Source organism: Lemur catta, chromosome 1, assembly GCF_020740605.2.
Source record: "Lemur catta isolate mLemCat1 chromosome 1, mLemCat1.pri, whole genome shotgun sequence".
Lineage (NCBI taxonomy): Eukaryota > Metazoa > Chordata > Mammalia > Primates > Lemuridae > Lemur > Lemur catta.
In genome coordinates, this window is record NC_059128.1 from 68833978 (window position 1) to 68906066 (window position 72089).

Genomic DNA, 72089 nt, shown 5'->3' on the forward strand with positions numbered 1-72089 from the left:
AGGACCACCAAAGACAAACTTGCTCCTGTCACAGTTTGTTTAACCTTGACCAGTGGCTTACCTTTGAATATGGGTAGACTCTGGCTCCACTAAAATGAAGAGAATTGCTCTCAGTAATTAAAAGTACATGAGCGCCAGACTAACCGTCACCTCATACTCTAATTTAGTGTTCCCCATCCCGAAGAGACTGAACCTGCTTCCTGAGGACACGTTCTGCATCATGTACATTTCTTGTGTCCTTGAGAGTCTAGCACAAAGTTTGGTACATAAGAGGAATTAAAAAATAATAGCTAACAATTATGCAGTGCTTACCCCATGCCAGACACTCCTCTAAGCACCTTATATGTTTGAATTCATTTAATCCTCACAAGAACACTAAGAGGCAGATGCTATTGTTACTACCCCCATTTTTCAGATGAGAAAAGCAAAGCACAGGAGATTATGTGACTTGCCGAAACTCACATAATTACAGAGTCCACGCTTTTAAATACTATGCCTTGGTATATTTAAATGGAAGTGAATGAATAAATCTCTCCCCGAACCATATTTTTATAACAGATTATTTGCACCTCCTGGTACAATTCTTAGGCACGGGCTGCCCCACTAGCCCATCCCTAGTGCAGCGTCATCCCTTGACTTTTAGCCGCCCTCAGTTCTGGCCGCAGTATTTCTTGACGCGCCTTAGCAAGGCTACCGTGCGTGCCTCTACCTCTGGCCACCAGGGGGCACTGTAAGCCACACGTCCTATTCTCCCTCCGAGCGTTCGCGACACGAGAGGGGCGGGGCGAGCGCTGGGCGGAGCCACGAGGCGACCACAGCGGTAGCTATCCCGGCGGGCCGCGCGCGCGGCTGTGTTTGAATGGCCCTGAGTGGGGCCCGGCCTGGGAGCCGAGGGACGCTCTAGGCTGCCGGCGCGGTTCGTCAGCGCCAGCGCTGGGCTGAGGCGCCGCGGTACCATGAGGCGCCGGTAAGTGACGGCCGAGCCGGTGCGAGCCCCGGGCCCGCCGCTGCCCTCCCGTGCCAGGGCTTCACCAGCCCGGCCTGGCCGCGCCCTGGGCCCACCTGCAGGCCCCGCGGCGGCTTCCGCTCGGTCGGGCCCGCGGCGGGGCTGCGGGGGTCGCGGGGCCGCCGGGGTGGCGGGGCTGGGCGGCGAGGCGGGTGGAGCCCCCGGCTCTCCGCGGAGTCCTTCAGCCGGCTGCGGAGAGGAGGGTCGGGCAGCGGCGCTGGAGGCCTCCGGATGCATGGGTTGGAGGGGCCTTGGCGGGAGAGGCGTGGACAGAGCCTGCTGTCACTTACTTATCTGCGGGTGGAGCCGACATCTGCACTGGGGAAGGGGAAGGACAGAACTCTGAGAGGCGAGCTGTTTGGAGGACAGGTTTTCCCGAGAGCCGCCTGGGCCTGACTGTGGCATTTCCTTATTTTCTGACGCGTCCTTGGTTCCCTGACAGATGAGCTTTTGTTTCGCTGGACAAAAACTTGACATAACTGCATAAGAATTGCTGATTGCAACTTTAAAAAACCTCATTGTATTTTCTGAAAAGTTGTTCTGTAACAGTACCTAGGCTTTTACTACTCTCTTAAATTGGCTTAAATATGGAGATAACAAAGAGTTGATTTGTTTTCTTTTGGCTTATAGAGTTCCTTGAAAACAGAAGTATCTATGTCAGTTTGTTTGCAGATTTAAAAAAATGTAAGAGAAATTAGTTCTGTAATAATCACCAGTTCAGAATTTGCAAGAATTCTGAGAAACTGGTCCACCTAATAGCTTAAACTTGTGTAAAATGGTTAACCCGTTTTTTTCTTTGAAACCAGCTTCAGACGTGAATTAGTACTTTACCCACTGAGGCTTTTACTTGGCTAATAACTAACATTAGCTAATAATAATATTAGCCATTGTAAAAATAATGATGGCCAAGTTTTATTTTGTGCATTCTATGTGCTAAGCACTGTATTAAGAGCTTTGCTTTGGGACAGATATTATCCCCATTTTGACAGTGAGGAAACTGAGTCACAGGGAAGTTAAGTACTGTAACTTTACCAAACAAGGTTACACAGCTAGTATCAATGAAACCCAAGCAGGCTGGCTCCATGCTTTTAACTATGCTACTCTACTGCCTCCTTTATATGTGGCTCTTTAGTTTACAAAGTGCTTTCGTTTCACTTTACTTCAGCTTTGGAGATATATGTGTTAATGTGCCTTGTGTTCACATATGTTCATTCACAGACCATTCATTCAAATTCCTTGCTCTTATTGACTATACCTAAGTTTTGTGCCTGAGCAAAAAAAAAAATCCATTGACTATTTTAAGATAAATGGAGTTTATAAGGTCCCTGTGTGTGTGTGTGTGTGTGTGTGTGTGTGTGTGTGTATGTATGTATTTATTTATTTTTGAGACAGGGTTTCTGTGGCCTAGGCTAGAGTACGGTGGTGTGTGGTCATAGCTCACTGCAACCTCAAATTCCAGGGCTGGGCTCAAGGGATCCTCAATCCTCTTGCCTCTGCCTTCCAAGTAGCTGGGACTACAGGCCCATGCCACCATGCCCTGCTGATTTTTCTTCTCTTTTTTTGAGACTGAGTCTCGCTCTGTCTCCCAGGCTAGAGTGCAGTGGTGTCATCATAGCTTACTGCAACCTCAAACTCCTGGGCTCAAGCCATTCTCCTGCCTCAGCCTCCCAAGTAGCTGGGACTACAGGGGCTTACCACCATGCCTAGCTTATTTTTTATTTTCCATTTCCTATTTTCTTGCTCAGGTTCATCTTGAACTCCTGACCTCAACCTCCTGCCTCAGCCTCCCAGAGTGCTAGGATTACAGGCGTGAGCCACTGAGCCTGGCCATGATTTTTGTATGTTTTTGTAGAGACAGGGTCTTGCTGTCTTGCTCAGGCTAGTCTCCAACTCCTTGCCTCAAGTGATCCTTCTGCCTCCACTTCCCAAAGTGCTGGGGTCACAGGCATGAGCCACTGCACCAGGCCATAATTTATATTTTTAATTCCTTTGTATCATTTCCTGAAAGTGTTAGTGTCAGCAACCTATGTATTACTTTAAAATAAACCATCATACATTAATGTTTTCATTCTTAAAACTTACTGAGTGGTTACTCTGTATTTTAAGCTTCATGACAAGAAATAAAGTTCAAAAACAAAATCACTTCATAAGAAATTGGGAGTTTACACTTATTTATTGCAGAGCTTTTGAATTTTGTTCATCAGTTATCAAACTTTTGATTGTCTCTAAGCCCAGCATAGTGGTAGATCCAATTGGCTATACAAGAGAAATATGTCTGAGCCGCCAACTTTAGAAAGGTTAGTCTAGTTTGGGATATGAGATGAACAACAACAAAAATCTATATGATACTCTTCATTAGTACAGTGGATGAATGTTGAACTGAACTGAGTAAAGCTTCTGCAAAGAACCAACAACGGAAGGATTTATGTAGGCATTGAATAGAAGGGTGGGTAGGGAATGTTAGTGAGGGAACTGTGTTCAAAGACTTGGAATTGGGAATAAAAATGATTTTTCTAGGGGAATAGTAAGTCTGGTCTATTTAGAAAGTTCCTGTTGAGAAAAATAAGATTATGTGGGGCAAGACTGTGAGGAGTGTTGTATAAGAGACATATGTCAGAGGGGTTTAGATTTGTTGTATATGTATATGAGCAGAGAGCAAGATATGATTTTGGAAGTTTAAAAACTTTTCTGTCAGTGCTTTTCAACTGGAGCAATTTTGCCCCCCAGGGGACATTTGGCAATGTCATACTGTGGAGGAGGGGTGAAACATCCTACAATAGGACGGTCCCTCCGTAAGAAATAGTTACCGCAAATGTCAGTGGTGCTGAGGTTCAGAAACCCCGTTTTAAGTTGATTGTTTATGTGGCCAGCCTCTGCTTGCATGTTCTATAGATACATATGAATGATGAATTTTAGGAGCATGAGTACAAGCGATATTAAAATTGGGAAGACGCTGGCTCAGATACCTCAGGGAGGCTGTTGTTGGAGTCCTCTGGGAGGGGAGAGGCTATGGGAGATAGATGGGAGCAAGGAGAATGCACAAGGAATGATAAATGAGACAATTACTTAAGTAACTTTTCTTCTAAGTTTAAAAATAATACATGTTCATCGTAGGAAATTGAGGAATGTAGAGAAAGCGTGTGTGGGGGGGGGAATCACTTGTAAAACCCCCCAAGCAGAACAACTGTTAATATTTTAATGTGATTTCTTCCAAGTCCTTTTTTATGCTGACAACCATTTTCCTTTTTATAAAACTGGGATTATACAGTTTTCTCCTTGTGAATTTTTTTCCCTTGAATCAGCACATCACATGTATTTTCTATTCTTTGAAAAATTTTTTTAATGGTTGTAGCATTTGTTTTTTGTATGTGTTCTTTTGAAATTGGGAATTTTGCTTTGTATTCAAAAGAGACATTTTGAAAGAAGAAATATTAGAACGTGATGATTAACTATAGAGAACAATGTAAAAGTCTATGATATCTCTAAGGTTTTATACCTAGAAAGCTAAAAGAATGGTGGAACCACTAAAATAAGTTGGGATTCTCATAATTTTCATCTTAGGTATGTAAACTGCCATTACAGAGACACATAATGAGATTTTAATGAAGACCTTTGATGTCTGTCAATTTATATTCTTCCTAAAACTCGTAAAATTAATCTTTTTTTGTTTTACTTTATTTTTTGCACTAAGCTTATTTTTTAGTTATTTCTTAGCAAGGCCTTTCCCTTTCCCCTCTTTTGGAAAGATTAAAAAAAATTTTTTTTTATTAAAATACTAAATAAGGCTTAAGTTTGTTGATCATAAATCTTCATTTTGAAAGATTAAAGGGCTAGTTTTAGTCTTTTAAATGTATAGATTGCTAAGGTTTTACAAGCAAGAAGTGAGTATAACTTTTCTTTTGGGGGAGTAGGAACTATCTTTAAAAATGCTTGTCCAGTAACAGGATGCATCGTAACATCACACCAGTTAATATTACATTGATGTTTTACCAATCATTATACTTGTTGATCTATATCAGTTAATTTGGTGCTTTCTGGAAAATGTATTTAGGAAAGTAAATTTTAAAAAAACCAAAACACTAAACTTAATACAAATGGTACTTTTACTAGGACATACATTTTTCAAATTGGATAGGATATAATTTGACTTTTCTTTGCCAGGTTCAAACGCTATGCTTACTATATCTTGCTCATTTCAAAGTATTTCTTTACTAACAGCTTATGTCCATTAATTTTGGAGACATTTGTATTAAATGTACCATCCTTGTTCTTGTGGCATGGTGAAAGCGGAAATAGGAGAAAGGGTACTCTGAAAGGCTGGAAGGTCCCCCTATTTGACTTCCCTGTAACCACCTCTCTCTCCTTCAGCTTTACACATTGCCTGCAATTCTTTTTGCCTTGAACGAGTCACCCAGAAGCCTACCACTTATGTATGAGTCATGAGATGCTCTTTCTAGCATGTTCTCTTCTCACTGGTATAATCTTTTTTTTTTTTTTTCTTTTTTTTGAGACAAGAGTCTCACTCTTGCCCGGGCTAGAGTGAGTGCTGTGGCATCAGCCTAGCTCACAGCAACCTCAAACTCCTGGGCTCAAGTGATCCTTCTGCCCCAGCCTCCCGAGTAGCTGGGACTACAGGCATGCACCACCATGCCCGGCTAATTTTTTCTGTATATATTTTTAGCTGTCCATATAATCTTTGTATTTTTAGTAGAAACGGGGTCTCGCTCTTGCTCAGGCTGGTCTCGAACTCCTGACCTCGAGTGATCCTCCCGCCTCGGCCTCCCAGAGTGCTAGGATTACAGGCATGAGCCACCGCGTCTGGCCTAAGACACGCATCTTGGTGTTATGGTGGGAAAGGCACTATTACTGGAAGTCACAGCTCTAAGCCTGGCTCTCCTATTATTAATAATTGACTGTTCTTAGGCAAGTCACTTAATCTCATCTGTAAATTGAAATTGTCTCCAGGGTCATTTCCAACTCTGAGAATCTGTGAAGTAGTTACTTTTCATTAGGAGACCTCTGGGGAGGAGGGGAGACCTCTGGGGACAATATTCGTCTTTTACATCTTAGTGTGAATTAATCATAAATGATTTCTTCTAAAGGCATTTTAAAAGACTACTCCCATATAATAGGATTTGGGAAAGAATCTTAGAATGGAATTTAAATGCCACTAGAATATAAGCTTCAGGAGGGTAGGAACTTTTTTGTTTTTTTGTCCACTGATCTTTCCCCAGTACCTAAAATGGTAATTAGCCTGTAACATGTACTTAATATTTGTTAAATATGTGAAGAAATGAAGGAATGGGTTGTTGTTGGGGATAGACAAACTTGTTGGAATATTACACAAATGCTCTGAGTACCTCAAAAGAATTCAAAATACAAACCAACCAGAGTATAACCCATTTTTACAATATAAAATGTCTCCTAGTGACAGTAAAGCATCCATTGTTCACTTGGTTGCTTTCATAACTATTAAGCAATTACTGCCCAGACTGCCCTTCCTACTCACAAAGTGTAGTTTTGTCCATCACCAGATCTTACTTTAATGCCAGCTTGATGTTTCAGTGTACCTTTTATTCTTATTTGCAAAAATGTATGCCATAGCCATTCCCTATGCCACTTAATATCATCAATAATGATATGTTTGCTGTTGTGGCAAAGATAAAGCATACACATTGATTAAAATTTGGCCTCTCATCCATAGAGGGTTCATAGCACAGCGGTTGAAAACTAGCTCTCTTGGCCTTCTTGTTGCAGTTACCCTAATTTCACAACTGCCATATAAATCATCTTCAAGAATAGTTTTCATCATATGACTCCTATGCAGAGTTTCTCAGTAAGTCTGTTTTGTCCACAAGATCAAGTCCAAATTTCTGATCCAGTATTCAGGGACTTCTGCATTTTAACCAATCTACCTTTCCACTCTATTCCTCTATGGTGGCCTGGGTTCAATAATTACTTAATTATTGAATAGTTGGAATAGAAAATAAGGAAACAAAAAGTAGTTGTTCTCACCTAGAAATTATGTTTACAGATGAAGAAAAGCTGGCAGATTATTTCTCAGGAAGCCTGTGTAGCGTGACATTTCATTATTTGAGTGAATTATCAGTTTACTAAAAAATAGCATTAGGGGCAGGAATCCTTAAAAGTTCATATAAAGTTTTTTCTCTCCTTGTTGACAGGCCTGTTTGGAAACTAAATAATATAGTCAGCCCTCTGTATCTTCGAGTAACCTATGCAGAACCCATGAATATGGATGGCTGACTTGGCGACAGGAACAACCACAGATTTTGGTGTCTGTGGGGGTCCTGGAACCAGTCCCCTTTGGATACCAACAGAGGACTGTAATCAGAAGGAAATTAAGTATGTGTATTTAGTGGCATCAGTTTGCATTGTAATGGGGATGACTAAATCATTCTGTGTCTACAACGTTGCTTGGGTGGTTTATCAATTTAGGTGGACTAGGTTATTTTGCAGTAATAACCCTCAAATTTCAGTGGCTTAGCATAACAAAGGTTTATTTCTCCTCAATTCATGTTACATGTGAGTTGTCTGGGGGCTTTGCTTTATGATGTCCTTGCTGTGGAATGTGGACAGCAAGACTCTTAACTTTCTGGCCTATTCCTGGTTACCATGATAGAGGTGAGGTAATGGGAGTGAATCACACAAACTGACTCTAATGGCTTCTGTTTATATTGATAGTTCATTGGCCAGAGCAAGTCATATGGCCATGCCAATTTCAAGATGAAGCGGAAGTATAAACTTATCACATATCTGAAAGGAGAACTGGAATATCATGGCACAGTTTTAGTGCTTACCATAGTTGGGCATCCTCACATTGACATTTTTTAATATTTTGTAACTATTCTCTCCTGGCTGACCATTATCTTTGACGTAGTCTTTCTTTAGATATGTTTCTTCATTCAGCAGCTATTAAGCATCGCTTATATGCCAAATAATTTTACCTATTCTAGGTACAATGGACGTAGTTCCTGCTCTCATGGAGCTCACAGTCAAGTAAGAGGCGTGGGCAATAAGTGCATAAGCTAGTTTCCGATAGTGATAAGTACTGTGGGGGGGGGAATATAAGATACTGCTGTAGAGGATGATTGGAGGTGAGGGTGGAGTTACTTTTGATTGAGTGGTTAGTATGTGGGAAGAATATTTTAAGCAGAAAGTGGCTTGGCCACAAAATAGAAATAAGTTTGGAGTATTTAAGGACAGAAGGCTAGTGTGGCTGGAGAATTTAGGAAGCAGATATAGTCTAAGAGTTGGTAGTTTGGTCTAAAGTAGTGGTAATGGAAATGAAGAGAAATGGACAATTTGGGAACATATTATAAAGGCAGAGTCAATGAATTGAATGTAGAGAATTGAGGAAAAGTGAAATCAAGGATGAATCCTTTGGAGCTTGAGAAACTGAGAGGATGATGGTTCTATTTACTAAGTTAGTGACAGTTGAGAGGAGCAGTTTTGAGAGGGTACATATTAAGGGTTCTATTTTCAGTATGTTAAGGTGAAAGGATAGATGACTTAGACATCCATGTAGAATTAACTAGGAGGCAGTTGGAGATATGAGTCCAGAATTGAGAGATTTTTTAAAACAAAGTTCTTTGTTGTTTTTTTCAGAGACAGGGTCTTGCTCTGTCACACAGTCTGGTGCATAGCTCACTGTAACCATGAAACTCCTGGGCTCAAGTGATCCTCCCACCTTAGCTTCTGGAGTAGCTAGGACTACAGGTGTGTGCCACCACACCTGGCTAATTTTTAAAATTTTTGTAGAGATGGGGTGTCATTGTGTTACCCAGTCTGATGTCAAACTCTGGCCTCAAAAGATCCTCGTGGCTTGGCCTCCCAAATTTCTGAGATTATAGGAGTGAGCCAACACACCCAGCCAAAAAATGAAGTTAATATGTTAGGTCTTGTTACAGTTAAGTCTTAGACCTAGGAGTCATATCTCCTTAAGTCAGTGTGTGATTCCTCTGCTGGGGAAGGAAGGGTCCCCTAAGAGAAAGGGGGCATTTTCAAACTTCAGTATATGTTCTGATTTTAGCCCGGGAGATATGGTGGTGACCAGCCACTGTAAACGATAGGGATGTACTACAGTCTTCACAAGTGTTGGAACATAAGGGTTAAGAACCATTATGTTATAAAAGCTTGTATAAATAGCATCATCTTTTGTTGATTTCTTAGTTTAATTCTCAAAGGGCGATCTACCCTTTTTTTTTGAAGCTCCTAGGGCATACTTTACCCTATTGACTTCTGGTATTGCAGAAATTAGGCACAAGTATTATAGGGTAGTGACCTTAGTCCAAATCATGAAGATTGAGGGTTTTTTTCTTTTTTTGGAGACAGAGCCTTGCTCTGTTGCTCTGGGTAGAGTAGCGCAGAGGCATCATCATAGGTCACTGCAACCTCAAAATTCTGGGCTCAGGTGATCCTCTTGCCACATCCTCCCAAGTAGGTGTGACTACAGGCACACGCCAGGATGCCTGGCTAATTTTTCTATTTTATGTAGAGACAGAGTCTCACTCTTGTTCAGGCTGGTCTCCAACTCTTGAGCTCAAGAGATCCTTCCGCCTCGGCCACCCAGAGTGCTAAGGATTACAGGTGTGAGCCACCTGACCCAGCCAAAATTGAGTTTTTAAATTAGTTTATATTACCTTGTCCATTTGAGAGTTGAATACTATTTTATTGGTATATCCTTTTATACACAGTCTATCTTAAAAGCATCAGAAATACCTTTAGTAGGTAATCAAGGGCTCTAAAAAGATCTTTGGAGCGTGGGCGGGGACACACACACACACACACACACACACACACACACACACACACACGAGTCATCCCATGGTATCCATGGGGGATTGGTTCCAGGACCTCCCAAGGATACCAGAAGCTGAGGATGCTCAAGTTTCTGACATAAAGTGGTATAGTATTTGCTATATCCTATGCACATATCCTATATCCTATGCCCTGTATACTTTAAATCATTTCTAGATTACTTATAATACCTAATACAATGCAAATGTCATGTAAATTGTTGTTAATGTTTAGGGAATAATGACAAGGAAAAAGTCTATACATATTTAGTACAGATGGAATTTTTTTCCAAATATTTCTGAACCACAGTTGGTTGAAACCATGGGGGTAGAACCCACAGATACAGAGGGCCAATTGTATATATTTTTCCAGTTCTGAGTTTAAGAAGGCAGTAGAAAGGATTAGAATATTTTTCCTCCTTGTGAATATTTCCAGAAAAGATACTGGATTATTCTAACAGGGAGAGTAAGGGCAAATTCATCAAAACAAGCTAGAATAATTATAATCATGTACTTTTAGGCTTAAGAAACCCTAAGTCTTCCCTAAGATTCAGGTGTTTATATAACCATTTAAGAAAATGTATATATATTATTAATTCCTTTTAATTTAGTTAAAATGTAATACTTGCACATGATACAAAATTCAAAAGGCCCAAAAGGGAGGAGGAGGAATGGGGCAAAAAAAAAAAAAAAAAAAAAAAGGCCCAAAAGGCAAAAGTCTCCCTCTTATCTCATCCCCCAGCCACACACTTCCTCTCTCTACAAGTGACTTTTGTCTCCAGTTTTCTTTTGTATCCTTCCAGAGATATTCAGTGAATATACGAGTATTCACTCACACATTTTTTATCTAAGTGGTAGCATACTGTTCTGCTACCTTGCTTTTTTCTCCCCACTTTCCAGTACAAGGCATTGTCACGTGAAAAATAAAGTCTGGGCCAGGTGTGGCAGCTCCCTCTTATAATCCTTGCACTTTGGGGGGCTGAGGAGGGAGGATCACTTGAAGCCAGGAGTTCAAGACCAGCCTAAGCAAGAGCAAGACCCTGTCTCTATGAAAAATAGAAAAATTAGCCAGGCGTGGTGGCATGTGCCTATTGTCCCAGCTACTTGTGAGGCTGAGGCAGGAGGATCACTTGAGCCCAGGAGTTTTGAGTTTGCAGTGAGCTATGATGATGCCACTGCACTCTAGTCTTGGGGACAGAGTGAAACCCTGTCTCAAAAAAAAAAAAAAAAAGTGCATAGAACCAAAACTACGGATATAGATGGTGAAGACCACCTAATTCTCAGAATTTCATTAACTTTATTTCCCCATTGTTAGTCCCAGTTCCCTAATGTGGTATACTCAGTGGACTTGATTGTTAAAACTGAGGAAGAGGTGGTGGGAAAGCTAATTCCCACTTAGCATCTGTTTTGTAATTTTTATTTCAGGGTGACTCAGTCATAAGAATTCCGTTTGATCTAAATTGATTGAAATGATGTTATCATCATATTTTAATTACTGAATCTCCAAAAATCTAAACTTATTTTCATGCTTGACCTCCCTTCTCAAATTTGACGTCATTTCTCAAACCAGCCTTCCATGAGAAACTGAATTAAGAGAAAGTGGTATGATGAATCATCATTCAGCAAATATTAAACCTTTGGGATTTATTCTAAATATTAGGGATTTTGAGTTGTTCTAAGCATGGAATCAGGATAAGGGGACTTTATTTTATGATTTGAATATTTAATGGTATCAGGTTTTGTTAACTTGGTAAAACTATTCCCTCAATAGAAATAAACCTAGGCCGGGCACGGTGGCTCACGCCTGTAATCCTAGCACTCTGGGAGGCCGAGGCGGGTGGATCGCTCGCGGTCAGGAGTTCGAGACCAGCCTGAGCAAGAGTGAGACCCCGTCTCTACCAAAAATAGAAAGAAATGATTTGGACAGCTAAAAATCTATATAGAAAAAATTAGCCGGGCATGGTGGCGCATGCCTGTAGTCCCAGCTACTCGGGAGGCTGAGGCAGTAGGATCGCTTAAGCCCAGGAGTTTGAGGTTGCTGTGAGCTAGGCTGATGCCACGGCACTCACTCTAGCCCGGGCAACAAAGCGAGACTCTGTCTCAAAAAAAAAAAAAAGAAATAAACCTAACAAGTATACTAGGCAATCTAGGTAACCTGATGGGGCACCCTTTCCCTGGACAGTGGGTTTATAGGTACTGCTTGTATTTGTCTCTGTACTTCTTATTAGTTTTCCAGTACTCATCTCCTCCCCCTAATCTATTCCCCATCTAATTGGCACATTCTTTCAAAATGTTAACTTTCAGATTAGACTCTAGAAGGGTTTAAACGGTTCCAAACAAAACTAACCAAGTCAGCAGAATGTATCATTGCTCTTCCAGTATAATAGTTTCTCATATGGCTTATAATAAATGCAATTAATATACCATTCACATTGTTACTTTTTGAGTGCAAGTGTTTGCTGCCCTTGTGAGCCCACCTTTCCCAACTCTTGACCAAATATACCTAAGAAAGGAATACATTTAGGCAATCATGTAATCGTTCCTTGAATCTGCTTTGACATTAAACCCTGGGTTATTTTTAGTTCTTATTTGTCATAAATCTACCTGCTCTAAACTGGGTTGTATGATCTGCTTAGCTCAACACAATTTTTGAACACTCTTGTAGTATGAAAGTTATGTAGTTATGAAAATAAATTTTACACATGGATTAAAATGTAGTGGAACACTCATTGAGAATCACTGGGCAAGTCCTACTGGACTAGAAGTTGTTACTCTCTATAAGATGACTCTCTAAATATCTTTGATTTAAACTACTATCTCATAGTTTAACTCAAAGAGCAACATTTTTCCTAAGCTCTTAGATAAATCCTCAGGGATATTTCCATGCTTTGCATATTGCTTGTTTGTCTATTTCTCCTGCTATAAACTTTGGGATGGTGGTGAGAATTTCACTACAGGGGAGGTTGGGAAGTTTAAGGGTATGAGTAGGAGTGAGGTAGGAAACTGCTAGTAGCTATGATACAGCTGTATATTACGCCAAGAATTCTTCTACCTTAGAGTGATTCAGGTCACTGAATTTTGTAATTTTACAGTTATTTTGCATTCCATTATATAACTTAAGAATTTGTGTGTTTTAAGGCGTAAGCTTTAATTTATCAGTTCCTATTAGTGTATCATCCTTATGTTAAGAAACTCATTTTTTATTTAAAATGTAATACATTTTACTGTAGAAAATCATTATAGAAAAATAAGCCCAAGGAAATGATTCATTTTTAATGTTACAGAAAAATAAACAGAAAAAAAGGAATGTAGAAAGAATGTTCATCCTTGTAGGATTTTTTTTTTCTGTGTTGCATGTACACACAGGGAAACATATGACAAATATAAGAACTGATATTAAAATTTTCTGGCCGGGCACAGTGGCTCATACCTATAATCCTAGCACTCTGAGAGGCTGAGGTGGGAGGATTGCTTGAGGGTGGGAGTTTGAGACAAGTCTGAGCAAGAGTGAGACCCCATCTCTACATAAAATAGAAAAATTAGCCGGTGTGGTGGTACAGGCCTGTAGTCCCAGCTACTCAGAACGCTGAGGCAGGAAGATCACTGGAGCCCAGGAGTTCGAGGTTGCTGTGAGCTCTGATGAGGCCACTGCACTCCAGCCTGGGCAACAGAGTGAGACTCTATCTCAAAAATAAATAAATAAATAAAAAATTTGCTGACACCACAAATCATGTTTCTTATACCAAGGGCAACTTGCTTCATTAGTGATATTTGTATATAAGTGAATGGCTAACATTTACAGAGTGATTACAGACATTGTGTGTGGTAAGTGCGTTATTTTATTTAATCCTCACAGCACTACTCTGTAAATAGGTTAAGTAACTTGCCTAAGATTGTACATAACTAATAAATGGTGAAAACAGGACTCAGACCCAAGAAGTGTGACTCTAGGACTTGTCCTTCCCTGTTTGTTACATTGTACTGCCTACTCTTTTCAGTTTAATCGTGTAAGAATAGTACAGCTTCATATTAAAACTTTCAAAGGCAAACTAAAACATGATATTGTTTATCATTTGTCAAATTTCCAAAGCTAAAATATTATAACACAGAATTTTGTGTTATCAAGGGTACAGAGAATCCACCTCTGCTATCAGGAGTCTAAATTAAAAAAAACCTTTTTAGATAGAAGGCAACCATCCATCTCTGCCAAATTCACCAAGCTTCTTAGTTGCCAATTTAATGAATATAACAATTTAAAATAGGAGTTTAAAAAAATTGTTTCTACAAAAATTAATTGGAATGCTTTGGATAGATTGGATGAAGACAAGTGACTCAAAAACTTTGTATCAAATTAGGTGTAGTTTAGAAAGCTAAACGTAAGTAAAATTGTAACAATTTAGGATTTTGCACTGATAATGCTTTGTATCATTAAGTTCTTGTGCTCTTGAGCCATTTTAAGGAAACACAAACTAGAAATCATAGATGATGCTTTAGTATTTTTAGATTTTAAATTAAAATGTTTAAGGTACATGTATAACATCTTTTTTTAATGAATCCTCATATTAAATGATTTTTTGACCAACCATTACTCCCAGTCACATTATATGAAAAGGCTTTTACCATATATTTCAAGAGACTTATAGCCATATTTTGTGATCCAAGTAATTACTTCCCAAAGGAAATAACCAGATATGTACAAATATTTATATATGGATATTCATCACAGTATTTTCTGTAAGAACAAAAATAAAAATAAACAGCATTCATGTGATAATATTCTGTATACTCACTTTAAATCACATTTTCAAAAAGCCTTTTTAATATGTAAGAAAATACATTGTAATATTAATGACAAAATGCAGCATATAAAACAAAACTGCGTGGGAAGAAAAAAACACCAGATATTATTGATGGTTGAATTACTGGAGATATTTTATTTTAATTTATTTTTAAAATAAATGATACTTATATGAGATACAAAATTTGGTATCAAGTAAAAAAAGTTTCTCTACTACCTTTGTTCCCCAGCTTCAAGGTTCACCTCTATGGAAGCATTCAGTGATTATTGAGGATATTCTAAAATGGGAGAGAGAATTTTTTCCATGTTTATTTCTGATTTTTTTCTATGCAACCCACTCATATATATTGGGAGGCATATAATGTCTGATTGTTTCCTTTTTTAATGCTAAGATTGATTAATGGTTTGGATATTGTCAGCCTGATCTATCCATTCATTATAAAGCTCCCCATCATCTTCTGTAACTGTTTTTTTTGTTTGTTTGTGGTTTGGGTTTTTTTTTTTAGAGATAGGATCTCACTCTGTTGCCCAGGCTGAAGTGCAGTGGCATGATCATAGCTCACTTAGCTTGGTGCAGCCTCAAACTCCTGGGCTTTAAATGATCCTCCTGCCTCAGCCTCCTGAGTAGCTGGCGTGAGCCATCGCCTGTAACTGTTTTTGCTTTCTATCTGTGCCCAAATAGAGGAACCATTTCTGGAGAAGAACTGGAAATATGGAAAGCTTTAGATTCTGGTTTTTGAGTAAAGCAAAAGTTTTACTATGGTTGCTTAACTAGAGAGTTTTCCTTTATTTCATTTTTACAATTTCCTGTTTGTCTTCTGGACTCAGGTCTACTGTGATCTGAGATGTATTCCCAGATGTTTCACTGCCCCTCAAATTAGATGGGCTGTTTCTGCTTTTCTAGTAACCTGTACTATCTATTCCTCTTAAATAGCACTAATTATTTATACTTACTGGCTTTCTTGTTATTCTTCCCCACTAGAAAGTTGTAAGCTTCTGGAGAAATAAAACATGTACTTATAATTCATCTCTTGACACATGGTAGGTGCTGAATCAATACATGTTGGATTGAATACATATGGTTTCTTTTAATCATTTAAGTAATGAACCCTAAAATACTAGTACTTTGAGTAGAATGATATTCATTTGCTCACTGGAGGATATATATTTACATTAACTAATAGTTATTGAGTTACCTTTTAGCTTGTGTATGTAAAGGTCTGAAATGCAGTTGCTGCCCATGAGAAGTTTTGCAGTCTAGCTGGCAAGAGGAGACACACATGGATCAGTTAGTGCCCAGTCACATCTTACATTTAGGCCTTTAATTATTTGTTGATTGTTGAACTGTGTAATATTAATTAAGTACAAAAAGGTGGTAAAGGAAGAGATCAATGAAGACAGGAATTAAGAAATGTTTCAGAGGAAGATTTTAACTCAATCACTGAGAGAAGGCTGTGTGAAGTAGAAAGGAGGGAGAGGGGCATTTTGGGGAGAAGAAACATTTTGTTTCAATAAAAATGAAACACGAGGAGAGGCAAGAAGTATTAACAGCAAAAGCTTAGGAAATGAGACTTAATGGTATAAAGTTATGCTTTCTGTGTTTAAAGATACTTAAAATGAGTTTAAGAGTCTCTGCTCCCGGGCTGGCTTTAGCTCAGCGGTTCCTTCGACAGTGTTTTAACAACCGCTTTGCGGAGTCAGAGCGGTTTGACACCCACGGGCGCTCTCCAGCCCTTTAAAAAAAAAAAAAATTAAAAAAAAAAGTCTCTACCCTTTTCCCTCTGTTTCTTTTTGTAAAAGCTTTAATATGGTTAGTTTCTTAAGTTTTTGCCTTCTCATATACTGGATTCCTTGTTCTCTATGTGATGTTCTAATATTAGAGTTCTGCCGAACTTGGCCTACTGCTTTGAAACCACTTTGGTTTTTTGTTTGTTTGTTTTTAATAGAGACAGGGTGTCACTCTGTTGTCCAGGCTGGAGTACATTGCCACCATGATCATAGCTCACTGCAGCTACAAACTTGCCTGCTCAACCAGTCCTCCTGCCTCAGCTTCCCAAGTAGCTAGGACTACCTGTGTGAGTCACCACTCCTGGCTGATGTTTGTTTGTTTGTTTGTTTGTAGACCCGGGGTCTTGTTATATTGTTCAGGCTGGTCTTGAGTTCCAGGGCTCAAGCGATCCTCCCACCTTAGCCTCCCAAAGTGCTGGGATTATAGGCGTGAGCCACCACACCCAGCCTGACATCACTTTGAACACTGAAAATATTCTCTTAAGTTTTAACTGTTTGGTAATTAACTTATTTACTTCCCTTTCTCTTTATCCTAATTTTCTCTGTTTAAAAAAAATCCTATTTTACTGTCTGCAGGTTTTTTCTTTGTTTTGGAGTGAGGCAGGGCAAATACATAAACATCTTTACTTTTATAAATGAAGAAAATGAGACTCAGCTGTTTCCAAGGCCACAGACCTAGTTAAGTGGGAAAGTTGGGAATTTGAATATGGGTCTGTTAGACCTAATCTTTTAGCTATATCACCCTTTAAAGGTTGGATGAGTCTTTAAGTTTTTGCCCAGGTAGTAGGTTGTGACACCTACTACATAGTGATCAGAATGCTTTCCAGAAAGCTAGGAGGGACAGGAGGAGCCTAGAGGCCTTTGCAGATTAAACTTTTAACTCCCCTTGGCCTCCAGGTAAGACCACTTACCCCACATCATTGCATATTGAGGGCATCTCCAGTCTCCAGCTGGACCCAGCTGACACAGCTAAGTAGAACAAACAGAAAACCAATTAGGCTGGCTTTGGTAGTCACCGGTAGAAACAAATATATATTTCAGATACTTTGAGGAATGTTTCTGTAACCTCCAGGATTGAAGGGTGGACCAATTTCCTGGAGAAAAAAGAATGGATGTTGGCCTAGGGGAGCCGTATTTCCCAGCTCTGTTAAGCAAGTGCCAGGTGTCCAAGGAGCCTAGTGAAAAGTATGTGCTCTGTGTCCCAATTTCTTTTAAGTCAGACTATTGAGGTGTCATTTCCATGAGTTTTGACATGCACACAGTTGTGTAATCACTACCACAATCAAATATAGAATAAGTCCCTCTTCCCAAAATGTTTCTTATCTTTTTGTAGTCAACTTCTCCCTTCCCCCAGTCACTGACAACCACTGATATTTTTCTTTCCTTATCTATATTTTTGGCGTTTCTAGAATGTCTGGAAATTGTATAGTATGTAAGCAATGGAGACAGAATGCTTTGGTTCCAGTGCTAACTCTTATCATTTTTTTTTGTTGTTTGATCTTGGGAAAATTATTTATTCTTTTTATGCCTCAATTTCTTCATCTATGAAAAGGGAATAATATACCTACAGTGCCTATGCCTGGCTTTTGGTAAACTTTTGATAAAGGCTAGCCATTATTTTTCATGATATTTTTATTTAACACCATTAAATATTAACACCATTGCAGTGAGAACCCATCCCCATCCCTCAAAAAACCCTTTCTCTGCCCTCATAAAAAAACTTAGAATGTTTTGTGTTTTCTTCCTTCTAATTAAAAAAGTTAACTATTGATCTTTAGTAGTATGATACCCAGTTATGAAGACTTTTTATATTTAGATGACTAGTTTAGTCTTAAAGTAAATCAGTCCCCAAAACTATGTTCCTTGGAACATCTGCATCTTTCAAATTTTATACATATCTGTAAAAAAAAAGAGTATTGTAGGATAGTCGCTAAATTTGGGGGTCACAGAGTTAAATAAAATTATGCAGGCTTCTCAGAGCCTTTTTAAGATATTCCATTTCCAAGAAATAGTTTAACATGTAGCATATCCAAACTTACATAAAAATGGAGTAAAGCATCCATTAAAATATATGTGGATACTTTAAACATAACTGGGGAAATTCTGTAGTAGTATTTTACCATGAACACTACAGGCAGTGTTTGTATAGGATAACTTGTAGGGATCAGGAAAAGACTGGTGGCAGGAATATCAAGTAATTCTTACAGTGATTTAGACTTGAAGTCATGGAGCTATAGTTCTGACGGTGGAAAAAGGAAGGTTAGAATGGACCTGTGAATTATTTTGAAGGAAGATTCAAGAAGACTTGGTGATTTGTTGGAAGGAAGGAAAGAGGAGTCAACTCCTAGGTTTCTACTCTAAGAGAAATTTGGTTACAATAATTTCAAATGTGGTAGTTAGGAAGAGCAGCTGGTTGGTTTGACACTGAAGACATTTAAGAGATTTATTTTAGATATGTTGACTTGGACCTAGCGATGGCAAACCAGGAAGCCAAATACAAAGCAGTTAAGGAAGAAACTGGGTTTAGAGAAATAGCATAAGCCATGAAAGCGTATTTCCCCACTTTTGTGTAGAGAGAGAAGAGTTGCTAAAAAAAAAAAAAAGAACCAGTTCCTGGGAAAAGAACCAGAAAAATGGTAAGGGAACAAGGACAGTTGGGACAGCTGTGTCATATGAACAGAAAGAGTCAGAGAAGGGTCATGAAGTGATGAAAGAGCTAAATGGTGATGAAGAATGAGCAAAGTCTTCAGAGTTGGCTTGGCTGACTTTGATGAGCATCATTAGTGCTATAAAGGCTCCTATATAGCTTCAAGGAACATTGAAAATGCAATTTTTTTCAGATGACGAGGCAAAATAAAAGCAAGATTGTAAAGGGTTAAAGAGAAAATGGCAGCTTAAAAAGCACTCATTGTAGAAATTTGGCAGGAAAGGAAGGCAGAGAAAGAGTATAGGAGTTGGTAGGGGAAATCTGAGCATGTTTGAAAGCAGAAGGGGAGGAATCAGATCAAAGAGAGAAATTGAAGATTTTTAAACAGTGTGTGTAGTAGCAATGTCCAAATTGATGTGAGAAGGCAAGAATGGAGAAAATTAGATGAAGTTGTCCTAATTTTGGAGAAGTTAAAATAGATTCTTACAAAGTGTTACCTATGTGTATTGACATTTCCACTTTGTTTGTTTGTTTACTATAAGGGAGTTAGTTATACAACTAAACGTTTTTAGTTAACTAAAACTAAAAAGATAGTGATCTCACTAAGTTAAAATAAAATTTACTTCCTTGCTTTATAAAAATAATTCATGTTCTTTGTAGAAAATAGAAAAACATGTAAATGAAGAAAAAAATCACCTGTAATCCCACCAGCAATAAATAATTTCTGTTAATGTTTTGATAGAACTCATCTATAACACATCTCTTTTGAAAAACCAGGATCATACTAGCATTCAGTTTTCTATCCTGCTTTGTAAAATACCATTGCTAGCCTGGTATGGTGTTGCACACCTGTAGTTCCAGCTGCTTAAGAGGCTGAGGCAGGAGGATCTCTTGAGCCCAGGAGTTGGAGGCCAGCCTGGACAACATAGCAAGACCCCCCATCTCTATTAAAACAAACAAACAAACAAATGATTATGTTTTGAATGTGCCTCCCAAAGTTCATGTGTTGAAAACTTAATCCCCAATGCAACACTGTTGAGAGAGGTCCCAACCTTTAAGTGGTGATTAGGTCATTAGGGCTATCTTCTCATGAATAGATTAATGTTATCTTGGATGTAGGTTCTTTATTGTGAAAGGAAGTTTGTTATAAAAGTGAGTTTGGCCCTTTCTTTCTCTCTCTCGTGTTCTCTTATCCTTCTGCCTTCTGCCAACATAGGATGGTGCAGCAAGAAGGCCCTCACCAGATGTGGGCCCCTGAGTCTTGGACTTCCTAGCCACCAGAACTGTAAGAAATACATCTGTGTTCTCTATAAATTACCCAATCTCAGATATTCTGCTATAGCAGCACAAAACAGACTAAGACAGCCATTATTTTTTAAACCTTCTTCCACTTCACAAAACATCGTTAAAAATAGGCTTTCTATTCCATTGTAAGTACTGACCCCATTCAGATCAGCCTTGGTTTTCTAATTTCCGTTTTTATCACCCTGTCATTTTAACCTGATCTATGTTCCATTATTAAACATAAGTACTACAGATACTACTGCAATTATTAAGAGTCTGGAAGCTGGATTTAGGAGGAAGGAATCAGTATCCTCTGACCCTAAGGATTGTCCCAGAAAATCTCATTGTTACCTTCTCTTCTTTTCCCCTTCGCTGAAATTCTTGAAGAACAAAAAGTTCATGTTCATTCTCCCTTTCATTTTTTGGGTGGCAGCTGCCTCATGGAAAAACCTGTGATTTGTCTTTAAACCCAATAAATCTCATGGTGGTCCTTAAAAGAGAGAAGAAAAGGTTACCCATATGAGGTAAAGGAAAGATAGTAGGTAGTTTATAGCTTATGTTCATCTGTACATATGTTGTCATCTCAAAAGAGTTAGTACTCTTATCATATTTGGCTTGAATAGGCTTTCTAAAGAAATGTTTATTACTCTAGTTGAGAATGAATTGGATTCTATTAATGAAAACAAATAGGGCAGAATGGCTTGGATTCTATCTATGCTCTGCCACTAACTGTCTTTTGGTGAGTTACTTGGTATCTCTAGGTTAAAAAAATAGGCTCAAGCTTTAAATTCTTTAAATAAAATCCTTTTATTTCTTATGTATTTTGTTATTATAAGATAGTGATTATTATAAACTGTTTTCAACCTTAAGACTCTTGTGATAGTGGGAATGACTCTGTGGTGGTGACTAGAGAAGAATGACTCTGCACACGACCGTGCTTTGTTTTTCAAGGAGAGGAATGAAATTGCCTCTTGAAATTACTGAGTTAAATACAAGGTAAATAATGAATATACTGTAGTATATTAATATAAAAGAAAGCCTAAGTTAACTTGATTTTGAGCTGTAACTTAAGGTATTACAGACAAAAGTCCACACATGTTTCATTCTTGAATGATGAGTTTTTCTTATTATTGTGAGTAGGAAGGGAACACTAAGAGCTGTTTAATCTCTTGATTTGGCAGCCATTGTAGTAGATTATATGAATAGATCCCTTTTCATCTTTCTGGTAGGAGATAGTTACTATGTAAAGAGAATTCATCTCTCCAATTCCTTCTTCATCCCCTGTTTTTCTACATCCTCAAGAAAATACCCATAACAATCACTGTATTGTTGCTATTTAAGAAAATACGCACTATATCCAATGTTCAGGATAGTTAAAAGTTGGCATGTTGATCCCTTCTCAATCTCCTAGCCCAGGAGTGGGGAACCTGCAGCCTTAAGGCCACATGTTGCCTTCTAGGTCCTTTAGTGCAGCCTTTTGACTGAATCTAGATTTTATAGAACAAATCCTTTTATTAATACATTTTTGTTCATCTTTTACATTTTTATTTTATTTTTAAAATGAACGTATCTAAAATACCAAAGAATAAAATAAGTTTTAATGAAATAATCCTCCCAGATTGGCCAGCACAATTAGAACATTAGTGAGCCATAAGGGCTAAATGGACAGCTGCTACGCTCATGATTTAGTTCTAACTTCCCTCACCAGACTGGCACCACTACTGCAGGAGGCTGGTTGGTGAGAGTTTATGGGGGTTGAGTTCAATCTGTTATCAGCTTTTGACAGCGATGCACTGTGTTTCTTTTTAAAGTGGAATTTGTGAATAGTTGCACAGCTCTACAGTATTTTCTAATTCTGTCTGCTTAGCAGTCCATTATGTCAAAGAAGACCAAGAGAAGAAAACAGATTTTTTTAATGAGTATGGAAATTGCAATATTATCTTGTTTCTGCTAAAGATAAGATAATTTGCTTGCTTTGTGATACTGCAATATCAACATTAAAGAAATTCAATCCTCAGGGCCAGACGCAGTGGCTCATGCCTATAAATCAGCACTTTGGGAGGCCAAGGCGTGAGGATTGCTTGAGTCCAGGAATTTGAAACTATCCTGAGCAACATAACAAGATCCTGTCTCCACAAAAAATAGAAAAATTAGCTAAACATGGTCATATGTGCCTGTAATCCCAGCTACTCAGGAGGCTGATGCAGAAGGATTGCTTGAGCCCAGGAGTGTGAGGTTGCAGTGACTTATGATGACGCCACTGCACTCTAGGCCAGGCAACAGAGCAAGACCCTGTCTCAAAAAAAAAAAAAAAAAAAAAGAAGAAGCAAGCAAAGTCTACCCCTCATGGAGCTTACATTCTAGTAGAGAAGACATATGATAAACAGACAAATATATATGTCCAGTAATGGTTAAGTACTAGGAACAAAAATAAAGTAGGTTAGGGAGGTAGAGAAGTGAAGGTAGGTGCTATTTCAGAGGGTCATTCAGGGAAAGCCACTCTGAAGAGGAGAGGGTATTTGAACAAGAACCTAAAAATATAAAGAAGCAAGCCAGAAGAATATATTAGGGGAAAACTTTCCCAAGTATAGAGTATAGCAAGTACACAGAGCCCTGAGATGAGAAATTTTGGAATTCATTCTCTAGTGAGAAGATTGAGGCCTAAAACATAAAACATCTTTGGTACATTAGAACAAGGTACTTAACTTCTCAAAACCTGTATTCTTTTTTTAAAATGGGGGTTATAATTTCTGCATTATAGATTGTGCTGATGATTAAACGCGATACTCAATATAAAGCATCTATAACTCCACATGAAGTGATAAAATAGCAATAGCTATTATTTTATTGGAAATTATTGTTATTGTTAGACCACCCATTTTAAGCTTTCAAAACTAGTTTTACAACTAGTATTCTTTGGTAATCTTTTTTATGTCTTTAAAAATTTATAGAATACTAAACTGAATACTACCATTTTAGGAATATCATAATCTTAATGAAATATAACTATTACTTCAGCATCAAACTATTATCTTTTGATTATCATTCTACTATATTTATTTTAAAAATATAAATATCATTAGAGATTTATCTTCCCAAATTACTTTTATTTCTTAAGATTCGTTTGTGATAGAGATAACCCCAGATTTATTGATGAATTGGATTCCAAAAAGGTGACTTTTTACAGATTATTTAATAATCAGATCACATCTTTAAACAGGAACAAGAGTCTATTAGTGATGGATTTCTAAGCTTAAGCCTTAAAAGCCTGTTTAGAGCTGATCTAATAGTACTATTAAGTGGATTTCTGTGGGAAAAATGTAACTTGAATCCAACTCCGGATACTAAGAATTCATTCTATCCTGTAGCATCCCCAAGTAGGAAAAAAGATGGAGAAAGACCCCTTGTTGTAGTAAATGCCTTTTGTATATAGTGGTTTTGAATTTAGTCTTTGGATACCTATACTTGGAAATAACCTATATTTGGTAATAACCAAATATTCCCACTTTGTGCAATATTGAGGTGTGTTTTTCTTTATTTTTTAATTTTTGCTTAATTTTTTTTCTCTTTTAGAACAGACCAGGAAGTAGAAGAGGTGTTTGGTATTATTCCTGAAGTATAGTTTCTGTCATTCATTTTCTGTCATTAAGCTCTCACTTCCTCCTACCTGAATCCTATCCCTCATCAAAAGTCCAGCTCAAGCCTTGTTTCTTCCCAAGCCTTTCCTAATCACAGTGGTCCATAATAATAAGCTATTTCTTTTGTACCCTTATACAACTTAATTTTTCTATAAGTTTAATCTATGCATTATGTGAGGTATACAGCCTGATAGAATTAGCTAACTAACATGTGGTTGTGTCGTATCTCTCTAACTAGATAGTGGGTTTCTTAAGGCAAGAAAATTTTCTTTGTCTTCCTTTCCTCGCTTTCCTTCATTTACTCAATTTTTATGTGTTTTGAATACTAGGTGATTAAATACGAAATATCTGATTTTGAATCAAAAGTGTAGTTAATTATATCTCAAACAAGAAGCAGTACAATGAATCAAAGTATGCATCTAAACTGTTGACACGGTTTTGCCATCTTAATGGTAGCTTGTTTATGCCAGCAGCGAAGAAGCCTGGAGAGTGAATAGCAATGAAATCACAAAAGGCATTTTCCACAGCTTGTTGAGAATTGAATATTTTTCCTTGAAAGAAGTGGTCCAAAGCCTGGAAGAAGTAGTCAGTTGGTGCAAGGTCTGGCAAAAACGGTGGATAACAGAGAGTTTCCAAGTCCAGCCTCTGTAGTTTGAGCAGCTTTGTTTGTGTACCATGTGGTCAAGCATTGTCTTTCAAGAGTATTGGCCTGTTTCTGCTGACCAGTCTCGGCTGCTTAATTGCAAGCATCCTCATCATTTCGTCTAGTTGATTGCAGTAGACATCAGCTGTAATCCATTGACCAGCTTTCATGAAGCTGTAGAGGTTAATACCAGTGCTGGAACACCAAACAGGCACCGTTAGGGTTTTTGTTTTTTTGTTTTTGATGAATATTTGGGTTTGGACTGTTTTGGCACTTCATCTTTATCCAGTCATTGTGCCAAATGCTTTTGATTGTCAAAAGGAATCCATTTTTCATCACACGTAACAATATGGTGTAGAAATGGTTCGTTTTTATGTGGTGACAACAAAGAAAGGCAAGCTTCAAGATGATTTCTCTTCTGATGCTCGTTTAATTCATGTGGAACCCATCTACCCAACTTCTTTACCATGCCGATTTGTTTCAAATTATCCAGTATTGTTGGGATAGTAATGTCAAACCTTGCTGCTAATGCACACATAGGTTGAGATAAATTTGCTTTCACTATGGCTTTCGGCTCATCATTATCCACCTTGGTCTCAGGTTGCCCACGTGCCTCATTTTCAAGAAAAAAATCACCAGAATGAAACTTCTGAAACCATTGACATACCTGTGTTCATTAGCCACATCCTTCCCAAACCTTTCGTTGACATTTCAAGCTGTCTGCGCTGCATTGGTTCCACGATGGAACTCATATTTGAAAATAACCCAACTTTTTTCCTTATTCATGGTTTCACAAAAATTACTGTAAAATTTTTTTCAAAAGATAATCATAAGCCAAAATGTGTTTGAAAGAATGAGGATGTACCTTCACAATAAAAATAAAACAAGAGTGTCAAAGTAAAATGTCAGAGATATCAGCTGTCAAACTTAGTACTTAAGGAAATCGGATGTTTTGTACTTAATAACCTATTGACTATGTTCAAAACTTAGAAGCAGAGCTTTATTTTCCTAAGTCCAGACATGTTACTTTATTTGTCAGATAAATGAATTCTTTTAGTGGGTGGGTTTTAGGAGCCTATTAGAGCAATGTTCAGTTCCTTGCCTAGTGCATTTTTAACATTTTTTTTGTTTTTTTTTTTGTGTGTGTGTGGAGACAGAGTCTCACTCTTTTGCCTTGGCTAGAGTGCCGTGGCATCAGCCTACCTCATAGCAACCTCAAACTCCTGGGCTTAAGCGATCCTTCTGCCTCAGCCTCCCAAGTTGCTGGGATTACAGGCATGCGCCACCATGCCTGGCTAATTTTTCTATATATATTTTTAGTTGTCCAGATAATTTCTATTTTTAGTAGAGACGGGGTCTCACTCTTGCTCAGGCTGGTCTCGAACTCCTGACCTCGAGCGATCCTCCCAGAGTGCTAGGATTACAGGCACAAGCCACCTTGCCCAGCCGCCTAGTACATTTTTTAAAAAATCGGCCGGGCGTTGTGGCTTACGCCTGTAATCCTAGCACTCTGGGAGGCCGAGGTGGGTGGATCACTCAAGGTCAGGAGTTCGAGACCAGCCTGAGCAAGAACGAGACCTCGTCTCTACTAAAAAAAAAAAAAATAGAAAGAAATTATCTGGCCAACTAAAATATATATAGAAAAAGTTAGCCGGGCATGGTGGTGCATGCCTGTAGTCCCAGCTACTCGGGAGGCTGAGGCAGTAGAATCGCTGAAGCCCAGGAGTCTGAGGTTGCTGTGAGCTAGGCTGACGCCACAGCACTCACTCTAGCCCGGGCAACAGAGCGAGACTGTGTCTCAAAAAAAAAAAAAAAATCTGTGTGTAGGCTGGGTGTTCAAGGCCAGCCTGAGCAAGAGTGAGACCCCCGTCTCTACAAATCATAGAAAAACTAGCCAGGCGTGTTGGCACATGCCTGTAGTCCCAGCTACTTGGGAGGCTGAGGCAGCAGGGTCACTTGAGCCCAGGAGTTTGAGGTTGCAGTGAGCTGTGATGATGCCACTGCACTCTAGCCTGGGTGACAGAATGAGACTGTGTCTCCAAAAACAAAGCACACATAAACTGCCTGGTTTGTATCCCGTGGAATAGAGGAAATGAATCATTTAGCTCATCTCTCGTTTATTTTTCTTCTGGCCCCTCTAGATTCATACAGACTTTATAAGCATTTTTATCTTCATTATTTTGACTCACAGCAGCTATGTGCCTTGCTCATTTTTACTCTCTTTAGAGGGTAAAGTTTTGACTGTCATTGCAACTCACCTGTATATCTCATTTGAATTCAGAACATTTTTTGGGGGAAAAAGGTGCTAATATAAATGATAATGAATTTTAATTTTAAATTCCCCTTGTTCATTGCTGGTATATGGGAAAACAAATGACTTTTGTATATTAATCTTGTATTCTGCAATTTCTCCATTAATCATTTTTCAATTTTAGGAGTTTTTTTGTCAATTCTTTCACATTTTCTCCATAGATAATTTTGTTATCTGCAAACAAAAACAATTTTATTTTTTCTGTCCCAATATGTATACCTTTTATTTCCTTTTCTTGTCTTATTGCATTAGCTAAGCCTTCTAGTACAATGTTGAAAAGCCAGAGTGAGAGGACATCCTTCCCTTCTACCTGATCTTAGTGAGAAGACTTCACATTTCTTACCATGAAGTATGATGTTAGCTGTAGGTTTTTTGTAGATGTTCTTTATCAAATTGAGGAAGTTCCCCTTTATTTCTCATTTGCAAGTGTTTTTATGATCAGTGGGGTTGGATTTTGTCAAATGATTTTTCTGTGTCTATTGATACAATCATGTAATTTTTCTTGTTTAGACTGTTGATGTGATGGATTCAATTGATGGATTTTCAAATGTTGACCCAGCCTTGCATACCTGGGGTAAATCCCACTTGGTTGTAGTGTATAATTCTTTTAATACTTTGTTGGATTAGATTTGCTAATATTTTGTTGAGGATTTTTGCATCAATGTTCATGAGAAATTGGTCTGTGGTTTTCTTGTCTGATACTGGTATTAGAGGAATTCAGAATGTTTCTAAGTCAGTGAATTAGTTCTTAGTTTTTCTTGATTATTGTCTAATCATGCAACTAGTAGAATATAACAGCTTATGTTAATTATAATTTATATTACTTTCTAATATTTTCCCTTAATACCTGGCAACCACTAATCCCATTTCTGTAATTTTGTCACGCAAGAATGCTCTATAAATGAATTCATAGTATATAAAGTTTTGGGGTTAATTGTTTTTCACTCAGCATAATTCTCTGCAGATTCATCCAGAATATTGCATGTATTAATAGTTCATTCCATTTTATTGCTGGGTAATATTCCATGGTATGGATGTACCACAATTTGTTTAACCATTCACCCATCAAGGGAAATCTAGATTGCTTCCAGTTTTGGACTATTATGAATAAGTCTCTATAAACATTAATGTACAGGTTTTGGTGTAAAATAAGTTTTCATTTTTCTGAGATAAATTCCTAGGAGTGCAATTGCTGGATCATATGTTAGTTGTGTTTTTTTTTTTTTAAAGAATCTGCCAACTATTTTACAGAATGGCTATACCATTTTACATTTTCTCCAGCAGTATATGAGTGATCTACTTTCTTTGCATCCTTGCCAGTATTTGGTATTGTCACTATTTTTTATTTTATTTTAGCCATTCTGATAGAGTACAATATGTCATTTTTTGCATTTCTCTAATGGCTAATGATGTTGCCTATGCTTATTTGCCATCTATATACCCTCTTCAGTGAAATGTCTTTTTTTTAATGGTAAAAAAAAAAATGGCTATTTAGAATTAACATGCTGTTTGCCTAATTGGATTTTGGGGGGTTTTACTGTGATTTTGAGAGTTCTTTTTGTTTTTCCTATTAATTAATTAATTTACATACTTACATACACATATATACTACAGGTACCTAAAACAGAGTTCTTTATATATTCAAGATACTAATCTCTTTTTGAATTTGTGGTTTGCAGATATTTTCTGTCAATCTGTAGTTTATCTTTTCTTCCTCTCATTGGGGTCACTTGCAGAGCAAAAGTTTTTAATTTTTATCAAGCCTGGATTATCAAATTTTCTTGGATTGTGACTCAAGTCTAAGAGCATTTTGCCTAGCCCCAAATATTTTCTTCTGTGTTTTTTCCTGAAAGCTTTATAGTTTTATTTTTTTTTAATCATTTTTTGCAACAGCTTTATTAAGATACAATATGCAAACCATACAGTTGAACCATTTAAAGTAACCTATGCAGGCTGGATGTGATGGCTCACACCTGTATTCTCAGTTCTTTGGGAAGCAAAAATGGGAGGATTGCTTGAGCCCAGGATTTCAAGACCAGCTTGGGCAACATAGCAAGAACTTGTCTCTATAAAAAAAGAAGAAGGAGAAGAAGAAAGGGGGAAAAAAAGAAGAAAAATTAGCCATGGTGTCGCACACCTGTAGTTCCGAGCTACTTGGGAGGCTGAGACAGGAAGATCGCTTGAGCCCAGGAGTTCAAAGCTGCAGTGAGCTGTGATCACACCACTGCACTCTAGCCTGGGTGACAGAGTGAGACCCCCCATCTCTAAAAATAATAACTTAAAAAAAATAAATAAAGTACTTAGGCAAGCAACAATCTATCTTCTATTTCTATAGATTTGCCTATTCTAAACATTGCATATAAATGGAATCAAATAATGTGGTCCTTCATGACTGGCTTCTTTCACTTACCACATTCATTTATCATTTTCACATACCACCCTTTGTTTATCTATTCATCAGTTCATAGGCATTTGGATTGCTTCCATTATTGGTTATTATGAATAATATTGCTATGAACATTCATGTGCAAGTTTTTTTGTGAACATATGTTTTCCTTTCTTGAAAAATGTGGATTTCTATTTCTTGATTCTCTCTTTTTGGTTTATTCATTCTCTTATTTCTTACTGGGTTTTTGGAACTTTGCATGTCTGAAGATTTCTTTCTTCCTTTCCTTCCCCTCCCCTCCCCTCCCCTCCCCTCCCCTTCCCTTTTCCTTTCCTTTCCCTTTTCCCTTTCCTTTTCCCTTTCCTTTCGAGACGGAGTCTCTGTCACCCAGGCTGGAGTGCAGTGGCACAATTATAGCTCACTGCAGCCTTGAGCTCCTGGGCTTAAGTGATATTCTTGTCTCAGCCTCCGAGGTGGCTGGGACTGCAAATGTGTGCTACCTGCCCTGGCTAATTTTTTTAAAAAATTGTTTTAGAGGCAGGGTCTCACTATGTTGCCCAGGCTTGAAGATAACTTTCTTTTACCCTCACGATTGATAATTTGGCTGGATATAAAATTTTTAGGTTGCCTGAAAATTTTGAAGGCATTGCTGTATATCTTTATCATTTGTATGTGACCAGGTTTGGATTTTAGGGTTAATTTTTTGTTTGTATATTTTCACCTTCTCTAGCTTTTCTAGTGCTCTGAAATTTGACAATCATGTGCCTCAGAGGTCTATTTTCATCCATTATGATGGCCCACATTCTGCTCTTTCCATCTGGAAATTCGTGTCCTTCAACCTTGTACAGTTTTCATAAATTATCTCTTTGATTTCTCCTTGTTTTCTTGTTATACTGTTTCTAAAAATTCTCTTTATTTGGATGCTGCTCCTTCTAAGCCAGTCTTCTGATTTTTTAATTCTTTTTTTTCTTGTCCTATGTTCAGGGAGATATCTTCACCTTTTTCTTCCAACTTCTATTGAGTTTTTCTGCTACCTTATTGTATCCTATTTTTAATTTTCATTGGTTTGTTTTTTTGTCTCATTTCTGTTTCATGGATGTAATTTTTTCTCATCTTAAGGATTTTTTAAAAGTCAGGTTTATTGAGGTATAATTTACATACAATAAAAATTGACTCTTTTTAGTGTATAGTTCTGTTCATTTTGATAGGTAACCACCACCACAGGCAAGATACAGAACAGCTCTTTGGGAACTTTGACTATAATTCATGTCAGTATTTTTAGGGGGATGTTTGTGTGTGTGTTTTCTTCTGGGATTGGTCAGAGTTTTCAAAGAAGTATCTTCTACACTCTTGCCTGCAGTGGATAAGCCTGGCTGCAAGCCTCTGTGAGGTAAGTGGTAGAAAGTTAGAGGTTTCAACATTTAGTATGTAAACTTTTACTTGATCCCCGGTTTAGGATATGTTCCTCTCACCCTTATGTGTACCTGGTGTTTCCCATCCCCAGGACTCTGTTGTACATTTTCTATAGAATAAAACTCCAGTTGTTTCACTGGAATACAGAAGGGGATCTAGGCATATAACTTGTTTTAAATGGATATTCAGTCTAGCTACTTGTTCTGAGGGTCACCTTTATCCCCACTTCTTGACTTCCTGGTATTGCCAATTCCTGAACTTTTGGGGGATTCTTCTTTTCACTATTACTGGTTGCTGATTTAAGATTTGGCTTTCTTAGATGTGTTAAGATTTGGCTTTCTTAGATCTGGTAACTGTTAAGTCATTTACCATTTTTGCTTTGCAATTTCTATATCTCATCTTTTCTTCTCTTTGTCCTCAAGGGACATACACACACACATATATATATATTCTTTTTTTTTAAAGAGACAAGGTCTTGCTCCATCAGCCAGGCTTGAGTGCAGTGGTACAATCACAGCTCACTGTAACCTCCAACTCGGCAACTCCTGGGCTCAAGCAATCCTCCCACCTCAGCCTCCTGAGTAGCTGGGACTATAGGTATACACCACCTAGCCCAGCTAATTTTTAAATTTTTTTTGTAGAGATGGGGTATTGCTATGTTGCCCAGGCTGGTCTTGAATTCCTGGTTTCAAGTGATCCCAGTTTCACCAGTTTCAAGTGATTAACCTGGTTTTAAATGATCCGAGTGGCCTCCCAAAGTGCCCTTTATTGTTATTTTAATGGAGTTTCAGGGAAGGGTAGAAGTAATTGCATGTGTTTATTAATTCATTATCTTCAACTAAAAGATCCCTTTTCCTTAAAATTGAAAAGAAAAAAAAAGGCTTACATTGTGGCATTGTGGACAAGACCCTTTGTGCTCTATTAATAGCTTCTGCCTATCTCTCTAGCCTCACTTGTCACTCTTCTGCAATTGGCCCTCAGCCTAAGCTCCAGCCACTAGTATCTGCTTAAGAGATTGCCAAACAAACCATGCTGCTTCATGCCTTTTAGTTATGCACATGCTATTTTCTCATTTTACTGTTTGTCCTTTAAGACTCTCCTTAGTTAAGTTTTGCTGAATCTTCTGGGTGCCCCTCTGTTAGTGGTTATTGTATTGTTGCCGTTATTTATTTACTTTAAAAGGAAATCTCACCTAAAGGTTTCTTTGTTTTTGTTTTGTTTTTTTTTTTGACAGTCTCACTCTGTTGCCCAGGATAGAGTGCTGTGGGGTCAGCCTAGCTCACAGCAACCCCAAACTCCTGGGCTCAAGCCTCCCTGCCTCAGCCTCCCTAGTAGCTGGGACTACAGGCATGTGCCACCATGCCCGGCTAACTTTTTCTTTTTTTAGTTGCTCAGCTAATTTTTAGTAGAGCCACTTCCAGCTCTTGCTCAGGCTGGTCTCTAACACCTGACCTCAGGCAGTCCTCCTCCCTAGGCCTCCCAGAGTGCTAGGATTACAGGTGTGAGCTACCGGGCCCAGCCAAACCCTAGAGGTTTCTTTTTTTTTCCCCCAAGGAGAACACCAAACATACTTTATTAGCACAAAAAAGCAGCCATAACAAGGCACAGCAAGCAGAAACATACATTAGTAGTCAAAGGGTTAGTGTTGCGTACGAATATAGTTTTTCTTTCTTAACTTGAGTACAGGTGGAAGGGCTGTCCATGGATTAGCTGCAGGAAATCTTGAATACCCTAAATCATATTTTTGGAGAATTCAGAATATGCATTAGAAACACCTGTGGAGCGAGGTGCAGTGGCACATGCCTAGTCTCAGCTACTGGGGAGGCTAAGGCAGGAGGATCTCTTGAACCCAGGAGTTCAAGACCAGCCTGGGTAATATAGTGAGACCCACATTTCAAGAAGAGAGAGGGAGAGAGAGAGAGAGAGAAGGAAAGACATGTGGAGCTTTTAAAAGATATAATTGCTTTGGGCTCCAGTCCTGAGAGACCTGCTGAGGTATAGTCTCTGAAGTTAGGGCCCAGTAAGATGCATTTTCAAAAGCTTCTTAAATGATTTTTTAGAATAGTATCTCTGAGCATCATCTGTATTAACTTCAGGGCCTGGCATATAGTGTATGCTTAGTGAATTTTTAAAGAAAGAACAAGGGAGGAAACTTATGTTCAGAGCACAACCTAAAATAATTCCTGTGTGAAACCAGAGTACAAGTGGGGAAATCACCGATTTCCTGTTTTATGTAAATGAAGTCATAGCATCTAATTCCACCACCACCTCCCCTTTGGATATAATCAGGGAAATAAGAGAGCCTGGGTTATTTTTTTCAAAGGTAGAGGAAAGGTTTGGAGAGCTAGGTGCAAGAATGAAAGAAACATGTAAGGATTAGGCATAGGACATGTCAGATAGATGTCTGATTTTGGTTCCTCTGGCTGCTTGGTGTTATATTTGACCCAGTGATTTGATTACAAAATTTTAGACTTCTATATATTTGGATGCCATAAATACCACTACTTTATAGAACTGCTTCCATAACCTGTGCATTTAATAAATGGCTAGTGATATGGAAAATGGGGAGATTGACATATTGCTCTGGCAAAAATACATATATTTTATTGTAACTGTACGCAACTAAAGAATGAGACCACAAAGAGCCCTAATTTCCTGAAGTTCCCTGGCTTGTGTTTCCTCTGTGTTTGAGGTTTTTAAAAATGTATAAATTAGAACTATGTCTTCTGCTTTACTCATAACCCTCTTTTATATAGCATGGTGCTGTTGTTTTATGTTTATGTATGTGTTAGAGAAATGATCAAGCTCTTTTACTTTTTGTATTTTCTATTCTTTTCATTTTATTTTCTAGGTATTTAAGAGATTATGGCATCTGAAACCCACAATGTTAAAAAACGGAACTTTTGTCATAATACTGAGGATCATTCCACTGATCTTCCTAGAAAAAGGATCTCTAATTTCACTAATAAGAACATGAAGGAGGTAAGTCCATGGTTTCTAGGTAACAGGTAAAATATTTTAAACTGTCAGGTATACTATAGATAGTTCTGGTTAAATTGTTTACACAGTGGGAGGACAATAATTCTGCTTAATCTCCCAGAATTATGTAGAATTAATTAAGTATGACCATTATATTCCTAAAGCTGTAAAAACTTTTTAGCCAGTATACCGTTTTGATGTGAAATAATTTGAATATTTTAGTTGATGAGGAATCACAGAGGTGCTTTTGGGTCATCTTTGTGAGGCTCATTAGCACTGATATAATTTCTTTTAAACTGTATTAAAATTCAACTCACTTATTAAACACCATAGAAGTACAGTATAAGATGTGACTAGCGGTGTGGAAAATAGGGAGATGAATATGTTGCTTTGCCAAAAATACCTACGTAGAATGTTGTTATACCTAATGATTGAAGCTACAGCATTAGAACAGAGAGAACTGTAATCCAAAAAACATACTTGTTGAATTTTAAATTTGTTGATACCAATCACAAAGTTCACATAACTCTAACTTAAATATGCTGCAATGATCTACTTTCATTTTACAGGTTAAGAAATCTCCAAAACAGTTGGCTACTTACAAAAATAGGTAAGAACTTCTTTAAAGTTTGTGGGGAAGTGCAAATATTGAAAACGAAGTAAGGATGAAAATAAGGAGAAAAATAAGTATTCTCTTTTATTAAAATAATGATTAACTTATCATCAAACAGCTCCTTTGTGCCAGGCTCTGTGCTAATAAACACACCAATATTATCTCTGTTCCTCACAGCAGTCCTGCTTGATAGGTATTATGACCCCTAATAGTTGATGAGAAAACTAAAGATCAGAGAAGTTAAGTGATCTGCTCAGGATCATACAGCCAGAAAGTGGTAAAGATGGCATTCATTATCAGATCTGCCAAACTCTAAAGGCATGTTCTACAAAACCACTGGTTCTTACAGTGTGATCTGAGGGCTTGGGAAGTCCCTGCAGACCTTTCAGGGAATTTGTGAGGTCAAAACTATTTTCATAACAATACTAAGACATTATTCACCATCTTCATTTTCACTGTCTTGCAAGTGTACAATACAGTTTCCCAGAGGCTGTATGATATTTGATATCACAGTAGACTGGATGGAGGAATGAGAATACAACTGTCTTCTGTTAAACCAGATTGTTTTGGAAAATACGGGTTTTTTGATAAAATATTCTGTGTTAATATGTAATGAGTCATTACTTTTTAAATGAATTAAGTATTTTTAAATTTTCTCAGTTTTAACTTCTGATACAATAAACATCAATAGATATTACCCACATAAATAATTCTTTGAGACATTAATAATTTTTAAGAGAGCAGACCAGGTGCAGTGGCTCATACTTGTAATCCCAGCACTTCGGAAGTGCAAGGCTGGAGGATCATTTGAAACCAGGAGTTTGAGACTAGCCTGGGCAACATACTGAGGCCCTATCTCTACAAAAAAAAAAAAAATTAGCCGGGCATGGTAGCACATGCCTATAGTTCTAGGTATTTGGGAAGCTGAGGCAGGGGAATTGCGTGAGCCCAGGAGTTAGAGGCTGAAGTAAGCTATGATTGTGCCACAGCACTCCAGCCTGGGTTTGACAGTGAGACCCTGCCTCTAAAAAAGAAAAAATTAAGAGGGCAAAGCATCCTGACAACAAAACATTTGAGAACCACTTTACTTAACCATGAGGTTTATTCTATTGTGTTCTGTCTTACTCAGACAAAATTAAGTAACTGCAGTTTAATTAAAATAGCTTTAAAATATTCAAACTTACATGATCTGTCACTTTGTTAGAAAAAGATTAGGTGTCTAGAAGTTATTATAATTTTCTTATTCCCACAATGGCCTTTAATATTTTATTTTAAAACCATGTACTTACTATGTCTCTTTATTTTTATCTGGTATAAAGTGTCATCCTTTTCATTGTCTTTCAGATAATTTGTTATATTTCCTTTTTATTTTCCTTGTCAAGCTAAGAGTTAAGTTTTTGTTTTAATTATTTTATTTACCTCTAATTTTAGTGGACTAGGATCACAAAATGTGGCCTATTAATTCTCTATTTAAAAACTTTAGAGGTTTTCATATGGTTCTTTTTCATTTAAGAAAATAAATTCTTTTTACAGAACAGTTGGACAAGCTGTGAAAAGCCCAGATAAACTGCGTAAGGTGATCTATCACAGAAAGAAAGTTCATCATCCCTTTCCAAATCCTTGTTACAGAAAAAAACAGTCCCCTCGAAGTGGGGGCTGTGACATGGCAAATAAAGAAAATGAACTGGCTTGTGCAGGCCACTTGCCTGAAAAATTACGCCATGATAGTCGAACATATTTGATTAACTCCAGTGATTCTAGTTCTTCACAAACAGAAAGCCCATCATCAAAATATAGTGGGTTTTTTTCTGAGGTAAGTTATTTCTCTATGTCATTTCTAGCTTAACTTTGTTCTTGTTATACTATTGGGTTTTCTTTTCTTTGCCATATTCTAATTTACCACCCATTGAATACAGACTATTTAAGTGCCATTAGGTCACTAAATATGAAATAGTAACTACCTGAAACAATTTTCTAGATTAACCACATCTGTATCAGTAATTTATTCCATTTCCCTAAATTGGTAGTATCTAAGATGGAATGAAATACTTATAGGCTGCTATAAATATCCAGAATGATAAATTACTTGGCTAGTACAGATTTAAAGGAAGGGAAAAGGAGGCTGGGCATGGTGGCTCATGCCTGTAATCCTATCACTTTGGGAGACTGAGGCGGGAGGTTCGCTTGCCACCAGGAGTTCTAGACCAGCCTGGGCAATAGCAAGACCCTATCCTTATAAAAAATTCTTAAAAATTAGCTATGCATGGTGGCGCATGGAGGCTGAGGCAGGAGGATTGCTTGAGCCCAGGAATTTGAGGTTGCAATGAGCTGTGATCATGCTGCTGTACTCTAGCCTGGGTGACAGAGCGAGGCCTTATCCCTCTCTCTTTCTCTCTCTCTGTCTCTATCATCTGATACACACACACACACACACACACACACACACACACACACACAACCCCCCCCCCACTCACCCACCACCAAAAATAAAGGAGAAATCTTGCCTAAAAAGCAGACCAGTTATCCAAGCATATTTTTTGCTAGACTCTCAAAATTGCCTAGTGGAAGATTTGTTTAGGCAAACCTGCTTTGGCTTACCGCTCTTCTGGTTCAAGCATAATTGGTTGTTTTAACAGGCTCAAAGGAATTTTGAAGGGTGATAGAAATATTCCAAAACTGGATTGTGATGATAGTTGCACAACTATATAAATTTAAAAACTGTTGGCCAGGCGCGGTGGCTCATGCCTATAATCCTAGCACTCTGGGAGGCCGAGGCGGGAGGATCGCTCAAGGTCAGGAGTCCGAGACCAGCCTGAGCAAGAGTGAGACCCCGTCTCTACTGAAAAATAGAAAGAAATTATCTGGACAACTAAAAATATATACAAAAAATTAGCCAGGCATGGTGGCGCATGCCTGTAGTCCCAGCTGCTCAGGAGGCTGAGGCAGAAGGATTGCTTAAGCCCAAGAGTTTGAGGTTGCTGTGAGCGAGGCTGATGCCACGGCACTCTAGCCTGGGCAACAGAACGAGACTCTGTCTCCAAAAAAAAAAAAAATTTTAAAACTGTCGAATTATGCACTTTAATGGATGAGTTTTAAGGCATGTAAATTATAGCTCAATAAAGTAGTTTTTATAAAAATGGTCATTTGAAGGAATGGTTTGATAAAATTATAAGTACACATGAGTTTATAATAATAAAACATGTTTATCATATAAGTTGTAGAAAATAAACCTGAAGGAACATATTTTCCATAATCTCAACATGAATTATTAGTGAAAAGCATTATCTGTAGCATAGAAACAGAAAAAAAAATCTTTTTAAACTAAATGGTAATAAATGTGTATAGGTGCATGAAGATGAGCATATTTAGGATAATTACAAGTAAATACAATGCAAGAAAAGTAGAAAATTAAGTGTTAAAATTAAGCGTAATAAAATGATACAAAAAATAGATTCCTTTTGTCAGCAAAAATATTTCTACTTATAAAAATAAGATCCTAGAGTAATAGAAAGTTAGCATTGCTAGGAGAAATGAAGGGAGTGAGTGGTATCTGTGAAAAAAGAGGAACAAGGAGAATTTTATTTAGTAGCGTATTATCATGGTCCCTGGAAAATAGGATGGTGACTAAACTGTAGTATTAAAGAGAATCGATTGTCGTACTAATTCTCTCACAAATATCGAGGGCTCCCTGCTGTTAATATTGCTGTTTCCTAATGTAGCATGTCTTCTGCAGGCTCTGAGGAGAAATAGAGTGGTGGGTGAAAAACAGACACTGCCCTTTCTTTCATGTAGTTATAGAAGTAATGAGCCAACATTAGTCAAATCGTCATACAAACTATATATCTGAAGGAAAAGAACATGTGACTACATAACCTAGAAATCTGACCTAGATTGGATCCTAGGTTGGTTCTTCACTTGAACTGAGGGAATAAACTTCTGAATGCAAGTGCCTTAAAAAAAAAAAAAAGTTTCAGTTATACATTTGAATCACTGCCACTGTGAGATGTTTTTCTCAAGACCCTTCTTTTACTTTGCTTTCTCATTTTCACTACTTTCCACAACCCTTCCTTAACCTCAAATTGAACTAACAGGTGTATTGATTGCTCTGTTGTTTCAAACCTATTTTCCTAATTGACCAGTACCTATTCTAAAAACCTAAATCTAAAAGTGATACCATATTATCTTATCCAAGTTCAAATATACGTAACCTTTGATCTAGCTGTTCCATTGTAAAATTAATCTTAACAAAAGTATTTAAGTATTTTTTTAAAATGAAGTTGATCTGTTTTGACATTGAAAAATGTTCATTTAGGTGAAAAGGCAAGGTTTCAAACAATATAGATAATTTTTTTTTTTTTTTTTTGAGGCAGAGTCTCACTTTGTTGCCCGGGCTAGAGTGAGTGCCGTGGCGTCAGCCTAGCTCACAGCAACCTCAAACTCCTGGGCTTAAGCGATCCTACTGCCTCAGCCTCCTGAGTAGCTGGGACTACAGGCATGCGCCACCATGCCTGGCTAATTTTTTCTGTATATATTTTTAGTTGTCCAGATAATTTATTTCTATTTTTAGTAGAGACGGGGTCTCGCTCAGCCTGGTCTCGAACTCCTGACCTCGAGCAATCCACCAGCCTTGGCCTCCCAGCGGGCTAGGATTACAGGTGTGAGCCACCGTGCCCGGCCAATATAGATAATTTAATTTTTAATTTTTCAAAGTGTTTATTTATGTACCTGATTTGTCTAGAAAATGGTTTGCAAAGGTACATACCAGTCTGTTGACTGTGATTACCTCTGGAGAGTGATATTGGATGTTTTTATGGGCAGGTAGAGAGTATTCGTTTTTTCTCTTATGTAGTTCTGTGTTATTTTACAACAGGGGAATAATACTTTATGGTTTAAAAATAGATAAATTTAAGTGATACTATAACATCACAGAACTGTGTTTATAGTTCCCTTCTTATACCATTTAGTTGGTAATGACTAGCCTCTATGTTTACCTTTTCCTTTTATCCACATTATAAATTAAGTCCTAGGTTTGTGAGTCACCTAAAAATAATTTATTTTAAAAATTATTGAGATTGAAAAGAAAAATAGTAGCAAGCCAGAAAAAGTACATTGGTAAAAATTAAACAGGTCCTAAATTTGTTCAGATCATTGTTTTTTTTTTTTGAGACAGAGTCTCACTCTGTTGCCCGGGCTAGAGTGCTGTGGCATCAACCTAGCTCACAGCAACCTTAAACTCCTGGGCTCAAGCAGTCCTACTGCCTCAGCCTCCCGAGTAGCTGGAATTACAGGCATGCACCACCATGCTCAGCTAAATTTTTCTATATATTTTTAGTTGTTCAGCTAATTTCTTTCTATTTTTAGTAGAGACAGGGTCTGGCTCTTGCTCAGGCTGGTCTCAAACTGCTGAGCTCAAATGATCCACCCTCCTCGGCCTCCCAGAGTGCTAGGATTATAGGCATGAGCCACCGTGCCCAGCCTGATCATTTGTTTAATATGTTCAACTATGATATTCCTTTTTGTGGGCCAGTAAAGGAGTCACATGTGCATAATTGAAAACTACATAGTTGAATGATTTATGAAAAAAATAGTTTCATATCCTGTTTCAGTGTGCTTCTTAACAAATTAGATTATTGCCTTTCAGGTTTCTCAGGACCATGAAACAATGGCTCAAGTTTTGTTCAGTAGGAATTTGAGATTGAATGTAGCTTTAACTTTCTGGAGAAAGAGAAGTATAAGTGAACTTGTAGCTTATTTGGTGAGGTAAGTGTGACCTTGTATGTTGTTTGTTCAATAAAAGTAATTTTCGTGTGATATTAGAAGTGCCTCTTCTTTTTTATGTTATTACTGGCTAAAATTTTAAACTTCTTGCATTTAGCTTCAATAGAGACAATATAGTTTAAATTATATCCATCACTAGTCTAAGAGTAACCAAAATACAGAAAACCCTCTGTTTTATCAGATTGAGTAAAGGTATTATCTTTTCTGACTAAGATTCTTATCTGTAAAACTAAGAGATACTGATATAGGAAAACTAACCTTTTAAAAATCCCCTTTGAGAAATGCAAATCAAAACCACAATGAGATACCACTTAACTCCGGTGAGAATGGCCTTTATCAAAAAATCCCAAAACAACACATGTTGGCGTGGATGCGGAGAGACAGGAACACTTATACACTGCTGGTGGGAATGCAAACTAGTGCAACCCCTATGGAAAGCAATATGGAGATACCTTAAACAGATTCAAGTAGACCTACCATTTGATCCAGCAATCCCACTATTGGGCATATACCCAGAAGAACAAAAGTCATTCTTTAACAAAGACAGCTGTACCCGAATGTTTATAGCAGCACAATTCACAATCGCAAAGATGTGGAAACAACCCAAGTACCCATCAATCCATGAATGGATTAGTAAACTGTGGTATATGTATACCATGGAGTACTACTCAGCTATAAGAAATAACGATGATACGACCTCTCTTTGGTTCTCCTGGAGAGAGCTGGAACCCATTATACTAAGTGAAGTATCCAAAGAATGGAAAAACAAGCATCACATGTACTCACCAGAAAACTGGTTTCCCTGATCATCACCTAAATGTACATCGGGGAACGATACCAATTGGATATCAGACTGGGATGGGGGGTGGGGGGAGGGGATGGGTGTATGCCTACATGACGAGTGCATTGCACACCCTCTGGGGAATGGTCATGCTTGAAGGTGCAGACCCGGGGAGGTGGGGGGGGGAGGGGATGGAGGTATGACTACATGATGAGTGCCAGGCGCACTGTCTGGAGAATGAGAACGGACGCGCTTGGGACTCTGACTCGGGGGGATGGGCAGGACATGGACAACGTATATGACCTAAACTTATGTATCCCCATGATGAGCTGAAATAAAAAAAAAAAAAAAAGGTCAAAAAAAAAAATTAAATAGAAAAACATATAAATGGCTAGCAGTCTTCCTGACCTGCATATTGTGCTGAGTGGTATGTGAGTTCTATTCATAAAAATTTCTATTTTACTCCATATGTCAGTGATTTTCAAACCTTTGAGCAGACCAAAATTGCTTGCAAGACTGCTTACAACAGATTTCAGAGCCCCATCCCCACATTCCAGTTCTAAAAATTCTGGAATGGGGTGCAAGAATTTGCATTTCTTTTTTTTTTTTTTTTTTTTTTTTGAGACAGAGTGTCGCTTTGTTGCCCTGGCTAGAGTGAGTGCCGTGGCGTCGGCCTGGCTCACAGCAGCCTCAGAATCCTGGGCTTAAAGGATCCTACTGCCTCAGCCTTCTGAGTAGCTGGGACTACAGGCATGTGCCACCATGCTCAGCTAATTTTTTTCTATATATATATTTTAGTTGGCCAGCTAATTTGTTTCTATTTTGAGTAGAGACGGGGTCTCACTCTTGCTCAGGCTGGTCTCGATATTTTGAGTAGAGACGGGGTCTCGCTCTTGCTCAGTCTGGTCTCGAACTCCTGGCCTCGAGCGGTCCACCCGCCTTGGCCTCCCAGAGTGCTAGGATTACAGGCGTGAGCCACCGCTCCTGGCAAGAATTTGCATTTCTAACAAGTTCCCAGGTCATGCTGATGCTGCTGGTATATAAACCACATTTGAGAATCACTTCTCTTGCTACATTTTAATACTTCACTGGTTTCTCCTCCTTTTACAATAAATATGTAATAAAGTATTTTACATAAAAAAATAAAATAAAAATCCCCTTTGAGTGGGAATTTTAAGCATAACCTTCCTCATTATATTCAAGTCTATCAAATGTTACCTTAGTTGAGGCCTTCCTTGACCACCTTATTTAAAAATACTTATTTCCTCATTCCCTATCTCCCGTTGCTGTTTAGTTTTCTCCATATCACTTATCATCAATCTACTCTATATATTTTACTTGTTTATTTGTTTGTCTGTCTCTGCTCCATCAACACACCTACACTCACACGCTGAAATGCAGGTCCTATCTCTTTGTTCACTGCTGTATCCCCAGCACTTGACTCATCATAGACACCGAAATTATTTGTTAGATTAATGAATTTCTCAAAAGCAGTGTGAAGATTATAAATAGGAAAGCAAATATGAAATAATCAGTTCTCTGAGCAATGCTATTCTTTTTGTACTTGCAGGATAGAAGATCTTGGAGTTGTGGTAGATTGCCTTCCTGTGCTCACTAATAGGTAAAAACAGTATTTTTCAGAAAAAAAGTCAGTTTAAAGAAGGTCAAATTATGGCCTGTTCATATTTTTATAACTTAGTATTTTCTTTATATTAGTTTACAGGAAGAAAAACAATATATCTCACTTGGCTGCTGTGTAGACTTGTTGCCTCTAGTAAAGTCTCTACTTAAAAGCAAATTTGAAGAGTAAGTACTAATCTGAATCTTGATTCATTTTTCTTTTTCAGCATCCTTGATTTTGTGCTTTGTGAGTACATAATGATAGACTGGGCTCCATGAGACATACATGGTTTCATATTTTAAAGAGCTTTTCTTACAGACATTAGGAAAAGAATATGAAGTGACTAAAGAACAGTTACAAAAGCATCTGTAAACGAGTTACATGAAATAAATCATGAAAGTAGTGAAATAAATTTTTAAAAGGGGAAAGATCAATATTTATATGTATTTTGGGGGAGAGAGAGAAGATCATCTTTTGTAAAGATTTCTTAGATGAAAACACTTGAATTTTGTAACAAAATGTCATTTCAGATATGTAATAGTTGGTTTAAACTGGCTTCAAGCAGTCATAAAAAGGTGGTGGTCAGAACTATCATCCAAAACAGAAATTATAAATGATGGGTGAGTATACCTTTAAAGATAAACTCATACTGAAATTTTCCTCAGAAAAGCAGCTTGATTCAATTAGGTAATAATTTTATTCCATGATCATCAGTATATAATATTTATTCTCTTCATTTTTAGAGATATTACCTTGAGATATTGTTCATTTGTGAAAGTCACACATGGAAGTTAAATTCCAGAGCCAACTAACCCTCTGTATCTCTTCTTCTGGCAGAATTATTCCCTTCATTTTAGGAGGAAAAAGCACAACAGTGGTCTAACCCTTATATCCATTATATGAGTAATGGAGGGGAAAAGAGATGCCCTTAGTGGAATAAGGAATAGAAGCATCCTCCAGGGTCTTTGGCTACCTGAACATTAACTTAGTGTCCAATGTTGATGATTATAATTCTAAAAACTGTAATAACCATAGTTTGAGTATTGCCTTGATGGGAAAATGTGTGAGTTTTCTACCAGAGTAGCCAGATGATCGTGTTGCCACACGCAGAAATCTCCCAACAATCTCATGAAAGTTCATAACTTTCTTCCTAGGCTTTCAGAATTTTCCACTTCATACCCAAGAACAGGTTGTACAAATGCTTCAAATGCCTAGTTGTTTTCTTACCTGCTTTGACAACTAGGTAACCTTTCATTTTCATGATTGACATGTATTATTTTAAACAGTTGCTTGACTTTAGCATAGTTTTCTCCTGATATATACTTGAAAATTTCAAAACTGTTTCATTAAATATATTTACTACCAAAGTCCATATCCTACTATATTTGCTTTCTCATTTTTCTTTTTTCTCCTAGAAATATTCAGATTTTAAAACAACAATTAAGTGGATTATGGGAACAGGAAAACCATCTTACTTTGGTTCCAGGATATACTGGTAATATAGCTAAGGTAATCTATATTTAAGCTTAAAAATCATACATTGAAAATTAGAAAAAATATATTAGTATTATACATTTGTAAATGAATTTTTTGGTACTGTTCTAATGAAGTCTAAAGTCAATTTCATATGTGGAAATGCTTAAGGTCCTCTGGGTATGGCTGTGACCTGGGCAGGAAGCACAGGTATTAGCCATTGAACGTGTTTCATATATAGCCACAGAAATGCTGTGCAAGGATATTTAATGAGGGTTTAAGTCAGAGAAAAATATTTAGACAAAAGTTAAGAATCTATTAAGGATAGCATCAGAAAACAAGAAAATGAGAAACTCAGGAAACAAGGAATGAGAAACACAATCAGCTGGTTCTGGAGTATTAATTTTTATTTTGCTTTTGCTAATGTCATGCTTTTTGAGAACATAAACTGTTTAAATCACAGAATAAATTTGACATTAGTCTTTATTGACTTACTTGTATCTTAAAGGAAAAGGTATATTGCTAGTTTGGATTTTAGTATTTACATTCCTGAAGACATTGGTAACTTAAATATAATGGCAGGAAAAAAATTGTTAAGAAATATTTTCACCCTATTACTGAGCATACTGCTATCATAAATGGGCATTAGCCAGGAATATGAAAGCCTTCTTTGATTTAAAAAAATATATTCTAAATAAGGGGATTTATGTCATGGACTTACTTGTAAAGTTCTTCTTGGATTCCTTCAAAAAAAGAAGCAAAATGATACATCAAGTGTGTTACCATTGTATGATTTTACTCCATGGAATTCTTAATGATAAAAATCTTAAAAACAGAAATGTTTTTCATGGAAATATTTTGTTGTTTAGGTTTTTGGAGCATACATTACATGTTACCTTGTTCTAGAGGGGTCTTGTATTCTGGATAGTAGAACTGAAAAATGATTGTTTCCTTAGCAATTTGCTTTCAATTATAATTTTTTACAAAGGAAGAACCTTTATTGTGAAAATGACCTTGAAGTACTGTTTATTATTGAGAACAATATTGAGTGATTAAAAGTTCAATGTGAAGTTTCATAAGCTATGATAAAATCTCTTTTACAATATTGAACCCTCAATTAATTTGTAATTTTTTGAGAGAAGAAATTAGGCTATCAAGCTGACGTTGAGTTTATATAGCACTGATAGAACTGCTGTGAATGTTGGCTATGAAAGCAGAGTTGTTTGAGCACAGGAACCAAAATATTCACTCAGCACTTAGCAAACATTTATTGATCACATGCTATGTGCTCTAGGCCCTGTGCTGAACAAATGGAGATTAAAAAAACAACAACTGAGTAAGACACATCTTTTACCCTCAAAAGATCACAAAGGGAAAGTAAGGCAAATCAAGCAACAAAAAGGGAAAAGAAAATGGGCTATGCATATGTGTATTTACTTTACTGACTAATAAACTGTTTCTGTTTTATCCTTTAAGGATGTAGATGCTTATTTATTACAGTTGCATTGAGAGATTTCATCTACTAAAGACCACTTGGTTGTTCAAAACATCCCTGGACTATGATTTACAAAAAAAGGTCTCCTCCGAGAACTGTGAACTATGGAAGAAATCAAAACCATTTTTCCTTTTAAAAAGCCACGTATTGAAACCACTAATAAAACCCTAACAATCTACTTCACATTGAAGTGGAAAAATATCCGAAAGGAGCAGCTTCAACTTCAATGAGGTGAAAGTGCACTATGAAGATTGTTCACCTTTGCTCCATTTGGGATTTATATGGTTATTCGGTAACATTGTTTAAGAGCTACTGGGTCTTAATGCAATCCTGCACAAGAATATAATTTATACTATGTGAAAAAATAAGACAGGACTTACTCCTTGGAACGGCAAAGACCAATCATCATTCACTTTTTTTAAGATTGTGTTTTATAAAAAAGCACATAAATGTGTGCAGCTATTTTCTTATGTTGAAAAGACTGAAAGTTAAAAACATCATAGCAGAAATCAATATTAAGAATTTTTGTCCACACTGAGATACTGTGTATGCAAAATACCTTAATTATTAATAAGCCAATGTGTTATGATACCAATATCTGTTTAAAAAATTAAAACCAACCATGCTTCTGGAATGATAAAATCATGGAATTAAATCAGGGGTTTACATTCATGTAGAATGTTGTTGAAACATATTCCACACCATTTTTAAAACTTGAGAATATTTTTAGTATCTCAGATTTTTTTCCCAGAATCATCATGTCACATGTATGTGTCATCCCTATCTAAAGAAAAAGGTGAATATGTATGAATGTTTAACTGGATATGTCCATGGACCTGGCTAATTTATATTCACTTTTTATTGTATATAGATTTCTAATATGTTTCATTTCTGTATCATTTAAACTTTTCGTTTGAGTAAATTCACTAAATATTTCTATTTTTTGCTTTTTTAATTCTGATTTTTATATGAATTCTAATTCTTTTTCACTACATATGTTTAAAGAGTTACATACAATGCTTTAGACTTGTTTACAGTTAATGTGACCTTGTATTTTAAATTCCAACACTTTACATCACTACCTCTTCTAATGGTTAGTGTGACATACCAGCAGACTGTATGAGGTTTTTCTTAAAATACCATTTTTAGTGTCAATGAACCCAATTCTGAAATGTCTTAACAGCTCTAAATCTTACTTCATTTGAAAGTGATTGGGGTTTAATACCACTACTGGTGGTTCATACATCATCTCATCTTTGATATGCCTGACAGGCATCTGAGCAAAGATTTTTAGTGATTGAATTTCTCTGCAGTATTCCTTCAAGCACTTGAATGTAAATCTTTAGCATGTACCCTTTTAGTAACTACTGATAAGAATCTCAAAAGCATATTTCTTGCTTTAAAAATGTTCCTTTCACTGAGTTCTATTTTTATATAGCTATATTTCATATAGCTATGTATTCCTCACAGTGAACATGAATGGTAGTAATTGGTTATTTTCTTAAATCTTTAGATTAGAATAATGTCAGATTACTGCATTTCTGTGATTTGAGAGGTGAGTTATTTAAAAAGTCATCTTTCAGAACATGGGAATTTGAATCATAAACCTACATCATCTCTGAAACCTTAAGATGATGAAATATAACCCTTCTTTGTTCCTATTTCTTTATCTAACAGTTTAAACTGGTTAACTTGGTTGGAGTATAGTGCTAATGAAGCTAAGGACAGAAGTTTTATCTTTTCATAGGTTCATTAACTTTACACACAAAATGATATTATGGCTACAGATTGTACCTCCCCTCAGGTATCAGTCTCACAAATTCAGCTTTCAGTCATAAGGAAGATGGTGTGTATAGCTTAGCATAAACCCTTTACCTCAAATGGAATGGTTACTCAAATAATTGGTATATGTGGTCCTGTATACTTTAAATCTAATATTTAAAATAATATATTCAAAATAAGATATCTAAAATACTGTATAATTTTTAGTTTGACCTGTATCAAATAATACTGGGTCAGATATTTTCTGTATTTTTCTCTGGGTCAGATCATTGACTTAAACTATATCAAAAATTAAACTTCAATTCAATAAATCAAACTTCATTAGAAATTAAGTATAAAAAGTATCATCCTGGTAACACTGACTTCTTATGCCTAAATTTAGGTTTGTTGAAGGTGAGTAGATAACACTCCACTTTATATACTCAGAGCTGTAAGGCAGCAGAGTTTTTAGCTTATAAAGATTATTCAGTAGCACACACTCCTAATTTCTGTTCTTTGGCTTTTGCAGTTTACCTTAGTACCTACCTCTCTCAGTTATTGAGTTGTGATGAGTATTAGATGATTTTAAGGTTCTTGGATAAGAGATGTTAGATAAATAAATATCATCAAACACTACTGTTGCTATTAAGCTCTTCTCATGCTACAGGATTTTAATTCGAACACTGATTCGAACACATTGATTCCCAGAAAGAGTTAAAGAAAGTGTTTGCAAAGTATTTTGGCTGTTGTATTGACCTAGATTAAAACAATCTCTGTCTGTCATTGTTCATTTGTTGCTGTGCTGCTAAGCAGTATACAGAACTAAGGGACTATACCCAAAGTCTCCATGCCCTTGTAGCTCTTCTACCTTCTTAGGTTTTCTGTACTTGACTTTGCTAACTTTGCAAGTTTAGGGGAAGGTAGTTTATTGAGGCAATAGAGGGTTTTAATCAAATAATTTCCTTCTACTAGGGATAAAGTGAATTAATTATGTAAAGAGTGATCATGATCGGAATAAGGGGTTAAAAGTTAGGAAACAAGTATTATCAGGGTTATTAAAATTAATCTTCTGGCAGTAATTTCAAAGATAGTTGGCACCAATTATTTACATGAATCCTGAGATGTAAGAATTAGATATAAGTATCTATATCCATTTTGGGAAATCATAAATATCAGTACTCAACTCTAAGGGCCACTGAGAAATTAAATCCTAATGCCTCTAAATGTACTTGGTACATGTCATATCCTAACCTTAAACAAGGTAGTGTGGATTCAAAGCTAGATTTCTGGCTTTTGAATCAGTAGTTTTCTCAAACGTAAAACATTTCTGTATTTTGCCAAGTTGTTGATACACTTAACAACAAATGGATAACTAATTGGAGTGATGATTATTAGTTATTGATTGCTAATAGAGATCATATTTAAATAACTTAGTTACTTAAGTTAATCAAGAAGTCTGAAAAAGCAAGATTTAAGTTAATATTTCATTAGTCATTCCCAGTTATCTTTATTCTTATTTAAGAATAAGATGGTAATATCAGTTGCCTTTGTTTATTTAAAGAAAAAAATTAGAATTATAAGCAGCTGACTCAACTGGAGTGGTCCATTTGGATACACTAATTCTTATCTTTCAATCTAGACTTTTATTTTCTGGATTACCTTAGATGGAAATAGTATTGCTGGGCATATGTTGGTAGGTATTTACTCCTATATTCTTTGTCTCTTGATTTCTAATTCTTCTAGCTATGACAATTGTCATAAAACTTTGTGGCACACTATACCTCCTCCTTTTTTATTCTGTAACAGGAGTATAGAATAAAAAGTTCATCCCTGAACATTGTATGCTTCTAATTTGTAATATAGCTTGATTGATTCAGTAACAGCACCAACTATAATAATAAAAGTAAATACTGCCTAACATAAACCTAGTATACTGAGTACATTTTCCAATGCTGTATTTGAAGTAATATATTTAAAATACTATCATCATCATAATTTTCTTTGGGTCAAATTATTGACTTAAAAGTATCTTCTAAAATCAAACTTCAATAAAAATTAAGTACAACTACAAATACAACATAGTATACACCACAATATTTTCTCTTACAGGCTATAATTAGTCATAAAACACACAAAAAAAATCATTCCTGTCTAGCAGTAATTGAATGAAAGGGCAGTCCACAGCTGCCAATGTATTTTTCACAGCAAAGCTTGTTATATATTATTGCTTTATGTACAGAATTATTACTCTCTGAACTAAGTTGTTTTCAGATGGGAGATGCCAGGAATCCAGATAAGAATTAAGCTCTTAAATACACTGGAACTAGTGTTATTCTTAAGCTTTACAGTATTCTTTATATTCATTCAGATTTAAACCAGGATTTTTTTTTTTTTTTTTTTATGTCCTGGACCTGGACAGGACTGTTGTAACACTGAATTTACACCAAAGCTTGGGAGAGTTAATCCAAAGTATTTTCTAGGGTAACAGAGTTGTCATAAGAGTACTGGGAGACACTGAATTGCCAGAATTACTTGCTTCCAGAATTACTGTATTGCATTTATCAACCAAACCTACAAAATGAAGCCTGGATTGGAATTAGACCTCACCTTCCAGGAGTCAGGACTAGAGTTTTAGCATTCATTTACTTTTCTACTTCCACTATTATTTTAAAAAGATGAAAAAATTCATTAGCCCTTTGTTTAAAATTATTTAAACAGGTAAATGAGGACCTACCTTACCTTTCTTTTGCCCTGCAGTACACTTGCCAGTTCCTCTGTACAACTGTATCTTGCCTCAACAACAGCAGGAGACATAAGAATTGATGATACCTTTCTTATAGGCAAGTTCTAAAGCTTACAAGGGGTTTGGAAGAGGCTTCTTTCTCCTTAGCAGTCCAAATACCTTTTCCCCTACTTAGAATAGGTGGTAAGAAATCAGTAAAGGGGAGAAACCAACTTACTTTTTTTTTTTTTTTTTTTTTTTGAGACAGAGTCTCACTCTGTTGCTGGGCTAGAGTGCTGTGGCATCAGCCTAGCTCACAGCAACCTCAAATTCCTGGGCTCAAGCAATCCTCCTGTCTCAGCCTCCCAAGTAGCTGGGACTACAGGCATGCGCCACCATGCCCGGCTAATTTTTTCTATATAGTTGTCCAGATAATTTCTTTCTATTTTTTTAGTAGAGACGGGGTCTCGCTCTCGCTCAGGCTGGTCTCGAACTTCTGAGCTCAAACAATCCGCCCACCTTGGCCTCCCAGAGTGCTAGGATTACAGGCATGAGCCACTGCGCCCGGACTCAACTTACTTTTTAGTTCTTTCCTCAATGATTCTTAGGCTATAGAGAGGGTATTCCCAGTTAAAAATCTCAAGTCATATCAGTGTAATTTATTTCAAGTGAAAAGATTTTACCCTAAAACTTTGTATAGTTTGTCAGCATATTTGTGTTTCCTTGAATGCTTTCCATTCTAGACTCAGTTTCTCTGGCATACTTCCCCTGGCTTTGTGGCCACCTCTCTTGCCTCTTTTGAAGGATCCTCTGCCTGTCTGTTAGCATTGGTGTTCTATAAGTTTCTGTTTTAAGGGCCCTCCTCTTCTCACTCTGCCATTTCCTTGAGAAACGTCATTTATTCCTATGGCTTCCTTTACTATCTACATTAATTGTTCTCACTTTGAGGGTAGAAGGGAAGCCATTTTGTGGTTGACCAAATAGAATGATTTTTTTAAAAGGCAAACATTGAATTATATGTTCATCATTCTCAAATACATATCTACCTTACTCTTAGCTCTGAAATTGTATATTCAATTGTCTACTGGAAGTACCCATTAGGATATCTTTTTGATATCCTAAATTCAATATATCCAGAATTGACCTCATTCTACACCTCTACTCTCCTTTATCCACTTTACTCCCAATGCCTATACATGAGCAAAATATTTATAAAAAGTACTACAAAGTCCTCCTGAGCCCTGCTTTTCCATTCTCACTGAGTAGCTCTAATATCAGCAATTGTCAAGCTGTAAGCCTCTGAATCATTTTTGAATCATCTCTGAGTCACTCGTCAAATCCTGTTGATCTTTCTACCTTATCTTTCTACCTCTCTCCACTTCTCCTGCCCTTAATCCAGGGAGTTGCCTCCATTATTCCAGCAGCCTCCTTACTGGTCTCTCTGGCATTAGTCCTGCATCCCTCCAACCCATTTTTCATACATGCTACTCCGGAGTAATTTATAAAGCACTAATCCTGCCATGTCACTCCTTTAAGGCCTCTTAGGAGAAAGTCTAAAAAGTATGGTTTATAATCTTGATACCACCCCACCAACCAAAATGAGTTTGGCTCAATTTCTGAGAAAGATTATACATCCTTTGCAAATTCTCTGTTTTCCTGAACACTCTTCTCCCCCAAATTCACCCAGTTATCACTTTCTTAACCTTCAGTTCTCAATTTAACAAAATTCCTCTGGAAAGCCCTCTCTGCAGCCTCTTTGGCTGTTAGAGTTCTCTGCCATATACTCTGTTCAGCCCTGTTCTTTTCTTACCACTACTGATCAGTGTTTTGTAACTGCTTATTATCGGTCTTCCCAACTAGATTGATAGCTCTATGAGACCAGAAACCATGTCCTCTAGCACAAAGCCTGGCAGGTGTTCAGCATTTAATCCTTATTGAATGAGGCAAGGGTGTGGTGTCTTTGCGCATACATTGTATGAGAAAATAATTTAGTAATCCAGATGTATTTGTGATAGCATGGCAGCTAAAAATGAGTGATTCTAGAATAAGAATTTCCAGTTTTCATCTTCTTTGTTTTAGGAAATTGGTTTATAAATGTTTATAATTGGTTTATAAATGCTACAACAAAATAAAACTTTAGCTAAGATGTGTTTAATCCTTAAAGGTTGTTTGTTTTTCTGTCTTATGGTTTCTACATTCCACATAAGATCTGTGCAAGTGAGGGCCATATATAAAGTAAAAATTAAGACATTTTCATGTAGTTTTCTTAGAATTTTCTTAGAATTAAGGGTATCCCTTGAGTGTTTTCTCTTCTGCTTTTATCTAAAAATGATTGACAATCGTACGATATAGTGTTTTTTTCCTTATAAGCGCCTTTTTAAAATTACAAAAGTAGTACAAACTTATTTCTGGAAATAGACTAACAAAAAGAAAATTAAACACCAATACTGTCATCTACCCAGAGGGAACCACTGTGTCTGTCCTTCCAGATTTTCTTCTAAGTGTTTGTATATTTTTAATCCGAATGGATTTATATTCTACATGCTGATACTTGGTATATTGTTTTCTGCTTTCCATACACTGGGAAAGCTTGAAGGTAACTGGAAAAATTTTTGCCTATTAAAGCTATACATTCTGAGCAATTTTTTTTTTTTGAGAAATTGGAAGAGGCTCCCCAAAAATTGAGAATTACTTTTGAAACATTCTTAATACAGGATTCTGTTTTCTTTGACCATTTCTAATCATTATCTATTTTTTTAAATGTCAGCAAGAGGACTTATAAGGAAAAGCAATATAATGTATGTATTTTGAAAACAAACGCAGATTTGTTTAAATGATCCTAAGTATTTGGGAACAAAATTGCAACTTATGATATGTTTAGCCATCAAATATAATTTTTTAAATAAGTAGTAGCTCAATTCCTATGTATAAAATTGGCATAACATTAAGCAATACTATGAATATTGAGTCAATGGAGAACCACCAAGAGTTGATTTTTAAGATTCAACCCTGTCCAAAAAATCAATTCCTGATAACCTGATTCTCTCTTACAACACTTTCTACAAAGAATTTATTTAATTGAGGCACTTCTAATAATAATTTTCTCTCCTACCTAAATATTGTTCTTTAGATTCTATGTTCTTAATTAAAAACTAATAATTGCACTCTGTGCTTTAGGAAAGTCACTTAATGCTAGAAATGGAGAAAAAATTAATGGTGAATAATAAGACCTGAGGTAGGTATAGGTAGTCATTTTAAATATATATACCCACATACACTCTCATATATATTAAAAAATCTGGAAGGGGAAAAAATCTGAATATTGTGCCTAAATAGTTGTGATAATCAACCATAAAGATTATTATCAATATATCTTTATGTGGAATAAAGGGAGAGGGACTAATGGGTGCACTAATGACTTAAGTGATCATTCTCCTATAGCATATTAATGTCTTTACACTACTAACTGGGTGGAATTCTTTAGCCTTTGTCACCTGTAAGATCACACTTTACATTGACATGCTTTTACAAAGAAGCATTTAAATGTCTGTTTAAAAGAACTAGTAGGCCGGGCCATGGCTCACGCCTGTAATCCTAGCACTCTGGGAGGCCGAGGCAGGCGGATTGTTTGAGAGAGCACAGGGGTTCGAGACCAGCCTGAGCAAGAGCCAGACCCGTCTCTACTAAAAATAGAAAGAAATTATACGGACAGCTAAAAATATATAGGAAAATTAGCTGGGCACTGTGGTGCATGCCTGTAGTCCCAGCTACTCGGGAGGCTGGGGCAGGAGGATTGCTTGAGCCCAGGAGTTTGAGGTTGCTGTGAGCTAGGCTGACTTCACGGCACTCTAGCCTGGGCAACAGAGTGAGACTCTGTCTCAATAAAAAAAAAAAAAAAGAACCAGCAGGGGCCGCATCCTGGGGGGAGGGGGAGGGGGGAAGCGGGGGGCGGGGGGAGGGGAGGAGCAGCCGCGCTGCTGAGATGGCGGCGCCCGGGCGTGTGGTGTTTTGCGAGAAACCGAGCCACAAAAAGTACCGGGCCGGCCTGAAGAAGGAAAAACGAAAGAAACGTCGGCAGGAACTCGCTCGATTGAGAGACTCAGGACTCTCACAGAAGGAGGAGGAGGACGCTTTCACTGAAGAACAACAACCGGAAGAAGAGGAATTGTTGGAGAGGGAGAGGCAAAAGTTGCATGAGGAGTGGTTGCTGAGGGAGCAGAAGGCACAAGAAGAATTCAGAACAAAGAAGGAAAAGGAAGAGGCAGCTAAGAAACGGCAGGAAGAGCAAGGGAGAAAGTTAAAGGAAGAATGGGAAGAACAGCAGAGAAAAGAGAGAGAAGAGGAGGAGCAGAAACTACAGGAGAAGAAAGAAAGAGAGGAAGCCGTGCAGAAGATGGTGGATCAGGCTGAAAGTGAGTTGGGAAATGGTGCTACATGGCAAAACCCAGAACCACCCATGGATTTAAAAATAATGGAGAAGGATCGAGCTAATTGTCCTTTCTACAGTAAAACAGGAGCTTGCAGATTTGGAGATAGGTGTTCACGTAAACACAGTTTCCCAGCATCGAGCCCCACGCTTCTTATTAAAAGCATGTTTACGACATTTGGAATGGAGCAGTGCAGGAGAGACGACTACGACCCCGACGCAAGCCTGGAGTACAGCGAAGAGGAAACCTACCAGCAGTTCCTGGATTTCTACGATGACGTGCTCCCCGAGTTTAAGCATGTGGGGAAAGTGATTCAGTTCAAGGTCAGCTGCAACTTGGAGCCTCACCTGAGGGGTAACGTGTATGTGCAGTACGAGTCGGAAGAGGAATGCCAGGCAGCCCTGTCTCTGTTTAATGGGCGCTGGTATGCAGGGCGGCAGCTTCAGTGCGAATTCTGCCCGGTGACCCGCTGGAAAATGGCAATCTGTGGTTTATTTGAAATACAACAGTGTCCAAGAGGAAAACACTGCAACTTTCTTCACGTGTTCAGAAACCCCAATAATGAATTTTGGGAAGCTAATAGAGACAAGTACCTGTCTCCAGATCAGACTAGCTCCTCGTTTGGTCAGAACTTGGAGAGGAGACAGAGGATGGGCCACCATGGCGACTACCACGGCAGGCTGAGGAGGAGGAGGAGGAGCCCCAGCCCAGACCACCGCGACACGAGAAATGGGGACTCTGAGAGGAAAAGGAGTAGTCGTCACAGGGGGAAGAAATCTCACAAACACGTGTCAGAGAGTCGTGAGAGGCGCAGTTCACGAAATAGAGGAGGAAAAAGGGGCCGGAGCCGGAGCCGGAGCTCATCTAGCTCCAGGAGTCGTGGCAGGAGGAGGTCAGACAGTAGAGACAGAACTGCTCAGAGTCCCAAATCCAAATAAACCTGTTTTGTTCTAAAAAAAAAAAAAAAAAAAAAAAAAGAACTAGCAGGAGGGAGGAGGGAGCAAGGGCAATATAGTAACCTAAACTTTCACATCCCAATATTATGCTGAAATAAAAAATAAATAAAAGAACTACCAATAAAATTTTATTCTCTATACTATTCATGAAATTATTGGTGATTTTAGCCTGATACAGTTTGTTTTTGGATTTATACTTGATAAGCCAATTAACAGCAAAACAGATCCACAGAAAATTGTTAGTACCCTTCTAATTAATAATTTTTAAAAATTGAAATATTTTCTGATTTTTTTCCTTGGTTTTGTCATTTATGAGTTTTTTAAAGTAAAGATAAAATTAGTTTTTTAAAGATAATTACAAGTATAGCATTTGAAACAAACTTAACATGTTAGGCTTTTAAGAATGTCTGATAATACTGATTCAGGGCCATGTTATTGTTGGCTTAGTAGCCTTAGTCTAACAATTGAATCAGTCATTTCTATTTTGGCAGGCTCCATGTAATTAATGAGTACAATGACTTCATTCTACAAATCTTCAATATATGAAATAAAAGTTTACTTCAGAAGTTTCTGATGACTTTTAAATGGTATTTATAAACCATACATTGATAAAATTATTTATGAAAACTACAGTTATTTTCTATAAATTTCATCAGTCATTTAAACATTTATGTAAGTTTGGAATTAAATAATAAAAGCTATAGTGATTATAATAATTGACATGTGCTTGGTGTAATCTTCAAGAGGGTAGCTAATGTTTTAGATTAGTATTATACCGTATATCTTAAGATTTGTTTAGACAAACAACATACTTTTGTAATTTGTTTTTTGTTTGTTTTTTTGAGACAGGATGTCACTTTGTCACCCTGGCTAGAGTGCAGTGGCACAATCATAATTTACTTTATCCTCGAACTTCTGGGCTTAAGCAGTCCTCTGTGCTGGGATTACAGATGTGAGCAACCATGCCCACCTCACTTTTGTAATTTGAACTAAATGAAAATAACATGACTTTCTTTTTCTTAGGTAGTGGGACCTAACAATTTCTTGAAAATATAAGTTGATATGGAAGGATTCAGTTAAAAGTTTTGTGTTTCAGTGACACAAAATGCAGTGCTTTTCTTTTAAATGTTAATGCAGCTGTTGACTAGTGCGATATTTGAGAAACTTTGAAATCAAATACTTTAAAAGATATTTATAAAATATACACAGCTTCTGTGAGCTCCTTGTAGCAGCTGGCACACCCCCATTTGTCATATCATATGTGGCATGAGTTTCAAGTCTGCTATTTTTATCTCTTGATCAATCTTTTGTTTCATCTTTTAAGAAAAAAAAGCAACAGCTGACTATAGTAGGAACAGCTTACTCCTGTACATTTCAGTAATGTTTATTAGCACTGATCCAAGTAAATTGTAACACTGATAGTTTAGAAAAATATGTATACAACCATTTAGCCAATGTTAAAAAATACCAAAGAAACATATTTTGTTCAAATTAAGTTGTAACAAGTATAACTTAATTGTACAATTGCCAGGTGCAGTGGCTCATACCTGTAATCCCAGCACTTTTTGAGGCCGAGGCGCGAGGATCGCTTGAGGCCAGGAGTTCAAGACCACCCTTGGGCAACATAGCAAGACCCTGTCTCTACAAAAATTAAAAAGTTATACAACAATTAAATTGTATTAAAGAAGGGAGCCTCAAAGTTGAATCTATGAAGTATTTTTTTTTTCAGGTTAGACTAATCTCTTTTCTCCTGTTAGTCATGCTAATTATATAACTCTCTAAAGTCATATTTCAAGTTTACCAAAACTTGTACTGGAACATTGAGAAAGTGGGTTTTATGTTGTAAATGAATGTTAATAAGTATGATTGAGAGTATGGCAAAAGTTCTCTACTGCATGTCATTGTTTCTGGTTGCTAAACACAGGCATTGAGCTGCCAGATACCCAAAGGATGCCAATTGGTTGAGATAGTGAGGCTGTCCATAATCAACAGATTACTTGCTATCTGCTCGTTGATGTTAAGCGCAAAGGTAAGGTATAGTCTGTATCCTCAGAAACTTTTTCTAAAATACCAAATGTACTGTGGTTCTAAAACCATACTATTGGAAAAGACTTTGAAAGCTTTAGCTCTTACCTATGCTTTTAGGAAGATCCCAATCAAGCAATTTCATACTCAAATGTAAAAAGTAGTGTATTGCACATTTTTGAAACTAATTTTTTCTTTATGTAGTGCGTGTTACTTTTTTCTAGATGACTGGAAAAGTAGGAAGGTATTTGCCCTGGTCCCTCAGATCTTTATAATCAAAACTCAAATAATAATTTGGTTTAATAGGGAGTTTTATATACCATGGCCATCCCTGTTTATTTCTAAATTAGATGTATGATATTCATACTTATTAATACATGTTAGTTCATTGCCATACTGTGATGTCTTTTGAGAATAATAGCATCCAGTGGATTAAGGTCCAACTTTCAAGGGCGTTTTGTCTTAAGTCCTTTCCTTTTCCCTGAGTATTGTAACTTGTTGAATGGGTAGCTGCTGGAAAGTTTTCCTTATAAGAACTTGACCTGCAGAAATTCTGATTACATCATATCTGGATCATCTTTTTTCTCTTTGGGCTAAGAATTTAAAAAATTATTAAGCATCCGAATGTTCCTTGGTGTCACGCCATTATTAGTCACACTAAAATGACTATCTCGTTTAGCCATTAATACCTTTGAAACCAGAGATGCTCCATTAAACTAATACAATTTAAATTATTTGCTATAAAGTTATTTTTTCTCTTTTATGATCCTTTGATTTTTTTGTTTTCTTATATGTACTGTGTACATCCTTGTTCCTATTTAATTTAGATTCTAAATCTTCTAGATTACACACCCTTCAGTTCTTGTATCCTGAATCATACTGAGTAAAATGGCTGCTTGGTAAATTCTAAGTATTGGTTTTTCACGATTTTTTCCTGAAATTTTTTTTTTTGAGACAGAGTCTTACTCTGTTACTTGGGGTAGTAGGGTGCTGTGGCATCAGCCTAGCTCACAGCAACCTCAAACTTCTGGGCTCAAGCAATCCTTCTGCCTCAGCCTCCCGAGTAGCTGAGACTACAGGCATGCGCCACCATGCCTGGCTAATTTTTTCTCTATATTTTTAGTTGTCTGGCTAATTTCTTTATATTTTTAGTAGAGATGAGGTCTTGTTCTTGCTCAGGCTGGTCTTAAACTCGTGACCTAGAGTGATTTGCCCGCCTCGGCCTCCCAGAGTGCTAGGATTACAGGCCTGAGCCACTGGGCCCAGCCCTTTTCCTGAATTGTTGCAGCAGCATTCTTTCTAAATTACTACTTTTGGCTCGTCAGGAAAAAGTCACATTTTAATTATAAATGATATGCAAAAGCAAAACTGTAGATAGAGCTCCTTATGGCTTGTGATGCCATCATCTTTTATAGAAAAAAAGTATGTGTAAGTTATGTAAAATCATAGCCTTTAAATATACCTACCCCTCACCAGATAAAATATCATTGCCTGGTGAAATTGACATTGTATAGTGGTTATGCAATAATGACTGCAGACTGCATTCCTAATGCACAAGATAAAGCCATATGCCAAAAGCACTCCCTTTGTAGGTGGTGTGGTTAGCCTAGAAGAAATACATTCCCTGAACCATCTCAAATGAAATTATTGAACTTTTAACTCCAAAGTTGCATATGTCCTGGACAATTTGAGTTTTTCCTTTTAAGTATTCAGAAGGAAGCTGTTCCTTAGCACATGCAGAGTCATAAATACTATGATAGAGGGGAAAGAGCACTGGACTAGGATCAGGGGACCCTGCATTTTAAACACTTAAAACTGAGGCTCAAGGCCAGGCATGGTGGCTCACGCCTGTAATCCTAGCACTCTGGGAGGCTGAGGCAGGTGGATCACTCGAGGTCAGGAGTTCGAGACCAGCCTGAGCAAGAGCGAGACTCCGTCTCTACTAAAAATAGAAAGAAATTATCTGGCCAACTAAAATATATATATTAAAAAAAAATTAGCTGGGCATGGTGGCGCATGCCTGTAGTCCCAGCTACTCGGGAGGCTGAGGCAGGAGGATTGCTTAAGCCCAGGAGTTTGAGGTTGCTGTGAGCTAGGCTGACGCCATGGCACTCACTCTAGCCCAGGCAACAAAGCAAGACTTTGTCTCAAAAAAAAAAAAACAAAAAAAAAACTGAGGCTCAGAGATTATCAGCTGAAGTAGGTTTTATTTACTTGGATTATGAGAAATGAGTCTGACTTCAGCTCAACATCTCAAAATAATAATAAACTCTGGTCCATGATGATAAAGTCCCCAGCATGCTATACACCTTCTGCTTTGACACCACAGTGGAAGATTATCTTGATAAAGCTATGCCAAATGTGAGAATACATATTTTGACATTTTATACCAACCGAAACCTTTTTTATATTTCTGCAGGCTGGGCTAAAAGCTGAGCTAAATCCTTAATCCTTAATAATCTTAAGCTCCTTCCCTATAGCCTGACCTGCCCTTTTTTGTATACTTAATATATTGAAGATCTGAATAAATATACAATAGCTAGTTGATTATAAGTTTTGAATTTCAGTATTTACAGAAACATTACAACACTTTGTTTGGAACAGCACCCAATAAATGCATTGCCTCCTAAAAGGAATTGCTGAGTCACTTGATTTCAGTTTGTGATCTATTCAGCACTTTTATACAACTTAAATATTTGTGAAGCACCAGCAAAGCTGTAATTGTGACCCATAAGCACATTTTTTACTCCTACATTCAAATGTTAATTTTCATTCATGAGCACTTTCAACAGTTTGTACCTATTTATCCAAAACAATTTACCTAAGTCATAACTTTACATAATCAGGTGATTTTTTTTTCTTCCCCCCCTGTGTTAGTTTTCTCCCCAAGAGTCATGTTTGATTGAAGGTCTACATTAGTAAACATTTTTCTAATAATTTGGCAGCTTCTTGATATTATACATAATGTGTGTGTGATTACTGCAGATCACAGATAATGCTAATGAACATCTTTCACCCTTTGGTAAGGGCCCCGAGAAGAAAGTTTCTGGAGTTGATAATAGGTAACACTTACTGAATACTATCTGTGTGTCAGGTAGTGCAAGGCGCGGTGGCTCATGCCTGTAATCCTAGCACTCTGGGAGGCTGAGGTGGGTGGATCGTTTGAGCTCAGGAGTTCGAGACCAGCCTGAGCAAGAGCCAGACCCCATCTCTACTAAAAATAGAAAGAAATGATTTGGACAGCTAAAAATATATATAGAAAAATTAGCCAGGCATGGTGGCACATGTCTGTAGTCCCAGTTACTCGGGAGGCTGAGGCAGGAGGATTGCTTGAGCCCAAGAGTTTGAGGTTACTGTGAGCTAGGCTGATGCCACGGCACTCCAGCCTGGGCAACAGAGGGAGACTCTGTCTCAAAAAAAAAAAACAGAAAGAAAATAATAAAAATAATAATAAGAAGAAGAAGATAGGAAAGAGGTTACAGGGACATGGTAGGAATAAGTGAATGATGGGTGTTCCAGTTATCTATTGCCCTAAAATTTATTGGTGTATTAGCAAGGTTGCATCATACAAGGTCAACATAGAAAAATTGTATTTCTATACAGTAGCAATGAGCAAACAAAATGAAATTAAGGAAACTATTCCATTTATAATAGCACCAAAAACAATAAAATACTTAGGAATAAACTTAACAAAAGTACAAAACTTATACTTTGAAAACTACAAAACATTGTTTTGTAAGAAATTAAAGAAGACTGAGATAAATGGAAAGACATCCCATGTTAATAGCTTGGAATACTTAATATTAAAATGATATACTCCCAAAATTGACCAGATTTCATTCAATCCCTGTCACAATTCCAGCTCACTTTGTAGAATTGACAAATTGATCCTCACTTTCATATAGAAGTATAAGAGAATCAGAATAGCCAGAACAATCTTGAGAAAAAAAGAACAAAATTAGAGGACATATACTTCCCAATTTCAAAACTTACAACAGTGTTTCAGTAATCAAGACGGTATAGTAGTGGCATAAGAACAGACATATATATCAATGGAATAGATTTGAGAGTCCTGAAAAAAAGCCCTCACACTTATGGTCAATTGATTTTCCAAGACACATGGGGAAAGAATAGTCTTTATGAAATGTTGGTGGGACAGTCAGGTATCTATATGCAAAAGAATGACTTTTAACTCCCCACACATACACAAAAATTAACTCAAAATGGATCAGAGATCTAAATGTTAAGAGCAAAATCTATAAAACTCTTAGAAAACATAGGTGTAAATCATAGTGAGCTTGGATTAGTCAATGGTTTCTTAGTTATGACACCAAAAGTATAAGCAATAAAAGAAAAAAATTAGGTAAATTACACATCATCAAAATTAAAAACTTTTGTGCTTCAAGGTTTGTGCTATCAAAAAAGTGAAAAAACCCACAGAATGGGAGAGCACTTTTGCAAATCATATTATCTGATAAAGGACTTGTATCTAGAATATATAAAGAGCTACTGCAACTCAATAATAAAAAGACAAATAACCTAGTTATAATGTGCCCAAACACTCTGTTTAGGCAGTTCTCCAGAGAAAATATACATGACCAATAAACACATGAAAACATGCTCAACATCATTTGCCATCAGGGAAATGCAAATCAAAGCTGAAATTAGATACCACTTCACATCTACCAGGATGGCTAATACCAAAAAGACAGATTATAACAAGTGTTGACAAGCACATAGAGAAATTGGAATCCCCTCAGACATGGCTGATGGGAATGTAAAATAGTGCAACCACTCTAGTCCAGTAGTTCCTCAAACAGTTAAATAGAGTTACATTATGATTTAGCAATTCCATTCCTAGGTATACAGCCAAGAGACTACCAAGAGAGATGAAAACACGTTCACACAAAAATATGTACATGAATGCCCAAACCAGGATTATTTATAGTAGTCAAAAGCTGAAAAACACCCAAATGCCCATCAACTGATGAATAGATAAATAAAATGTGGTATATTCATACAATGGAACATTGTCAATGAAAAAGAATGAAATACTGATACTACAGTATGGGTGAACCTTTAAAACATTATGTTAAGTGAAAGAGGCCAGTCATAAAGGACCACATTGTATGATTCCATTTATATGAAATGTCCAGAACAGGCAAATCTATAAAGACAAATTATAGATTGGTTTTTGCCTAAGGGTAAGGGGACAGGAGAATGTGAGGGTGAGAGATAAAGGGGATGAGATTTGGGGGGTAATGAAATGTTCTAAAATTGTGGTGATGGATACACAACTCTGCATATGTTAAAAGCCACCGAATTGTATGCTTTATTATTTTTTATTTTTTTCTCTTTGACCTATTCATACATGAGAACTGTACACTTTGAATGGGTAAATTGTATAGTATGTGAATTATATCTCATACTTTTAAAAAAAACTTAGTGGCATAAAACCAGTCTTTTATTATGCTCACAATTTTGGGAGTCAGGAACTTGGGTGGGGCACAGCAGGGGCAGCTCCTACCTATTCCACCATGACTGGATCTTCAGCTGGGGTGAAGACAACTCTTGACTGGCTAGAGTTATCTGGTAAGGCTCAACTAAGGTCATATGCAATGGTTTGCTGGAAGCAGCTCTCACCAACTTCTGGGAGAGCCAACTGTGCACATCCCATCTCCACTTTCCATGACATCACATTGGTAGTTATAATTGGTCGTGGGAGTATGTACACTACAGAGACAGGAAAATGCTACAAACCAGGGCTTCCTGGTTTGAGTATTAGAGCAAGGTATAAGGAAAAAATAAAATGGAATGGCATCAGAATGATCTCTAGAAGAAGCCTGCAATCCTTTTGTGCTTAGTTTTGTTTTTGTTTTTGCTGATGTTTTAACATAAGGAATAAACTGTTAGGGTGCTTCTTTCCTGAAGTGGTAGAATGAAAATTAAGACTAGAACATTCTCATGGTGCAGTCAGGAAGTCTTCTACAAGCCTTACAGAGCCTACACAGGCTTACAGGCTCTATAAGGATGTGACCATCACCACATCATCTGCTGTAACAGAGAAGTGAAGGGTGGTAGCCTAGGTCAAGAGTGCCACAGCACCCTGAAAAAGTCCAAGGATCTTTTTCTCTTTACTCTTCAAGGACAGCAATTATAATTTCAAATACTTTAAATGATATGTTTTGGGAAGGGGAGGGGCACATGAAATGAGCATAATTCAGGATGCTCTAGCAACTCTCTTGTCCATCTTGAGGATAAAATCTTTTGGGTTGATCTCTTTAGAATCTCATGTTACATCTCTTTTTCTCTGTTTCAACACAAAAGTTGGGGAAATTATGAACTCTGAATTAATCGTATTTTCAAGTATGTTGCCGCTAATAGATCGTTATGACATAAATGCAGAGATTTAAAACCATACCTTCATTGAAAAAAGACCCCATTACATGTGCCTGCTATGTAAGTCTTTGTAGGATCTGTAAGGAGGTACATTTTTTTCAAATGAAAATAGTAATGGGGAGGGGTGTGATTATGTGTGCGTGGCTTTTGTTTATGTTTTTCTTTTTGGTCAGTGCAGCTGGATAGGGGTTGATTACTTCAGTCTGCAGGAATCTGGGAAAACATCCATACTGCATGTGGACTAGCAATTTCAGGCAGTGTATACCAAATACCAAATTCATTCAGACAAATACTTTATAAGATTACCGTGGATGGAATTCCTTTATTGTTGTCTACTAATTGGATAGTTTTATTACTAATATCAATAAAACTTCTGTGTTCCTCATATTTAGTTGAGAATAGATAGGCTTTAGAAAGATAAGGGGTGAAAGCTCCAACACCTACCCTAGAAACAAAAGAGCCCAACTCTCTTCATCTTGGCTCAGAATCTGCTCGGATTTAATGACTTTGACTCACTGCTGCTGGTGACCTAACTGGAATTTCCGGCACTTTAATATGGTTTTAGTAAATTCAGAAAATACTATAAGCTACTATTTTGAATGTAAAACTTTAGGAAACTACTTCAAAGGCTTTCTTAAGGCAAGAATTTAAGAGAATTACCAAGTCTCCCTTATCCTTTGTAAAAGACAGCTCGAGGGATCTTTCCAATGTACAGGAAGATCATACAGTTTCCCGATTTAAAACATTTCAGTAGTTGTCTAATGCCTCAGGGTAAGGTTCAGATTACTTATCTTGATTTACTAGCCCCTTCATGTTCTTGGCTTTGCTTTCCAGTTCATCTCATCTCATCTCGACATCACATACACACACGCACACACACACACATTCCACTGGGTGCCAGAGTACTCTTCAGCCAGTTGGTTGGACACACCCTGCAATTTCATTCCAAGCCTTCAAACTTAGTTTTCTCTATCGAAAACATCCTCCCTTCCTCTCTGCCTTTTTCCCTTCAACCATCCTCCTACCTCCTCCTAAAAGAACACTTCCTTGGATCTTCCAGTGTTAGCTTATTCTTCCTTTCCAATTTTTGTTAGTGTTGGGTGCTCCTCCTTTGTGTTTTTAGGGTGCCCTGTACTTTCCCCATCATGGTACATAAGTGTAACTGGCTATACTGAATTTTACTTTTACCTGTCTGCAGCCTCTTAGGTAGGACCTGTCTGTGTCTGTCTAAATCACCATTGAATCTCCACCTCCCAGCTCTGAGCTCTGTGCAGCCTAAATAAGAAATGTATAACACAAATTTGTTGAATAAATGAGTAAACAAAGGAACAAAGAGCTACTGGGGGTTTATACTAGACCAGAATATTCAGACAAGACCCAGGTGTCTGTTCTTATCAGTCATCCATCCTTCTTGGCTGTAGCTACCAGTTAGCACCTGTTTTTCTATCAAGAGAAGATTCATTCAGTAACAGAACTGTAACAGGACCCTGCCATGCTGTCAATGTGCACATCTGCAAACCTTCTGTTACTGACATTGGGATTCACTGCCTTACACATGGGTCATTAATTGTAAGACTGCATATTTTGTTGCAGAATTAATGCAAGGTACTTGCTCAATACAGGTACCCAGCACAGTACCCTTTATAGTTTCGTTGTTCCATAGATGTGTGCTGATAATTATAACACCCAGGAGACCGCCAGAAGCTCGTCAGGATCTCTGCCAGTAGATCTGGCATAAAGGTAATTTCCTTACCCTATTGGTTATGCCTCTGACCAGTTCCCAGAGAGGGGCAGAAGTAGGGAGCTGAGCGACTCTGTCATTAGCACTGTCCATCTCTGTTGAGGGACTTCACTGTTAACTTCTGGGCCTTTTTCTGCCCTCACTAACCACACTGCCAGCCTATCTATCTGAAATCATAAAATGTCTGGGAAATGAAAAGTTCTTATGGAAAAAGATTAGGGACCTTTGAGAACCAGAGATGAATAAGTCTGGGATAAGGGAATGAGTTTCTCTACAGGAAATATAGGTGAATTCTTTATCTAAAGAATTGATCATATTCATTTTAATGTAATAGATCAGAACACTCTAGCTAAAAGAACTATGATTAATTCTGTTTGCTGGTTACTATTATCATTTTTTATCTGGTATTAAGACATAAGCTTTCACCACTATAAGACTAATTTATTTACTTTTGTTTTAGAAAAGCATTCTGGTTTTAGGGGAGAACTTTGGCCTGGGATATTAACCAGTCTCCCAAATCTTGGATTTCCATAGCATGTGACAGCTGTGTGGTCTAGAATATGACACAAGTGGCCATCTCAGGCCATTAATTTTTTTCTGTAATGTTATCTCCCCATATGATAAGGGAGCATATTTCTGAGTAGTGATATAAACAAATGCAGAATAGAAGAGACTAGATAAAATTACTTACTTTAAAATAAATAAAACGCTTTTAGTGCGTAAATAGAAAACTTGTATGTTTCACCCTCCCCTGGGACAAATATATAGTCATAGAAATCGTACAAAGTTGATCCTATTTCTAATCCTGCATTAATCACAGCAAGGTCACACTGAAATCATCTAGTGATTCACCATAATAATAATAGTACTTCCATTTATTGATTGCTTTCTGCATGCCTATAGCTATGCTAAGCACCTCATTCCCATTATCTCATTGAATCCTCATAACAACCCTGAGAGGTAAGTACTCTCATTCCTTTTCCACCTGAGGAAACCGAGGCTCAGCAAGGTGAAGCTACTTGGCCAAGATCCCACTGTTAGTAATTGAGACAGCCTGGATTTAAACCCCAGTTTGACCCTTGTGTGTGTGTTCTTAACCCCTACACTGTTTTGTGTTGAGTCAGAGCTGGACAGAAATTTGTTAGTATCTTGGTAAACGAATGTTTAATTTCTGCTTCTGGAAAACTGGTAATGACTAATAGCCACAGAGGAAGCATTGTGCTCAAAAACTAAAGCTCAGCATTTATGTTTTGTTTTCTAAGAGCTTTACTAGGCTACTCATTTAATGCAAATGATATTCTCCTGAGATAGGTCAACAGCTCTCAAACTTGGAGCACAATCAGAATCACCTGAGGAGCTTGTAAACATGGAACTGCCCAGGGCTCCATCCCAGACCCACTGAGTCAGAATCTCTGTGGGTGGGACCAGGCATCTGATATTTAATAAGCTTCCCAGGTGATTCTGACACACCAAAGTCTGAGAAATCATTGAGGTCTGTGAACGGTAGGAGTTTTTTGTTGTTCTTTTTTCAGGAATGATAATTCTCAGGCTTGTAGCTTTAGTCAGGGCCTTACAGGAAATTTGCGAATGGCTAAACAAATTTCGAGTCATCATCCTGTCTAAATTTATAGTATAATTGTCAATTGGCAACCTCTGTGGTATGACCTATTGTAATGGAACTGATTGTCATCTAATTTTCATTTTTTCCTGTTGAAAGATTGTGTATTAATAATAGCTAGGTATGTGTTTAGACTTTTTCACTTGGTATGTGAGAAATGATGGTTGTTTTCCTGTAACTACTATTAATAAAATCTCAATCACTTTAAAATAACAACTGTTCAGTCTCCAAATAAAGAACCACAAAATCCCAAGATTAAGGTGATCATGTACAGCCATCTGTTACTTGAATTCTCTTATACGGCATCTCCACCAAGTGGCTAAGAGGCTATTCCTGATAGGAATTCCTGGCCACCTCCTGGAAACAGCCTATTCTATCTGACTTAGAAAGCTCCTCCTTATAGGAAGGTAAAATCTATTTCTCTAGAGCTTCCATACATTAGTCCTTTTTCTAACCTTCTTATCAGAACTTTTTAGTCAAATCAGCCAAAATCTTTGCTCAAGAAAATGACTCTGAATGCGGTTTGCTGAAAGTTCACAGGATGCCTTCACTATTTGATGTAAGCTGCGCTTATTCTACGGCCAGAGCATCTGTTAGGCTATTTTCTGTACTCTTGCACATATAATTATAGGACTTAGAACTAAATCCATAATTCATATTTTTAATAAATTTTAGTCATTCTATATATAGAGATTTGTTATGGGGTGTTTGAATACAGAGGCCCAAATGACAGAAAAAGGAATGTGATCTTACATTATGTCCAAGCACTCTAAGTGTTCCTTTTGTATTAGATTAGTATCACTAGCATGATACAATGTTAGCTGTAGCAACCAGACTTAAAGTTTAAGAAATTGTTTACTTTCTTTGTGAGTTGTTAATCGTTCTTTTCTAAATGAGAAATATATTGTACATCAGGTTCTTGTTATTGATTTGTTCCTTTGAAGCTAAAAAGAAAAAAAGGCCGGTCACAGTGACTCATGCCCGTAATCCTAGCACTTTGGGAGGCCAAGTCAGGAGGATTGCTTGAGGCCAGGAGTTCAAGACCAGCCTGAACAATATAGTGAGACCTCATCTCTACAAAATACACTGTATTAAAAAAAATTAGCTGGGTGTGATGGTGCATGCCTCCCAGCTACTTGGGAGGCTGAGGCAGGAGGATTGCTTGAGCCCAGGAGTTTGAGGTTGCTGTGAGCTATAAGGATGCCACTGCACTCTAGCCCAGGCAACAGAGCAAGATCCTGTCTCGAAAGAAAGAAAGAGAGAGAGAGAGGGAGGGAGGGAGGGAGGAAGGAAGGAAGGAAGGAAGGAAAGAAGGAAGGAAGGAAGGAAGGAAGAGCCCAAGATAAAAACAGCAAATGCATTGCTAACCAGTAGTCCAACTAATTGCCACCAGTGTTAACTTTCAAAGGTCTGGAACTAATTAGAGTCAAATGTAGGCAGCAACTAAGACAATAAGTCAGGGAAGTGTTGGGAAGAGGCATTTTCCTGGTAGGTCTTCCTTGCTGTAGGTATCTTTGGATGTAAGGTCCAAGTATTAGAGGAAAAGCCAGAAAAATGTTAGTTACTGCTACTACCATTCAGATAGGCCAGCCAGGATGAGCCCTTATTACACTAATCACAGATAGAAATGACATTATATACTGGCATAAGGAGAATTCCAGTTCAGTGGTAACTTATGATGAAGGCAAGATATGTATCCAAGAGACAGTCCCTTCAATGTATGACTACATTGGTATAAAGATAAGTAGGATACAAGCAGATTCATTATTGTGCATTCACTATTGTTTTATTTATTTTATTCTTATTTTAAAGAAATTAAGATATTTTTGTGGGCCCCTACAAGAATCATGGGTCTCATCTCTGTTATCTACTGTGTCTAATGCATAAGTTGGCCTTGGTAGAATGAGAGGCCAGCATTCTTCTCTATTTCCCCTGATGCTTCCAGACTTTTGTTCATCATGGATCTTCTTTTCTGAAATTATAGTGATCTCTTTTTGTCACTTTCAACCAACTTATCCGAGATATTTTGCCACACCTCTTTTGCATCTCGTTCTATCTAGTCTCCTACCATCATTGATCTTCTATACATCTTCTATACATCTTCTATATTCAAATTGATTCTTCAGGTGTAAAACAAAGTACAGAAAAGAAACATATGAGTCACTTGTATTTCTAAGAGAAGACTATGAACTTGCAGACATACTTTAATAATAAAAAATTACTCTTTGGGGAAATTATATGTGTATATATCTGCTTTAGCAATAAGAGACTGAATGACATCTGAACTACAATAGTACATGTCTTAAAGTCTGGTTTTTGGAAAATTGTAAGCAAAAATATATCCATTTGTATCATTAAACTTTCTAGGGTTAACCCCACACAACTAACAGATAAAGTATCCCAATAGTATTTTATAATTAAAAAGCAAGAAGAGCAGCAATTGAAAATTATGACCAACTCACAATAACACTACTGGTGCAGTTTCAGACAGCATCCTGTCTGAAAATTGTAGGAATTCCAACCACCTGCCTCTGCGCATTAATTGTGGGAGCTCAGCAACCTGCCAGCTATTGTATGGCTGCCAGTCTTAATTGCGAAATTCTGAATTAGAGTCTTTAATAAACGAAGGCTAACTTATCCATTAGGCACAGTAGATACAATGTCTGGGGCCCCTGATGCTTTTAGGGGTGCATAAAAATGTCTTCATTTCTTTTAAAATAAGAAAATAAGGCCGGGCGGGGTGGCTCACGCCTGTAATCGTAGCACTCTGGGAGGCCAAGGCGGGCAGATTGTTTGAGCTCATGAGTTCGAGACCAGCCTGAGCAAGAGTGAGACCCCGTCTGTACTAAAAATAGAAAGAAATTATATGGACAGCTAAAATATATATAGAAAAAAAAAATTAGCCGGGCATGGTGGCACATGCCTGTAGTCCCAGCTACTCGGGAGGCTGAGGCAGGAGGATTGCTTGAGGCCAGGTGTTTAAGGTTGCTGTGAGCTAGGCTGACGCCACAGCACTCTAGCCCAGGCAACAGAGTGAGACTGTCTCAAAAAAAAAGAAAAAAACAAAAACAAGATATTCAAATGGCCAACAAGCATATGAAAAGATACGCAACATCACTAATCATTAGGGAAATGCAAATCAAAACCACAGTGATATATCACCTTATACCCAGGATGGCTGCTAAAAAAAAAAATAAAAGAAGCAAAACAGAAAATAATAAATGTTGGTGAGGATGTGGAGAAACTTGTGCACCATTGGTGGGAATGTAAAATGGTACAGGTGCTATGGAAAATGGTATGGAAGTTCCTCTAAAAATTAAAAATAGAATTACTATATGATTCAGCAATCCCACTTCTGGGTATATACCTAAAAGAAATGAAGGCAAGGACTCAAACAGGTATTTGTATACTCATATTCACAGCAGTATTATTCACAATAGCCAAAAGATGGAAGCAACTCATGTATTCATCTACAATGAGTGGATAAATAAAATGTAGTATATACATTGGATGCCTTAAAATGGAAGAAAATTCTGGGCCAGATACGGTGGCCCATGCCAGGCTGAGGCGGGAGTATCATTTGAAGCCCAGAGTTCAACACCAGCCTGGGCAATACTGAAACCTCATCTGTACAAAAAGTTTAGAAAAATTAGCCAGGCTTAGTAGCACATGCCTGTAGTCCCAGCTACTTGGGAGACTGAGGCAGGAGGATTGCTTGAGTCCAGGAGCTTGAGGTTGCAGTGAGCTATGATTGCACCACTGTTCTCTAGCCCAGGCAACAGAGTGAGACCCTGTCTCAAAAATAAAATAAAATAAAAATTAAATTAAATTTAAAAAGGCAGAAAATTGCAACATATGCTACATTGTAGATGAACCTTGAGGACATTATGCTAACTGAAATAAGCCAGTCACAAAAAGACACATAATGTTATGATTCTACTTTTGAGTTACCTAAAGTAGTCAAACTCACAGAAACAGAAAGTAGAATGGTGGTTGCTAGGGGTTGTTGGGGGAGAGGAGAATGGGGAGTTATTGTTTAATGAGTATACTTTCAGTTTTGCAAGATTAAAAACTTCTGGAGATTGGTTGTACAACAATGTGAATATACTTAACACTTAAAATGAGCACTTAAAAATGGTTAAGATGGTAAATTTTATGTTACGTGTATTTTAACCATAATTTAAAAAACTAAGACTCTAGCCAAGTCATGAAGGAGATCCGGTTTTTGCACTTACTATACAGAGATGTAGATAGAGGGCGAATGCTTTATAAGGGCTAGTGTGTGAGGCAGACAACACAGGGACTACCCAAGGAGGGCTTGCGGTTGTCTTGTGTGAAGCTGGAATTCAATTACTGTACTTAGGTTCTGTGACTGGTCTTAGAGCCAGTCCTTTAGCCTAGGTCCCTGTAGTGCGTTGAACATTCCTATTCTGCACTACGGGCCACTGAGAAGCTGGGTTCGACAGGCCAGAACTACCTAAAAGCACAAAGGGTAGTAGTGTAAGTAACTCCTTCCTCCTAACACTTTCACTTCTGAGTCACTATTGTTCAACTATAGCAAGTAACAATATTTATATTTTAGCATTTACAAAGCACTTTAGCTAGAATATCCCAGGATGTTTAGAATTTTATCATTTCTTAATATCAAAGATGATTGCTACCTCTTCATGTTCTATTTAGCATATCTTCACACTTCCCCAATTTATTTTACTTACGTTTTTCACTGAATTTAGTAGAAGGGATGAGAATTTAGAGTAAAATGAAGAGAATGAAATCTTTCCACTGTAATTTATTTTTGCAGGACATTGAGGCAAGTTGAGATGCCTCTTGCACTGCCTCCAAGAGGGCTGGATGTCCCATCCCATTTCAGAGGACTTCCATAGGGAACTTCAGAAAGCCAAAGCCACTGTCCTAGTGGATGACAAGCATTTTAAAATATTAAGGGAATTGGCTCCAGTTTACTTGAGTGA

The 72089-nt window shown here is 37.4% G+C and overlaps 2 protein-coding genes across 2 annotated transcripts; both read left to right on the forward strand.

The window, feature by feature from the left end:
* The first annotated feature begins 822 nt into the window (after window positions 1–822).
* KATNBL1 (katanin regulatory subunit B1 like 1) lies at window positions 823–47126 on the forward strand. The gene is made up of 10 exons (XM_045527636.1): window positions 823–967; window positions 33582–33712; window positions 34279–34319; window positions 35856–36135; window positions 39964–40082; window positions 42452–42502; window positions 42598–42687; window positions 43033–43122; window positions 43918–44011; window positions 45452–47126. The coding sequence occupies exons 2-10, from the start codon at window positions 33596–33598 to the stop codon at window positions 45482–45484; spliced, it is 915 nt and encodes a 304-aa protein (XP_045383592.1). The 5' UTR covers window positions 823–967; window positions 33582–33595; the 3' UTR covers window positions 45485–47126.
* Window positions 47127–53911: 6785 nt separating this feature from the next.
* On the forward strand, window positions 53912–55574 carry LOC123621746 (U2 small nuclear ribonucleoprotein auxiliary factor 35 kDa subunit-related protein 2-like). Its single transcript, XM_045527647.1, has one exon. The coding sequence runs from the start codon at window positions 53936–53938 to the stop codon at window positions 55316–55318; it is 1383 nt and encodes a 460-aa protein (XP_045383603.1). The 5' UTR covers window positions 53912–53935; the 3' UTR covers window positions 55319–55574.
* The last annotated feature ends 16515 nt before the right edge of the window (window positions 55575–72089 follow it).

Excerpts from the sequence above, each read along its gene's own strand:
- KATNBL1 (XM_045527636.1), top strand. The coding sequence starts at position 33,596 with ATGGCATCTGAAACCCACAATGTTAAAAAACGGAACTTTTGTCATAAT. Across the intron at positions 40,083-42,451 it reads CTTGTAGCTTATTTGGTGAG|GATAGAAGATCTTGGAGTTG; the intron begins GTAAGTGTGACC and ends TTGTACTTGCAG. Across the intron at positions 42,688-43,032 it reads CTTAAAAGCAAATTTGAAGA|ATATGTAATAGTTGGTTTAA; the intron begins GTAAGTACTAAT and ends ATGTCATTTCAG.
- LOC123621746 (XM_045527647.1), top strand. The coding sequence starts at position 53,936 with ATGGCGGCGCCCGGGCGTGTGGTGTTTTGCGAGAAACCGAGCCACAAA.